At 47.2% G+C, this 71,939-nt stretch overlaps 2 protein-coding genes and 1 pseudogene across 2 annotated transcripts; all 3 read right to left on the bottom strand.

Moving 5' to 3' along the window:
• Window positions 1-7,170: 7,170 nt before the first annotated feature.
• On the bottom strand, window positions 7,171-8,149 carry LOC149365370 (uncharacterized; annotated as a pseudogene).
• A 35,305-nt stretch (window positions 8,150-43,454) lies between these two features.
• On the bottom strand, window positions 43,455-50,853 carry LOC149365369 (prolyl 3-hydroxylase 2-like). Its single transcript, XM_089582569.1, has 5 exons — window positions 50,785-50,853; window positions 49,759-49,909; window positions 48,153-48,273; window positions 45,902-45,977; window positions 43,455-43,661 (listed from the first exon to the last, which is right to left on the bottom strand). Exons 1-5 carry the CDS (start codon window positions 50,851-50,853, stop codon window positions 43,455-43,457), a joined length of 624 nt encoding a protein of 207 aa, XP_089438695.1.
• Window positions 50,854-53,607: 2,754 nt separating this feature from the next.
• LOC149365368 (uncharacterized) lies at window positions 53,608-56,959 on the bottom strand. The gene is made up of 4 exons (XM_089568497.1): window positions 56,955-56,959; window positions 56,552-56,852; window positions 55,005-55,148; window positions 53,608-53,679 (listed from the first exon to the last, which is right to left on the bottom strand). Exons 1-4 carry the CDS (start codon window positions 56,957-56,959, stop codon window positions 53,608-53,610), a joined length of 522 nt encoding a protein of 173 aa, XP_089424623.1.
• Window positions 56,960-71,939: the final 14,980 nt, after the last annotated feature.

The raw sequence follows: 71,939 nt of genomic DNA, 5'->3' as shown, positions 1-71,939 counted from the left end.
TTGCCAATTTGTTGCTTGATGTACCAGCATACCTATCCCTCCACCCTTCTCCGTTGTTGTTCTGTTGCTCCCATCCCAGATATAGCCATCGATTAACGGTGGATCTTCAAGATTCCCGAGATGTGCCTCGCATAGCGCATACACACCTACTTCTTCGTCGTTCAACTGCTGTTCTATTTCTAACCATTTCGCTCTCTTTCTACCCCCTTGCATGTTTATGTGACTGTTCCTGGTGTTAAATTTTTTTTAGTAGTTTTCTTCCTGGCCATTTTGTTGGGCTCAGCCGCCATTGTTACACTATCTGCTTCGCTTCTACCTACCCGTACGCCCTGAGCCGCTGTGGACCCTCTAAAAAGCTACTGCACGGCCTGCCAGGTGCCAGCTGATCTCTGCTCTACACTCTTCCTTTAAAATAGATGCCATTTCGTGTAAAGCTTCTGCCCAAGCCTTCTCTATGCACTGCCCTGTTTATGTCTGCCACTTCAAAGACTTTCTCCAGGCTTAACTTCCTTACATCTCTCGATTAAGAGTCACCACGTCCTTGGCAGTCTATCCGTTCCGTCCTTGAACCCCCGGCACAGTGCATATTGCAGCGTCACCATTCAGGACATCATTTAGTGCCGCCGCTACCACTACCAAATTACGCCCTGCGACATTATCAGAATGTTCTTTTTGTCTCGTTCAGTACCACGTCCATTGTCCTGCCTGAGAATATCCCGACTGCTACCCGCCTATCACCCCTTAACACGCCCCATTATAGCTATTTTGCACCTCCTCATGTTTGAGTCACCAGCGATAAGCACTAGGGTACCCTCTCCCTCCCTCCTAACTTCCCTTCTGGATTCTGCTGTCTCTTATCAGTGACTGCGACCTCATTTTTTGGGTTTAGCTTGTACCCCTTCTCTCCATCGCCTCCGCACTTCCCAGCTGCCACATGTGCGTAGCTGTTTGTCTTAACCTGCCTGACTTACTTTCCTAGCGCTCTCCATGCCAGTGCCGGCCCGATCTACATGGCTGGCGCTGGAATGTCAGCCAGTGTGGCTTCTAATGGCAGTGTCAGCCATTTTTGCTTGCAATTAACCAAGCTGTTCTCGAAGTTTACGTTTCTCTGCCCTCTCAACATGTAGCTCTCTTTCCAGAGCATTCATACGTAACGCTAGTTTGGTGTTCGCTTGGTAAGCCGTGTCCAGGCGAGCACTTCATGCAAAGCGGAAAGTTGGGCAAGTTGGATAACGTTCATGATGTAAAAGATAGCACACAGGGAACACAAGGGACGGAAAGTAAACGACGCAGACAAGCGCTACTTTTATGTTTTTATGCCCAACATTTGTACACAAAATCCGTGCCTTCGGGCTCCTCTACCGATTCGAACCGTTTTCTTCAAATTCACCGACGCCTCACACTCCTTGCATTTAACCTTGAGTTGCTTGACCATCACAGCAGCACTCGATTATTGCTACCACAAAGTGCTAGAATATCTACAGGCTAAAAAAAACCACTCGCAAACACGCGCTCAAATAAAATTCTGCCTACCGCAAACGCCGATCACCTGGAACAGAAATAACTACCTTTGTAAAATAGTTAACTGAAAAATGAGCGATGAGAACCCATAGCTGCCGGCCAGAATTGACCCGGCCGTTAGGTCACGTACCTAAATTCTGCTCTTTAGCCTGCACTTCACCTAACTAGCCTAAATCTAAACACACTTCCCTTTCAAAATATTAAAGGAAAGAACTCATCTACCTGACGCACTCACCTCGCTCTCGCATTCGTCAGTCCATACAGTCAGCACGCGTAATCCGAAAGTTAACGGCCGCAAGCTAAAGGAAACAGATTTTAGCATTGCACGTAATTAATCGCATGCTGTCCGTAACAAACGCCGCCAGCTGCTTCAGTTCTCCAAAACGATCAAAAAAGATAGTGGCCGCGTGCGCTTGTCTTTCGACAAATTTCACATCAATAAGAATATTTATCTGTGGGAGGTCCCCAGTGGCCGAGCGGTGCCAGTTAGTCTTTCCACGACCGACTGACCGATTCCAACAGCCACCTCATTCTTTCCAGAATCTTCATCATGCTCGTTGAACACTCGTCTTAGTTCAGAGAACAGTAATAATTTCCTTTTCACAAATATCCGAAGCGTACATTCAAAATCTGTTGCTCTTTCCTCCCTCGTCGATTCAACGTGCGCTTCACTTCTGGTATTAACTGAAACTTGGTTGGATGATTCTATTCCGGATGTGAACATTCTTCTCAGTGAATCAGAATTTTGCTTTTTTCGATGTGATAGGAAAAATAGAAAAGGGGGCGGCGTCCTTACTGCTACAAAGAAACAAATATCTGCTGTCCCCATCGCTGTGACTACTTTTCCTGAATGTGTTTGGATTCGGTGCAAAATCGGTGTTGCTGATGTTATTGCTGCCTTCTACCGACCGCCAGATATGACTGCCACATTTTCAGGCGAATTTCATAGATTATTGAGTGGCTTATATGTGCGTTTTCCTCACTCCATTTTCCTTTTATGTGGTGATTGTAACTTCCCAAACATTGATTGGTCTAACCTTACGGTTAATCCCAGTGACCAGGAAGCCCACATGTTCCTTCATACCTGCTTAGATATTTCGCTTGTTCAACTTGTCACTGATCCTACCCGGCGCTCCGCCACAACGGCAAATATTCTGTCGAATGTTTTCTTTTGATTCTTGATCTCGTCCTAACAAATAACCCTGAGGTTTGTTCCGACATCTTGCATTTAAAAGGCCTATCTGATCACGACATCATCACCGGGTACATCACTCGTCCATTTGATAGAAAGAAAACATCCACTAAGCGAATTTGTTGCTACAACCTCGCTAATTTCGATGGGATTAACTGTGCACTGCAATCATTTTCGGAGGACTTCCTAGCTCACTATCCATCTCGCTCAGTCAAAACAAACTGGCAATCGCTTAAAGACACATTCACTAATCTTGTTAACAAGTTTGTGCCAGTCATCACCATCAGATATTATAAAAATGCACCGTGGTTCACAAATCGCCTTCGTCGTCTTAATAATAAGAAAAAACGCTTGTACCGCCAAGCAGTCAGAACAGGTCTTCTATCGTCATGGACAAAGTACAGACATTGCGATCATGACTATCAGTCACTGCTTAAAACAACTCATCATTTCTTCAGTCACGACCTGTCCACCATGTTAACCGATAACTCTTATAGATTCTGGCGCGTCAACAATCCGAGTTCCCACCCCGAAATAGTACTAATTAATCCTGACGGTGAACCAGTCACTGAAACTGAGTGTGCACAGCTTCTTAACGACGCATTCGTTTCTGTGTTCACCCATGAAGACACCACTACCTCACCCATGTTACAGCCATCTTCCGTCACTTCCATGCCAGAAATTATCATTAGTGAATCAGGCATTCTTGCCCTTTTTGAATAACCTCAAAGTTACTACTAGCTCTGATCACCTTGGATTTAACAACAAAATACTAAAAATGCCTCTCTAAACCTCTAACAAGTATTGACATCACTTTTTTCACAATCATTATCATCTGGTACAATTCCTGATGACTGGCGTACAGCGAAAGTAATACCGATTTTCAAATCCGGAGACCGCACTATTCCACTTAACTATCACCCTATCTCATTAACCAGGAACATCTGTAAACTCCTAGAGCACATAATTCATACTCAAGTCATTAAGTATCTAGAGGAGCACGATATCATTTTCAAATATCAGCACAGTTTTCGGAGGGGTTATTCATGCGACACCCAACTCGCTTGATTTACTAACGACATATTTTCCGCAGTAGACGCCGCCTTACAGGTTGACTCCGTATTTTTAGACTTTTCTAAAGCTTTTGATCGCGTTCCCCATCACAGGCTCCTAACCAAATTGTCAAGCCTAAATCTCCATGCAAATGTTATTGCATAGATAAAACAATTCATCTACAATAGAAAACAATTCACTTCTGTCAACGGCTTCAACTCGTCTTCTGTCCCCGTAACATCTGGAGTCCCCCAGGGAAGTGTACTTGGCCCTCTGCTTTTTTCAATTTTTATTAACGATCTACCCAAGGGTGTATCGTCTCAGATTAGGTTATTCGCGGATGATTGTGTTCTATATCGTAATATTACTAATGAAACCGACCGCCATTCCCTTAAAACTGATATTGACGCTGTAACGGCTTGGTGTTCCTCCTGGCTAATGTCTCTAATTGCATCTAAAACAAAGTTAATTTCGTTTACTACCCGTTACACTTGCATTCCTACAGCCTACTTACTCAATAATGGTAGAGTAGAACTTACAATTTACAAGTACCTAGGAGTTCACTTTCAGTCTGGCTTAACTTGCCATTACCATATTAACACAATCTTAGCATCAGCAAACCGCGTAATTCGCCTTCTTAGGCGTAATCTCAAACACGCGCCTCCACACTTAAAAAATGGCTGAGGCTTAGCTAAGGTTAAGCCTAGTCAGATGCGAAGCATATTGATGGCTAGGCTTGGTAATACATGGTTTTCCTTGGTTGACGTTCATCCCGCTCTTCATCGGTCTCTGTGGCACGCTGAAGCTTTCGCTTCTCGTTCAAATCAGCCCTGCTTCTAGGCGGCATCCCAAAACCTGGCCGCCTCGTAAGTGCCCGGAGAGCGAGGCAAGCTCAGCTTTATACCGCTGCTGTAGCGTCACGTGGTCAGCTGCAGCGCCTCTGATGTGGAGCCTCCACCGCAGCGGCCGACCGCGCGAGCCGGCAGCCCATCTCTCCTCTGCTGTAACGTCATGTTGTCACGTGGTCAGCCGCCGCGCCTCTGATGTGGAGCCTCCACCGCCGCGGCCGACCGCGCGAGCCGGCAGCCCATCTCTCCTCTGCTGTGACGTCATGTTGTCACGTGGTGTCACGTGGTCACGCTAAAGGTCAATGGTAGCTCCACCGCTGCGCTCGACGGGCTGTAGTGTAGCTCTAGTAATATGCTTCGCATAAAAAACTTGCTTACACCATGCTAATCCGCCCTAAAGTTGAGTACGCTTCTGCCATATGGGACCCTCAACAAGCATACATCATAAACAACATTGAATCCCTGCAAAACCGTGCTGTTCGCGTCATCTTTTCAGGTTATTCACGCTTCACCAGTGTCACAGTATTAAAACAACGGGCCGAGTTGGAACCGCTATCATGTCGACGCCAATTCGCTCGCCTAACATTACTACACAAACTTTATCACCATCCCACCCTCCATGACGACTTCTTTTTGCCACACCCTGCAGTCTTTCCTCGCCGTGACCACGATAACAAAATAAAACGCATAACATGCCGTTCATCGCTTTACGCGAAATCATTAATTGCTCGCTCCTTAATAGACCGGAATAACTTGCCATCACACATAGGTACTGAGGTTAACTTACAATCGTTTCAGCATTTGTTAAAGCAAAGCATGGACTAACATACGAGGTCTGTCAGAAAAGTATCCGACTTTATTTATTTTTTTGCGAACACCTGATGTATATGAGACAAGCGCGCTTGCATCAGGCGACCTTGAACCTTCATGCGCATGCATGAATTTTTTCCCGCCTGCCGATAGCGTCAGTCGCTGGGAAGCAGCGTTTGAGTGAGTCAGTGTGCAGTGCTCTCGTCGGTTTTTTATTGCAAGTAAAATGGCGGAGTGAAAGGAGCAGCGCTACTGCAACAAATTTTGCCATAAACTTGGCGACAGCCGAGTGGAAACCATTCGAAATATTCAGACGGCTTTCGGTGAAGATGCTATGAGCAGCACACAGTTTAAGCAGTGTTACAATTGTTTTAAAGATGGCCGCACATCGGTGGAGAACGAGCCACGCTCCAATCGGCCATCAACATGCCAAAATGACCAGGTCATTGCCGAACTGAACGCTATGGTGATGCGGGACTGTCGCGTGACTATCCGAGAAATTGAGGAAGAGGTGGACATGAGTAATTTCTCCGCACATTCCATTATCACCGAAGATTTGGCCATGGAGAGAGTTGCGGCGAAATTCGTGCCGAAGCTGCTCACGGTGGAGCAAAAGCAGCTTCGTGTTGAAGTCTCACAGGACATGCTGGATTCCGCAAACAGTGACCCCGACTTCATCAACATCATAATCACTAGTGACGAGTCTTGGGTGTACAGGTACGACCCGGAAACCAGATCCCAGTCGCCAGAGTGGAAACATTCCACGTCACCAAGACTTAAGAAGGCCCGCCAATTGCGCAGCAATGTGAAAGTGATGCTGACTGCTTTCTTTGAAACCCTCTGTGTGGCAGACCACGAGTACGCACTCTACAGGGTCAAACAATGACCAAAGTGTACTACAGGGATGTCCTCCGTTGCCTACGTGATGCTGTGCGGCGCAAGAACCCGGAGCTGAGGTCAACAGGAAATTAGCGCACCCATCGCGCCAATGCTCCTGCACATTCCTCGCACTCGAATCAGATTTTTTGGTGAAAAACCAGACTCCTGTAGTTCAACAGACTCCTTACTGTCCTGATATGGCCCCTGCGATTTCTGGCTGGTTCCCAAAATCAAAAGGCCATTGAAAGGAGCGCGATTTCAGACAAGGAAGAACATTATGGCTGCAACGACAGCTGAGCTAAACTCCATTCCGAAAAGGGCCTTTTCGGAATACTTCCCACAATGGCAGCACCGCTGGGAGAAGTGTGTGGAGTCCCAAGTAGACTACTTTAAAGATGACTAGGTTTCCAACGCTCCAGTTATGCAAGTTTTTTTTCAACGGCAAAAGGTCGGATACTTTTCTAACAGACCTCGTATTTTGTATTTTTGTTGCATTATGTGCATTTACTGAGTATTTTATTCTGCGTTGTTTGTTTTGTTATTTGTGTACATTACTAGCTGTATTTCATACTTCATTATTACGTGTATTTTGTTTCAAGTGCCTGTGCCGTATTTTCATGCTTGCATCCCCCCCCCCCCCCCCTATGTAATACCCTCGCACGAGGGCCCTTAGGGGTATTGTAAATAAATAAAGAAATAAAAGTTCCGATACATGCATCCGCACCGCACGGCTGTCAGCTAGCAACTGAAGTCAACTCTAGCCGATGAATGGATGGATGATTAAGACTGAATGAACCATTTAAATCGGGCGGTGGCTAAAGCCACCTACCCATGACTCGTGAAATTTCACTCCTGTCTTGATTTTACTCACCAATCAGATAACATTCGCTTGGTTACTTCTATATGCTTAAAATAGATCTTTCCTGTGCTGCCCTTAAACCCTAATGTTTACATTAAATCAGCCCGCTACTTTCAACTGTAGAGTAAAGCCTTTTCCAGAAAAGAATCAGCAGTTTCAGCAAAGTGTTCTGCAGTTTCCTCCTCTCCACATGTGCCGCATAACGTGTCTGTCTCGTGGTACCTGACTCGATACGCCTTAGTCCGCAAAACTCCCGTCCTGGCCTCGAACAACAAAGAGCTTCCCCTACAATTACCGCAGATAATTTCTTTGGTAATTTCCTGCTGAAACATTTTGTATGTTCCCAGTGCCGATTTCGTCAGCATCCCTTTCTTCCACACATCCCCTGTTTCTTTATCCTTTTTCTTAACCGATAATTTCTGATTTTCCCCCAGCTGCTTTACAGATATTTGCCTGTCAGTTTTCTAGTTAACTTTCGCTATTTTTTATCCACATTCCTCATGTACAAGTAACGGAAAACTTTCCTAAAGCCCTGCTTTTCCGCCGTTTCTCTCAATCGCTCCTCCAATTCTAACTTACTTCTAGCTTCTCTGCTCTCGAGCGACGCCCATCCCATATCACCCTGTACCCCCTGATTTGGTGTATTGCTATGTGCTCCCAGAGCAAGCCTACCTACACCGCGTTGATTGATTTCTAACCTTGCTTGAACATCTGGTTTCATATACAGGACCACATGGCCGAAATTCAAACTAGGAACCATCACCCTTTTCGGCATCCCTCTTACGACTTCGTACCTATCGTAATTCCTAATGCCCTATTTTTCACGACAGCCGCATTCCTACTAGCCTTATTCATTACATTCTTTTCATGCTCTGTCAGATACTCAGCACCGTTATTTATTTACACCCCAAGATACTTGTACTTATTCACTGCCTCTAACGTGATCTCCTGTATTCCATGCTCGCCGCCCTCATCATTAAATGTCATGACTGCAGATCTTTTCTTACTGAACTTGCAACCCAATCTATCTCCCTCTGTTTCGCAGATGTCTATCAACTTCTGCAAATCTTCCTTGTTATCAGCCATTAGCACTATATCATTCGCCTACATTAGTCCAGGTAATGACTGTTTAATCTATTCGTCTTGCTTGAAAAAGAAAGTTTGAAGCATACTCCGCTTTCTCTAGTTTCATCTCTAACCCTTGTAGCTACAACAAGTTACTTATTGAATAATACTTCAGTGCCCGACGCGAGTTCATACAAATACCACTGCATACATTTTTCGAGTAACCTCTTTTGTTCCATTCACGTACAGAAAGTAACAGCTAAAGCATCACGCACATTAGGATATCAGAAAAATATTGAAACTTCTGCCACTACCCATAAGCTCGCCTATCAAACATTTGTTCGTCCACAACTCGAATACACATCTCCCATCTGGTCGCCTCATCAGGCTTATTGAATTAATTCTCGTGACTCGGTTCAGAATCGAGCTGCACGTTTCATTTCCAGAAATGACAACCTTCACTTGAGCATAGCAAGCATCAAATCATCGATCTCTCTCTCTCTTCATTGCAATCACGGAGATTAATCGCCTTAATGTGCCTATTTCACAGAAAAGTTTACAGTGCCTACTCTTCAACGCTGCCTCTTGTACAACCAAACCGCACGTCACGTTGTTTAAACAACCCTCTAAGCTTCCAACGCATTTCTGGTAGAACCGTTAGATTTAATTAATCTGCCCTGCCGCAGGCTATCATTTACTCACTGGAACTCACGTAACATTCATTAACATAACAATCGCGAAATCACTCAATTGTTCGTTAACCGCCGCAAGCTGCCACCGATCAAATCTTTCTTTTTCAGTGATCTATACTAACACACGTAGCTTTCTTCCGAAACATGTCTCCTTGTCAAGTCTTACGTGGCCTACGGATGACGTCACCGACAGTGAAGTTTTCCTGGACCTACCAAATTTTAATGCATTTCGCAATGACAGTACAAGTACACGAGGCGGAGGCGTCCTTATTGCGGTCATTCAACAGTTATCATGCTCCCGTATTAATATCAATTCAGGACTGGAAATACTATCGCTTATGTGTCGCGCCGTACCGAAAACCGTCTTACTAGGCGTATGTTACACACCTTCAAAACGTAATCCACAGCTTCCTCGCGAGCTTCATAGCATATTGATCCATCTCAAGTCCAAATACGTCAATGCCGAAATTCTTCTTTTCGAAAACTTCAATTACCCCGACATCTGCTGGGAGAACGAAACATCCTTGACGAAGGCTTCCGAATCTAGAGAATGTTTGGACGTTTTCTCATATTTTAACCAACATCAATTAGTGTCCCAGCCAACACATGTAGCCCATGGTGCCTCAAACATTTTAGATCTGGTAGTAACTTCTAATCCCGGAAGTTAATCATTTGTAACCAACATATGCGAAATTAGTGACCACGAAGATATTCATTCCGTCTTTCAGTTTGTTCCTGAGCTGCGCCAGATGCATAACAAAATTGTCAGACTGTACGATCGAGGCAATTATGATGCAATCAACAATGAGTTGGAATATTTTCTGCCGGAGTTTCGGTCTGGACTACACAGTCGTCCTATTAATGATAACTGGTTTACATTTACCAACAGGTTCACCGAGCTAACAAATATATACTTGAGATGACCATCCGTGCCAGTCACCAGAAGCCGTGATTCACAAACAGATTAACGCGGTCAGAAAGAAAGAAAAAGCGCCTTTTTTGAGCAGCAAAATAAGCCAAAGCACCTGCGCTTAGAACAAACGTTACGCACCCGAGGACGCCTACTATACTGTTATTCGAGACGCTAAACAATCATTCTTTAATCTTGAATTGCCCCAAATCCTTTAGAATGACCCCAAAAAATTCTAGAAAATAATAAACCCGTCACACACCAATGCTATTACCCTTACCGACACAGTGGGAGAGGAGGTCAGTGGCGCTCAATGTGCAGAAATTTTTAACGTTTCGTTTTCCCCTGTTTCTACTGACGAAGCTGGCGCCTTACCACCATCACCGCCTACTACTGTACTTCCACCTTTACACTGTCTGTCCTTCTCTTCCCTGTCCTTCTAAATACCCCCGAAAGCAGAAGAATTGACAGCCGTCGCCGTAGCTCAGAGGTAGAGCACCGGACGCGTAATTCGGAGGTCGTGGGTTCGGATCCCACCGGCGGCAGGTGGCTATTTTTTCTTCTGCTTTTCTAATCAGTTATCTTTAAAACGATAACATATTCAGTAATATTCTAAATTGATCAACACCACAAATAACTTTAAAAAAAATCCCCTGTTCCCCTTGGTTTCTGTGGCTGTTAGCTTCTGTCTTCTCTTATGATGCTATTTTGTCTACAATAGCAAATATGAAGCTCTCGTCATCGGCTGGCATTGATGAAATCAATTCTAAACTGTTAAAAAACACTAAGTGCATCACTGTTGAATACCTGTCATTGTTGTTCACACAATTGCTTGCTACAGGAAGCCTACCGGATGACTGGAAAGTGCGGGAGGTCGTCATAGTGCACAAATCAGGTGACAAGCAATCTCCCCTTAATTATCGCCCCATTTCTCTAAACAGTGTCCTCTGTAAAATCATGGAACATGTCATTTACTCCCAAATTAAGAACCATCTTGATAGTAACAAGCTTATCCTTCACAGCATGGCTTCCGCACGGGCTTTTCTTGCGAAACCCAGCTCGCACTTTTCGTTAATGATCTGCATACTAATAGTGATCGTAATATCCAAACTGATGCCATTTTCTTAGATTCTGCAAAAGACTGACACCGTACCTCACGCACGTTTGCTACTAAAGCTATAACAGCTAAATTTGCATTCTAATATTCTTGCTTGGATCAAGGAGTTTCTAACAAACCGTTCTCAGTTTGCTTCTGTTAACAGCCAAAAACCCTACCTCTCTCGCAGTAACATAAGATATCCCACAAGGCTCTGTCTTTGATCCACTGCTGTTTCTAATCTATATTAACGATTCACCAACGCATCTAACGCATGTAACGCATGCAACGTGCGCATCTAACGCATGTAACGTGCGCATGTTTGCTGACGACTGCGTCATCTATCGCACGATAACCAACATATTCCATCAAGCAGCTCTTCAAAAATGATCTTAATCACGTTCATCGCTGGTGCTACAATGGCTCATGAAGCTAAATGCTAACAAATACAAACTTGGCTCCTTCCATCGCCGCCAACAGCCCCTCGTTTTTAACAGTACTCTCCTCAATTCTGCTATCGAACTTGTACAATTCCATAAATACTTTGGCCTAACCTTAAGTAGTGACCTTTCCTGGCGCACTCATATAGCTATAGTTTGATGCGGATGCCAGATAGGAGATGCATATTCCAGCCTAGACTGAATGGGCGACTTATAGGCGAGTAGTTTTACGTGCGGTGGAGCATGACGTAGGTGACGTTTCAGAAATATAACGTTATAACGTCTTATCATCAGCAAACCGATCTCTTGGATTTCTGAAACGTCACCTACGTCATGCTCCACCGCACGTAAAACTACTCGCCTATAAGTCGCCCATCCAGTCTAGGCTGGAATATGCATCTCCTATCTGGCATCCGCGTCAAACTTATCTTGCTAACGCCCTTCAGGCTTTGCAAAATCACGCTGTAAAATTCATTCACTCCGATTACTCTTTAAGTACCAGTGTAACAGCATTAAAACTTCAGTCCGAACTCCTGAACCTAAGCACTCGTCATATAGCTAGCCTTTGCCTTCTCCATAAGATATTTCACAGTTCGCTTAATCATCCCCTGCACTTAGCTCCACCTTCACGCATATCCCACCGCACTATGCATCCATTTTATGTTGCTCGTCCGCTCACTAGAACCGCTACTTTTGCTGGCTCATTTTTTCCCCCAACAGCTATCATCTGGAACGGCCTTCCCCAAGTCATTGCTGCCATCACCTGCACATCGACGTTTGCGACGAGTGTTCCTATGATATGTAACCCTCCCCTTATGTAATACCCCGAAAGGGGTGTTTAAGGTAATAAAACGAAACGAAATGGCCTTCCGGAACACATCATGAATATTCATGATCCAGCTCATTTTAGGGCCGAAATAATGGTAATTTTTTCAAGGTACTAACGTGTCATTAAACACTGTCTAATGGAGTTCCTACTTTTCAGTGACCGGTACTAAGAGTGAATAAGTTTTGCATAAACGTGTTACTCATGCTGCTGTCATTACCCCTATCAAATTAATCCCCCCGTCACACAATACTCCGTTCTTTGAGCCTGTGGAGCGCTATGAATAAATGAATAAATAAAAATGTTTACTCTTTATGCAAACGCGTGAAAGCAAACTTATCACGCAAAGGCCTTCACTGTCCACGCTGATATATGCGTCACCAATAAAATTCAGTTAACATGCAGTTGCATAATCGGTTCCCAAGATGTGCCGACTATTGCGGACCAAATTCGATTAATGATTCATCAGCAGAAATGACTAAATCATTGTTCATGATCCACGGCGCCGAAATGATCAGTGGCTCCCGAGAAAGCGAGTGCAGGTAGCGGTTCCCGTCGTATCCGTGCATGCAGATCTGGCTACACTCTTCGCTAGAAGGTCACGAGCACGAAACCAAACAGCACCGTAGTTGTCGCAGCACCGACATCACTAACCCATGAAGGAATACGACGCCAAAGTATATGTGACCAGCGCCGCAAGGCAGGCAACAGCGCACGAGATAAGCACGACTGTCGGAGTTCGCGAAGCGCGCTAAAGATGCGTGCCGGTTCAAAATGGCCGGGTGGCTGCGCGGGTAAGAAATTCAGAAGGGATAGAGAGAGAGACACTGTTCCTCCTTTCAGAACCTTCTTGTGGTTAGATCTTGTTCTTCACTACAGACGTCAGCATCAATTCCTGCTTCATACGTTCCCAACGCATGGTGTACGGAGTAAAGGCTTCAGCGGAGATTTCTCTAATCAGCCGGGACGGAAGTGGCTTACGCTTTCCTCCCCCTGTTATAATCCCACTTCTCCTAGGGCGTTTCTCTATTGTTTCCTCAACGCCTGCTGCTATTAGCACATTTGTTCGTTTAATATTGCGCTCCTTTTTTTTAATATGCTCTTAAGGGTCACGTCCGCTTCGTTAAGTTTGTATAGGGGGTTGAGAAAGAACTGGTCCCGTTTTTCGTTGCAACGTACTTCCCACAAGGTCCTTTTTCGCGGCGCTTAAAGAAATCGCGCAAAATATGGAAAAAACCACGTGACTTCCCGCGTACTCTACTACGTTTCAGAGCACCCAGCCGTGTCTCGAATGAACGAAACGTGGGCGCTGACCGTGCCCCAAGAAAGCCGCCACCACTCGTTCGACGGACTGTACAATGAAAAACATATATAAAAAAAAGGAGGCTGCACTGAAATACATGGCGGCGGTCGACGGCCTGCCTATCACTTATCGCAGATCACGGCGCGCGCTTTCCATCTTCAGGAAGAATGTGCTGACGACGCACATTAAGATGCTGAGAGCGGCGTCGGCCGCTCACTTCGAGGCGGTGAGCGCCCATGCCGGCCATCTTTAAATGCTGGAAAAGGAATATTAAAAATTTTCATAATTCATCGAATTAAATGGAATTTGAAAATACTCTGAGGATCACCACACGACGGGAAGCAATATGACATCGGTTTCGGCCAGCTCCGGTGCACCACTTGTTTTTAACCCTTAGTTCAAACGGCCTGCAGATTCCCTACGACATTACGAAATAGTCAAGGGTCGCCCGCCTGTTCCGCAATTCCCACCTGATTTGTCTCTCGCATTTATTTAAGCTATTAACAATAACTAAGTTGCTCTAATCACAGAAGTCTAGCATTACCTTCTCTTTGCAATCTGTGCATCATCCAGATCCTCGATGTGACCACCCATACCCATTGAATAATATCGGCCCCGTCTCCAAACTATTTTATATTGTAATTGAGAGACTTCAGTTCCTTGTCATGCCTGCATTTGCCCCATAAATAAACTACCCCGAGCCGTGTCCTTTTACAGGAATTGCTCCAGATACTCAGACGTGTTCTTAGCAAGTTGATTTTAATGCGACAGCAGAACTAGTCCCATGACCAGAAAAGCCAGCGGCTTATGTGCGTTAGTGTGAGCGCTCATAGATGGAGCAGAAAATAATAGCGACGGTAATAAAAACACGGTCGCGTCATTAAGCGCCCGTATGACGCACACAGCAAGCCGAGCACTGCCACTTCAGACAATCCTGTACTACATGTCTGTCTTCTATATATTCTTGCCACTGGCCTACCTCCATGCAGAGCCAGTTTTCCCAAAACTCGTGTCAAAATTGTGACGCAGCTGTCTGTCGTACAGCGTTCCGGGTACTGTCATACGTGTGTGCCAATGCACCCGGCACAACGAGCTTCCACGTTGCCACACGTAAGCACTTTTAAGTGTCTCTGCCGAATTTTTTATTCCTTGCCAATTTGTACTAATTTTATTCCTCGCCAATACAGCTACTGCGCGCAATGTAAGACAGGTTGAGCTCCAGGCCAGGGGAAAGCTTGCGCCCATTAGAAAACAGTCGAGCACACGGCGGCTCTGGGGATCGAACCCTCCACCTCCCGCATGCGAGGCAGTTGCTCAAATCAGAGGGGGTTACGGAACGTCCGGTGGCACCTGTTTGGGGGATATCTTTTTCTAACTTCAGAAATGGGGACTTTTTTTTACGAAACCCATCTGCACATCAAATCAGCGTCATCCGCCTCCTCTGCCGACCCAAGCCGCCTTTCCTCTAGGTTCACAAAGGCCTCCCAGTCCCTATATCTAACCTTCTTTTGCTCGGCCGTATTATCACCACTTCGTTATTCCTACCACAAAAATAGAATGTGCACAGATTCATTCCGCGTGCGAACAAGCGTTCAGATAAGCTCAGTTTACTGCAAAGACCGACCACCTGTAAAGGGAATAACTAACTTTGGTTCTCAAAATTCTTGTTTTGTTGTTCAAGCTCGAACGACACATGCCACACGAATAAGCGCTGGAAACCTAGCTGTCGGTTCGAATAACCTGTCCGCTAGAAAAACTAAATTCTACTCCCTACTGTGTGCCTAACCTAACTATATATCCTGCACCTATTAAAATATTAAAGGGAAAAACTCATCTATTTGACGCTGCCACGCCGTTCTCGCTGTCAGTCCGCCTGGTCCCGGTCGCCACGTGCAATCCCAAGAGCGCTGAACCTGGCATCCGCACCGCACGCCTGCCGACTGTCAACTGCGCACAGCGCCCTCCCTCGGCGTGGCAGCGCCCCGAAGGCGTGAAATCACACGCCACACATATCATCATCATCATCCAAGAAAGGATAGCGTCAGCCAGTTTACGCTCGCAGCTGGGGAGGGAAGGGGGGGGGGGGACAACGCCGGTGAGCGAAACGCTATTCTCGGCTGCTTGATTACTCTTGGCAAAGACGTTAAACCAATACTTCCAACGCAGATTTGTCGCATCACCTAGTGCGACCGCCTGTATGTTTTTCTTTTTCATTTGTGGAACGCGGGCACTGGACCAGGTGCACAATGACGGACCCGGGCGGCGACGAGGGCGCGGCACGAGCCAACGTTAGAGTGCACACATGAGAAAACGCCAGGCCAGAGTTACTGCCTTGCCTTCATGGTGCCAGTTCTTAATCGTGCAACAGGTACAAATAACGCGTCTAAAGGAAATAGGCGATCAGCTGCTAAAGGTGCGGGTTAGTTTCCCCGCCTACATACCTCGCACTGAGGTGGAGAGTTACTTATGACAGGCTACAGTAAGTGCAGTGGCACTCCGACGTTCGCGAAGCTGCGCGCTTAAAAAAAAAAAAAAAAAAAAAGTAGCTTCCTACCGATCTCTCCTTGCTTCAAACGTTGGCACAACCTGGCACTGTCCAAGTCAGCGTGTTCGCGGACCGCAGCGCTGCGCGGTACGATTCCGCCCTTGCAGTCGTCTGCCCATAGAGAAAGATATTGGTAAAGAGCGGACACTCCCATAGGGCCCAGCGGCCCATTTGACTGCAGCGCACCAAGCGGGCGGAGTCTCATAACATCCGGTTTCGGTTTCAACGCGCGCAGTTTGAATGGCTGCATGCGCTGCGCCTCGCTGCCTGGGTCGACTTCCGGTTCCGGTTTCAGGGGCGCGCGGTTTGAATGTTAGCATACGCCGCGCCCCGCTGCGCCGTTGGCAGCGTATAATTAAATAGATTTCGAGTGCTTTTGACCAGCCATGAACGCAGCTGCATCACAGCCTTTGCCAAATATTAGCACTCCACAAAAGACACCAGGTTTTGAGTGAAATGAGAACATTTATTTTGTGCAACATAAACAAAGCCGTGGGATGCGGAAGATGGTTCCTGGCCTCCTGCTCAAGGTGATCCTGTTGCGGCACCACGGAACACAGCAGGTGTTGCCGACGGGTGGCATCACCTGAAAAATTCGCAAGTATGGTCATTCTCAGTCACCTTATATTGTAACTCTGTAAACAGTGAAAAGGTGCGAAAGCGGCGAGGGAACGAAATTACGAGCGGAGTAAACATGTTTTTGCGAAACTCGCGTGCTGAACGTCGTTGCGCAAAGTACAATACACATACCGTACTACACGGCAGATACCAATCAGCTTTTTGCAAGCATTTCTACATTCTCCGACGTTATTGTCTACCTTCTAAAACCTAGGTGGACAGCAGAGAACGCGGTTTGTTCGAGAATATTTCGTACAAAGACGGCCACAACACGGACTACGAACCAGAAGTACACAATGTGTTAGGGGCACTGAGAAATACACGGGTGCAACGTATGTGTTAAGAAGCATAGAAAATTAAACTATCGACGCAACTGTTCTTGGTTTTCAAGCTCTTTAGAGTTTAGCAAGCCCGACGCGTTGCCTTTTTTTGCCGTTTTTGAAAAGCGCATCCCTGTGTTGTCAATGCACGGGCGAAATGTGCGTTTCCACGAGCGTAGATAACGGACTCTTTCACACGTACTACATACATACATACGTACTACAAGAGTAAGGTTGTTGAGCTTTTCGTGCGTCATCTTTTTTTTCCACCAGTCTTGAAAACTACGGTCCCGTACTTGCTGCGCGGGAACGGTCGTCTTCGCCGTTCGCCCACTTTCAAAAAAGTACATTTTAACCTTACACCGACAAATGTCACCCATAAGAAGTTACATATTGTCGGGGGCCATACAAAAACGTGACGTCCCGAGAAAGCGCGAAACCAAGCAAAACTAACCGCTAGGCACAGCGCGTCGGGCCACAGGCCGTGGGCAGGTTTTTTTTTTTTGTTTCTACGCACCGACCGGCGAGGCTGCATCATGCAGCATCATTCCTCCCGCCGCTCCCGCCACGGCGTAGCATGACACAGCGTGCGCGCGCCCTTCACAACTGCGCCGGCGTACTAAGCTAGAGTGCTCGAAATGCAGCGTAATTTTGCATAAAGTGCTTGAAATGTAGCGTACTTTTGCAAAAACAAAACATTCCTTCCTTGACGTTGTCACAAACTGCAAGAATGCCGTGAACAACAGCCGGCTGGCCACAGAGCGAGCGCGCCGCTTCACGAACTGCAGACAGGCAACGGCGGCCGGCGCGGCCGCCTAAATTGCATGCAATACAGCGTACTTCCACAAATAAACATTTCTCACCTTGCCGCCGTCATAAACAGGAGGAGTTCTGCGTCGAAGGGCAAGAGAGACGAAAAAAATTGCGGTCTGCCCGCACGAACAAATACGCCGCACGCTTTCACGCGCACAAAACAGCCCCCACGATGCTCCGTTGTCTGCCACTCGGATGGGTCTGAGCCGCCGCGCCGGCTACCCGCCCGCGCGCGCGCGCGCGTTTAGAGACTGGTGGCGCCATCCTGGAGTTGGAAGATTATCTAGTGGAGGAGGAGGATTGCGCGTCATTTCCTGGGGCCAGATTTCGCCGAGTGTCCGCTCTTTACCAATATCTTTCTCTATGGTCTGCCACTTGCGCTAATCATTTTTTTTTTCGCTCGCCATTTACACGATACTTCACAAAAAAAAAAAGCAGTTTAGCGACAAAGGGTGGAAGAAGAGAGGTCGAGCACTGGCTATTAGCTTGTTTCATTTGGAAAAAAAAATTCCCCGCCCTTTTTTTTCCCATAGTCAGGCATCCATGAGCTGAAGCGTTTGTACCAAACACTTCGATCATGTGCGCCAATATACGTTCAAAGTTGCGCGACTACAGAAGGATTTCGCACACACGTTTCTGAGTTATCAATGTGACAGGCTTCAGTACGGCAAAGCAGGCCGCCACATTCCGCCGCGAATCGAAATTTCCGGAGCCCTCCACTACGGCGTCTCTCATAGCCTTAGTCGCTTTGGGACGTTAAACCCCATTAACCAAACCAAACCAAACCAGCGAATCGCAATGCACGGTGATCTGGCGGAGATAATAACGGCAATGTTTGGTCCAGTTTCGCCAAACACCATGCTGTGTTTTCTGTTAGACTTTTTTGTACAGGCGCCTTCGCAACCACCATCATTTATCTTACGATTAATGAAGGAGAAAGGCCAAAGCTACAGACGTTTAATGAAAAATGGCCTTCTTCAGGAGCGACCGTCCTATCTATACGCGGTTGCAAATTGCGGTGACATGCGGTGACACAGCTGGGTCACCGCATTATAGATACAAAAAAAAGAAGAAAGTTGGATGCGGTAAGCGACACGCCAGGACATTTGCGAAGTATGCCAGTGGTTACCTCTCTGATGTGGCAAGGTCTATATCGGACAAACTCGTAGATGTGTTAATGATAGGGCACGCGAACATGAACTGTCAGTAGAGAATGGTGCCAACTTGTATCTGCCGAAGCACTGCGAATTGTCAACCAAAGTTAACAGATACAAATATTGTATGCTGAAGTCGTGATACGCTGGCATATAAAATGCTCGAAGAAAAAAAGGGGTGATCAATGGATTAGCGACACGTCAGAGTGTTTGAAAGGCGAAGAAATGCTTCTGGCTCAACGTGCGTGATGATTTGATTGCATGATAACATGTTTTTCAGAGTATATACGTATATGTAGCGCGTTCCTTTCGAATAAGCGGTTTCAAGTTAGCGCCTGTCCTGTCTCCTTTTGTGTTCGTGTGTTGAAGTGTACCGCTAATAAATTCCGTTTTTAAATCATGAGCCAACTAGGCCCCAACACTGCTAAGGTGTTTGAGAAGCTGCCTTTTGTTACCCCCCCCCCCCCCCCTTCCAAAAAAAAAAGAAATAGAACACCTTTCATGATTATCAACTTGGCTTTCCAGCAGGTAGTACCACTGAATATATCATGGTCAGTTTCCTGAGTTGTGTTGCTTTACTGGTCACAGCGATGGTAGCGCATTGAGCGTGGGCACGTCGTTTAAAGCATAATAAGTGAATGGATGTTTGTTAGCCAGGCAGAGTCCTGTCGGGAATAAGAATTTTTTTTTTGTGAGGAAATGAAAGGCGCAGAAATTGTCTCAGTTCTCGATAGACACTTCAACTGGCCCTTGAGGAAAGGAAACGATGAAGATGGCAGTGAAAGAAACAAAGAAAGAAAAAAAGAAAGCAAGAAAGAAAGAAGGAAAGAAGGAAAGAAAGAAAGAAAGAAAGAAAGAAAGAAAGAAAGAAAGAAAGAAAGAAAGAAAGAAAGAAAGAAAGAAAGAAAGAAAAGAAAGAAAGAAAGAAAGAAAGAAAGAAAGAAAGAAAGACGGGGCGTAATAGAGGGCTCTGTAATTTCGACCCTCTTTTGGGTTTTTTCTCGTTCACTGACACCCCACAGCAGACAGGCGTCTCTAGCGTTGTGCCTCCATGGAAACAGGGCGCTGAGGATGGGATTGGCACCGAGTTCGTGAGCTCAGCAGTTGGGCGCCACTACGCAGTCGCCGTTTTACGGCATAGGACAGGTAATTTATTGCATTTAGACTTGTTCGCGTCTGTGCTACAGCGCCTTGGTTTGAGCAAATCGAAGTACCCGCAGTCATCGCAGAACCAGCATGTGACCAGTGGCATCTTTATTCATTGACACTTATTGTAACTAGGCTCTTTCTATCAGGGTGCGTTTGATGGCCCTAATATCACGATGCGGGAGCTCCTAGTCACTTGGCAGCTTTTAAATCTAAAGGGCTTTATGCAAAGCTAAAAAAAAAAGACAGCGCACGAAAGTTACTTTGAAACTTTCGTGCGTAGTGTATAAAAAAGGAAACAAAAATGAAATGGCAAACTATCGCCCGATATCAATCTTACCTGTATTTTCTAAAGGCCTCGAAAAAGTTATTCTTAAACGACTATCCTGCTTCACTGAAAGATATAACATTATCACTAACGCTCAATATGGCTTTCGTAAAAACAGATCGACTGAGTTAGCTCTCCTTGCTCAGAAAGAATTCATACTAAAACATTTTGAGTCAAAAAACATGGTACTTGGATTATTTTTAGATTTTTCAAAGGCGTTTGACCTTGTTAATCACTCTGTGCTGCTTAAAAAATTAGATCACTACGGTATTAGAGGCATAGCCCATATGCTGATTTCCTCATACTTGCGACATAGGTCTCAGTTTGTCAGTATTGCCGGTGAATGCTCCCATTTGAAAGCGGTAGCTTCTGGCGTTCCGCAAGGGAGCATTTTGGGTCCGTTTCTTTTTGTTCTTCATGTCAATGATATTGTCCGCATTGATAGCACTGCTGAGTATATAATTTACGCAGATGACACTAGTCTGTTTTTTTCGGGTACTTCAACTGCTGATCTTGCAAATCGAGCTAATAAAACCTTAAAAGCAATAAATACTTGGACGGTTGATAATCACTTAAGAATTAACGTTAGTAAAACGGCAGCAGTCATGTTTCACCCACGTCACAAACACATTGAACTACCTCTAATTGAATTAAACAGTACCAGAATAGAGTTTGTGCAGTCTGTGAAAACTCTGGGCGTTTACTTTGCAGCAGATATGTCATGGAATTACCATATTAATTACGTAGTTCAGAAACTTTCCAGAACAGTTGGTATCATGCGCCGCAATTGCTTTAATTTTCCTATGTCAGTCAACATGTTACTTTACCACTCTTTGTTCTCTTCTATAGCCAACTACGGATGTATGGTGTGGGCAACAACAACAGCTGAAAATATTAGCAAACTCACAGTGTTACAAAAACGAATTATACGCATTGCATGTAAAGTGCCATATTTCTTCCACACGGCGAGCCTTTTCCATCGACACAACGTCATACCAATGAAGTCCATCTATAACTATAGGCTGTGCTATAAATATAAACTCGCCATAATGAAAAATGATGACTCCTTACTTACACTGGCTGGGCTAGAGCAAAGCAGAACTGTGTATGATACCCGAGCAGCAGAACCTTGGAATGTTAAGAAATGCCGCACAAACTATGGCAAGCAAATGTTGCAGCATACCTTACCGACACTTCTGAACCAGTTGTACTGCCACAAGAATCTTGACCTATCCAATATTTCTCTGAAAGAATTTCCCCAAATGTTCATGTAGTTTTTTTTTTCTTCCTATTACCACTTTGAGTGCACCTGTCAATTTTACTGTCATTTATTTTCTCCTCCCTGTGTTTGCCTTTATAGGCTATTTGATCTAATGTAGTTTTTCTTCCTTTTATAAGCACAATGTACTACGTATTGAACGTACATGTCTCATTCTCTGTACCGAACATACTTTACTTACATTTTGTTTGATGTCGTACTCCGCCACCGTCAATGCTGCACTGTAAGAGGAAGCCAGGACCTCTCAAGCTGTCTATACAGCTTTTTCCCTGGCTGTCCTCGCAACACCCAGTTGCGGAAATAAACCTTCAACCAACCTTCAAAAAAGTAAGTGAAATGGGCATTCCTCAACAGTAGATGCCAACTTGTCAAGATGCTCGTAACCCAACTTTTTCCTTACGCCTCTTTATGTCCTTTAGTAGAGTAAATGAAATGAAATGCTGTGTAACTTAAACATTCAGAATATCGCTCTCAGACTGACTACAAAAAGTCAGTAGGGAGACCTTGTTTGAAGTTACGATGCATGAAGACGAAGACAGCGTTTTTATCCCGGAGAAATTTTCCTAATGGCTATTTCTAAAAAAACAAAAGCATCTTACTCGGCGTCATGAACACAACGACGTCGTAGGTTGAAGCTTATCCTGGTTTATGGTTTATGGCTAATGGGGGTTTACGTCCCAAAGCAACTCAGGCTATGAGGGACGCCGAAGTGGAGGGCTCCGGAAATATCGACCACCTAGGGTTGTTTAACGTGCACTGACATCGCACACTGAGCCACCGCTGGAATACGTGAGCACGCTAGGAACAGATTGGAATGGGTATGAAATCTATGCGCAAAAGAAGATAAGCCGGTTATTTTCACATCGACAACTTCGAGCATAAGATGTCCTGTCTCCGTCACATCTGCCTTCAGCCTACTGACCTCCACGGCACAATAATTTTTGAACAGTTTGAATTTGGGATCATGGATACTGCCGATGTTGTGAGCTGGCTTCTCTTGCAATGCGGACGAAAAGCATCTTGCGTTTGCTCAAACGAAAAAAAAAAGATGGAGATGTTAAGCAAGAAAAATCTGCGGAACAGGAAAACAAAATAAGCAGGAGAGTATTCATACTAGCTCTTATCTCAGCCCAGGTTCGTTTCTGCAGCCAGTCTGAGCTTGCACATCTCTCTATTATTGTTATTGCCCAAGAGAAGTCAGCTTCTCTGAAACTTCGATGGAGCACCGAACAAGAGAATTTTTACACACTGCCCATTGTTCGCAATAGCAGCCGCAGGTGTAGGAGCTCTTTGCCCCGTCTTCGGTGTGTAGAAACAATGTACAAAGGCTCTTCCAAAGCACTGGAACACTGCAACGTCTAGAGTATTGAACGGCACTGGCCTGCGGTTCCCGATGACGGTCGCAGTCACGTAGACTACTGACATTGGCAAGGAGTTACAAAGCTGGCTCAGCGTACCAACAACACTAGAAGAAAAATAGTGCATTTGGATCTTCCATTCTCTCAGGTGAGATATGTTACTTCTTTCGTAAAGAAACTTAGTTCACTTTTACGCCCCCCTTCTCTGAGAAATAACTTTTTCTAACTGCATATGTACTTCTGTAAATGAACAGGATCAATCATAAGGTTGTGAAAAAAAAATAAAAGGGATACGGAAGACCGACTATTTAGTCACGTGGGCCACAAAACTAAGTCCGGGTACATAAACAATCGAACGTTAAAAGCATGCTGAAGTATCCCGTGTAAAAGTGCTCATTTGGCACTTCTAACAGTGCAAAATATGGATGGAAGAAAGCCCGGGGGGTCTGCAGATTTTAGTCGCGAACTGCAGCGAACTTTGAATGCTACTTATTAGTCTATACCATTTCGAGACGAAGTAAGCCAACAAAACCACCAAAGAGGGCGCAGCGAGTGGACACGCGAAGAATAGTCATTGACGAAATGTCGTATATCGCCTTACCGAGGCCAGCTTGAGCATACCTAAAAATAGCTCTAGAAGCCGACATAAAGAAAGGGGACGAGCTAGAATTTTGTACGGGTACGTAGTGCCGACTTGCCCTCTTCATCGCTGGAGCGTATGTTCTAGTGAATTCCAGAGCTTAATGAGCAGCAAATCTGGGCAAGTAATCAACTTTATATGTTGCCACAAGCAAATAGAGACTTTAGTCATTCCACAAAAATTGTAATTTGAAAGATATTTTGTTTTGCTTGTTGTGCAAGCAGCTAAAATTGGGATTTAGGAAGGTATCAAACACTCTCTTCAGAAAAGTGTTGGCTTTCATTAAGTTATGCTCCTCTGGCTGTGTCTTTTTATTAACAGAAAAAAATTTAAAGATGCCAGAAATTTTTACCAGAAGGGTGTCACTTTTTGATAATTACTGCAGGCGGTCAATGCTCTCCGCCACAATGCTGTAGTCTGTGTACGCCGTCGTGAAAGACTGATGGCGCCAGTTGAGGGCGATACCTATGCGCTGCTAAGCTCTTCGGAAGCGACGTGCGTATTCTTGACATGTTGCTTAATATTGTAACGTAACGTTACAAAGAAGTCTCCTGCGCCGAGGAACACCGGCAGCCAGTCAGGTCAGCACGAGACGGAGCAGAGTCACTTCGTCTTTCTCCAATGGCCCGTTGCATTCTTCCTCATCTTCTAAGGAAGGCATGTGTCATTGCCCCCCTCGTTTGCAGCATCGCCTCGATGCGGCCGACTAGGAGCATACTGGTGAGCTACGGGCTGACAGATAGTGGGCTTGGTTGGTACAGGAGGAGCACAACACAAAACGGGGTACTATCCGTCTCCAGATCGGTCAGCAGGGCGGCCGTGGTAGGGTTTCATTCGGACGACGTGTACAACGTCAGTGAGCTTGCGTCGTCTGCGGCTTGAGGGGTCTCGGGTGGCAGATTCTACTTCGTAAGTAACGTCACTGATGCGGCGGAGGACACGGTATGGTCCGAAGTACCGGCGCAGTAATTTTTCAGACAGTCCGCGATGGCGAACGGGTGTCCAAATCCATACATAGTCTCCAGGCTCGTAGGAAACGAAGCGCCGTCCCTGGTTGTAGCGATCAGCGTCTAGTTGCTGTTGTAGGTATATGCGCTGCCGTGCCAGCTGCCGCGCTTCTTCTGCACGCTGAGCAAAACTAGCGACGTCCATATCAAGTTCACTTTCGCAGTCGGGGTATACGGGCAACATCGTATCCAGGGGAGTGGTCACTCGGCGGCCGAAGACAAGCTCGAAGGGAGTAACCCGCGTCGTCTCTTGAAGTGCCGTATTGTATGCGAACGTGGCGTATGGGAGAATTTGATCCCAGGTCTTATGCTCTATATCCACGTACATGGACAGCATGTCGGCCAGAGTTCTGTTTAGCCGTTCCACCAGGCCGTTAGTCTGCGGGTGGTACGCCGTGGCCTGTCTATGGCTAGTGTGTGTAAGATTCAGCACTGCCTTAGTCAGGCGGGCCGTAAAAGCTGCCCCACGGTCGGTAATAATAATAGCCGGGGCGCCATGGCGCAATACGACGTCGTGAACAAAGAATGCGGCGACTTCGGTGGCAGTTCCATTTGTGAGCGACGCGGTCTCAGAATACCGGGTCAGGTAATCCGTCGCGACAACAATCCAACGCTTTCCATTAGTTGACTTTGGAAAAGGGCCAAGAAGATCCATTCCCACTTGTTGGAAAGGAGTTTTCGGTGGAGCAATAGGTTGAAGAAATCCGGCTGGTTTCATGGGGGGAGATTTTCGACGTTGACAGTCACGGCAAGTTTTAACATAGGATCGTACTGAAGGTAATAATTTCGGCCAATAATACTTCGCCCGAATTCTGGCAAACGTGCGACTAACTCCCAAGTGGCCGGCGGATGGTTCGTCGTGACAAGCGCTCAAGATGTCAGGCCGTAGGTCCATAGGTACTACGAGCAGGAATGTCTCTTGTGATCTTTCAAAATTGCGCTTGTAGAGAACCCCACTTCGTAAAGTGTATGACTGCAAGCCACGACGAAAAACAGGTGGTACCCGACCACCGCGGCCTTCTAGATACTCGATGAGCGGCGCCAGCTCCTGGTCCTTGCGTTGAAGGTCAGCCATATGAGATTGAGTAATGGCCCCAATGAAGGGAAAATCGTCGGCGTTTTCCACTGCAGCGGAGTCTAAGGGCGCGCGTGATAAGCAATCTGCGTCTTGGTGTTTAAGTCCCGACTTATAAACAACGGTAACATCATACTCTTGAAGACGAAGGCTCCATCGAGCCAAGCGTCCAGACGGGTCTTTGAGGCTGGCCAGCCAGCACAGCGAATGATGGTCGCTGACAATACGGAAGGGTCGTCCATACAGGTATGGTCGAAACTTGCTTATGGCCCAGATTACCGCAAGACACTCCTTCTCGGTCGTTGAATAGTTCGCCTCCGATCGGGATAGTGTTCGACTCGCGTAAGCTATAACTCGTTCTACGCCATCTTGCCACTGGATAAGTACAGCCCCAAGGCCAACGTTGCTGGCATCAGTGTGGACGTCAGTTGCTGCGTTTTCATCGAAATGGGCGAGTATGGGGGGCCTGTGGAGGCGGCTTCGGAGCTCCTGGAAAGCTTGTTCTTGATCACCTCCCCACAGGAAGGGTATGTCTTCTCTGGTTAGTGCTGTCAATGGTTCAGCTATCTTGGAGAAATCTTGGACGAAGCGTCGGTAGTAAGAGCAAAGGCCCAGAAATCGCCGAAGTGCCTTTTTATCGCTGGGACGTGGAAAACTTGACACTGCGGTAGTCTTGTCCGGATCAGGGAGAACGCCCTGTGCACTGACAACATGGCCGAGAAAGCGAAGTTCTTTGAAAGCGAAATGGCATTTCTCCGGCTTGATCGTTAATTGTGCGCCTTTGAGTGCTTGAAGCACAATGCGCAACCGGTCCAGGTGTTGCTCGAAAGTAGGCGAGAAAACGACGACATCATCTAAGTACACTAAGCACGACTGCCACTTCAGACCTGATAAAACCGTGTCCATCATACGTTGGAACGTGGCCGGCGCAGAGCAAAGACCAAACGGAAGCACCTTAAACTCGTATAGGCCGTCGGGCGTCACAAATGCAGTCTTCTCTCGGTCTCTCTGATCCACCTCGATTTGCCAGTATCCGCTTTTGAGGTCTAATGAGGAGAAGTACCTGGCATCGCGTAGACGGTCGAGGGCATCATCAATCCTGGGGAGCGGATAGACGTCCTTTTTGGTCACGTTGTTTAGTTTCCGGTAATCGACACAGAATCTCAGGGTGCCATCTTTCTTCTTGACGAGGACTACTGGCGACGCCCATGGGCTCGTCGAAGGCTGGATTACGTCGTCCGCAAGCATTTCATTCACTTGCGTTTGAATGGCTTCACGTTCCTTAGGAGAAACCCGGTACGGGCGTTGGCATACCGGTAACGTGGCCTGATCGGTTATGATGCGGTGCTTGGCGACAGGAGTACGACCGACCTTGGAGCCAGTGGCGAAGCAGTCTGCGAAATCAGTCAGAAGAGCCGAAAGAAGATTCCTTTGATCGGGCGTCAAGTCCGGGCTAATTTTAACGGTTTGAAGGAGACGGCAAGATGTAGCCTCCTCTTGAGGGTTGGCCCCGGCGGTGCATAAACGAGGCGAGGCAGTAACGTCGTGAAGCAAGGCAACAGCCGTTTCCTTGGCGAGGTGCCGCATCTCCTTAGCAAAATTCGTCAGGAGGACAGTAGCACAACCGTTATGGAGTTGAACGAGTCCTCGAGCAACGGCTATCTCCTTCTCGAGAAGTAGCGGGAGGTGCCCATCCGCGATGCCCTCGTAGTCGTGGAACAAGTCATGACGCACAAGAACAAGCACACTAGACCGTGCTGGCACCCTCACATCATCGTCGACAATACGCAGAACGTTGAGTTCCGGATCCTCGATTTCAATGCGCTCCACGGCCCGTTTCGTCGAGAACGTCACACGCGCTTCTTTCAGGTCAATGACAGCGCCGTTAGTCTGCAGGAAGTCTAGGCCAAGGATCAAGTCTTTGGAACACTCACGAAGTACGACGAATTCTCCGACATACACAAAACCCCGGATGCCGACACGCGCTGTGCACTTGCCTACAGGGGTAATCAAGTGACTTCCCGCCGTGCGAATTTTCGGGCCGGACCAGTGCGTCAAAACTTTCTTCAATTCGCGGGCGAGACCGTGGCTCATTACCGAGTAATCTGCACCGGTGTCTAGTAACGCCGTTACATCGGCTCCATCAATCTTTACGCGCAAATCGGAGGTAGTGTGTCGGATGCTGTCGCCACCTGTCCCAAGCGGAATGTCGTCGTATCGGTCGAAGGTAGCCCGTCGAATGCTGTTGCTACCTGACCCCAGCGAAATCTCGTCGAGTCGGCGTGACGAGAACGGAGGATCTTCACATTTCGCGACATCAGCGACCCTGCCTCCGAAGGCCGCTGACATTAGTTTTCCCGGCGAGGGCTGGGAGAGCGTCGGCGTCGGGGATAGCTCGGACTTGAGGGACGGTAACTTGTTGGGGACGTAGACCGACGTTCTTGGTAGCCGGACGTAACAGGATGCTGTTGCGCAGCAAGGTGGCTTTCGATTTCAGTAGGCCGCTCGCCATTTTGAGGGCAGGGGTCGTCCGGTGCGAAACCGCGCAGGCCGACGCGGCGGTACGGGCACGCCCGGTAGAGGTGACCTGCTTCACCGCAATGGAAGCAGAGGGGCCGACGGTCGCGGGCCCGCCATACTTGACTCTTACGGGGTCGCTGATAGGTTGGCGCAGGGGTGTAGCGAGGAGGACCCTGCGGCTCCATTGCTGGAGCTGCGGTATTGATACTGTGGTCTTGCGTGGGAGCCCTACGTAGGACGGACGCGTAGGTGGGTCTCGCGTCGAGCTGGTAGGAAACGTCAGGAACTCGCTCAGCTGCCATACGCACCTCGTCCCGGACGACTTCAGCTAGTGATGGAAAGGACGGCGTGTTGCAAGGCATCCGGAGTGCTTGCAGTTCTTCTCGCACGACAGCACGGACGAGGTTGCGTAGTGCATCCATATCGCTTCCGCCCTGCATAGGTAGTGCGTCGGACCCAATGATGTTCACGTCGCGATTGTATTGACGAGCCCGGTGTTGCAGCGTCGTCTCCATGGTGGTAGCCTCACTGAGGAACTCCGCAACAGTGCGCGGTGGGCTGCGCACTAGTCCTGCGAAAAGTTCTTGCTTCACGCCTCGCATCAGGTGGCGCAGCTTCTTGTCTTCTGGCATCTGTGGGTCTGCGCGCTTGAAAAGACGCGTCATGTCTTCATAAAACATGCGCACGCTCTCGTTTTGGCGCTGGTTCCGCGAGTGCAGCGCAGCTTCTGCTCGCTCCCGGCGGTCGGCGCTTGGAAAAGTGGTCTTCAAGTCACGACAGAAGGCTTCCCAGGATGGAAAGGAAGCCTCATGGTTTTCAAACCATGTCCGCGCCGACTCTTCAAGAGCAAAGTAGACGTTGTGGAGCTTACGCTCATCGGTCCACCCGTTATAACGTGCCACACGCTCGAAGGCCTCAAGCCAGTCCTCGGCGTCCTCGAACACGTCTCCATGAAAAGACGGTGGTGTTCGCGGCTGATGGCAGAGGATGTTTGCGGGAAGCCTACTCTCAGATGTCATTGCCGCAGGTGTTACAGGGGCCCGAGGCTGCGTCGACCTGGTAGCGGCCGGAAGTGGTCCAAATTCCGGGGGCTCTCCACGTAGGCGGCGGCCGAGGCGCTGATGTACCGGAGTAAGCTCCGTAGTGAGAGGTAGATTATGCGCTGGAAGCGTACCCGGCACTGCCTCCACCAGATTTGTAACGTAACGTTACAAAGAAGTCTCCTGCGCCGAGGAACACCGGCAGCCAGTCAGGTCAGCACGAGACGGAGCAGAGTCACTTCGTCTTTCTCCAATGGCCCGTTGCATTCTTCCTCATCTTCTAAGGAAGGCATGTGTCAATATCATGAAACAGCCTAAGTCAGAACGCGTAAGTTTCGCTCTAAAACGAAGGTAAGGTAAAACACGCGACCCCATTCTTCTACTACAATATGAAAAGCATAGTGTATCTGTTGCTGAAATGAGTCGCCATGGACGACCACTGCGCCCTCTGATTAGAAACGACAACCTAAATTTCAATTGAAATGCAGTATCTTTCAATAGCGTGCATTGAAAAGAGTGTAAGGAAAAAGCTTATGCGGCTCCAATCTTACAGTAAGCTTTCCCGAAAGACAGCTCTGAAAAAAAAAAAAAAACACTTCTCAAAGCTGTGTGGACACATTCATGGATAAAACACCCTTCCTCTACGCCAATATGTCGCACAACCAAGCAAAGATGACAGCGCTGTACTGTGAACTTTTTGTGAGAATTAATCCAGTACCTTATCTCTCATCTAAAATGCACTGCTGGTAGAAATGAATGTGTTCCTTAAATTGGGGAACTCTCGCCCACTCTTTTTATGGGTGCCCTCCGGCTATTGGCGGCAAAAAAAAAAACGGAGCCCAAACAATACCAGGAGCCTCAATTGCTGCTTGCAAAATTCTGATGAGTAAAACCCATAGTGTCTGCCTATTTTTTTCAATGCCTACCATTAATCTGTAAAAATTGTGTAGTGCATTTAATCTACAGTCAGAGCTCAAGAACAAAGTGAAAAATGCCTCTCAAAGGCAGCCGTCCAGCCAATGATGTCAAGCGATTGTTATAATATCGTGGTCAATCCGGTTAAGCCATGGTTAATCCCCTTGCACCTTCCAAGCCCCTGCATTGTCACATCACCGGCTGCAAGGGGATTCACCACAAAAATCCGTCAACCTCGGTGCCTGGAGGGCCTCCTTTGAGGGGCAACTGCAGCTACATTCTTGAGTTGTATCTTATCATGGTTGTTCATTCTGATCTCCATGGCGCACAGTGACATCAACTGTGGATGTACGGCACCAGCTTAGAGGGTAATTGCATTATCTAGCCTAATGCCTTCCACTGAATGCCATTTACTGCACACCTATGCTCCAAAGGCATCACCGCGATAAATCTCGGCTTAATTCTAGCAACCCGAAAATTTCAAAAGTCCATGGATTCAACAACCACTGCAAATATGCAGCTGGCGTTGGTATTAAATTGCCAGAGATTACGCTTCTTGTAAAGTTACTGCTGAGCGCAGCTGCTGCTGTATTTGAACCAAGAACACGCAGTGCCGAATGGAGGCCGTGTTAGCTTGGGCAGCACGCACAGCGAGCAGGAAATTTATGGATGCGGGCGGCTGCGCTGAGAAAGGGAGTAGGTGCCACAGCTCGCGTCATGCTGCGTCTCCCTCCCCGTGAGTTCTTGAGAGGACTCTAGCCATCTCGAACTGTCTGTCCTCACACCCGGCTTCGCCAAGGTCGAGTGGAGAGCAGGACCAGGGCCGTGAGCTGGGACGCGCTTGCTGGAGAGCGCGCCTTCGAGGGCGTTGTAGACAAGTGTTTTCCTTCTTTTTCTTCGGCGCGCGCGCCGAAAACGGCCCAGCGTTCTCAGGCGAACGTACAGCAGCGCACGCTACTCTAGCGTCATCTCTAAACCGGTCGCCACCGCGGGCTGTCTAACGGGGGTGTCTTAACGCTATCCCCATCTTTCATCTTTCGCTGCGCTCCTCGTTCGTTCGGCTATGCCTAGGGATGACGGCGACGCCGCTCAAATCAGGAGCAGGTGTTTTACAGCTGCACCCTAAGAGCGGCATGCGTATCCATTAAAGATGAAAGAGTGACAAGGTAAGAGCGACACAGTAAGCGATCATAAAATTCTGGCCATGGAGCAGCAGGACTCGTTGGTTATCAAGATGACCTGAAGTTGTATAATTCAGTGAAATAATGTTGTTGCGTGTGGTCAAGGGTTCATATATTGACTGATTATTGTTATTTTTCCTTGGTTCACGTGGCAGTGGGGCCATACACTAGCTGGCAACGACCACCGGGATAATTAACTTTGATAGTTTCGTAGTGCACCATTTTCTCTGACTCTTCTGAGTTCGAAGCGCTGTGCAGACAACGCTGTGCTGAAAACTGCAGAACCTTTTTTCTTTGCTTATTTTAGAAATCACCGTGTTTCGTTTGCACATTCAGAAATTCGACATTTCAGATAAACTATAAAAAGCATTGTTCAAGAAGCGGCATCATGATCTGCAAATACCTCTTCCTTGGCCTGCTTTGGAAATACCTTTGCACAAGTAAGGACCGAATGAAATACGCTGCCTATTTGGTACCGTCGATCCTATATACAACAGCATCTTTCCCTCTGGTACGAAAAGTTTGATGAACAAGCAACTCAGTTGAAGTCCGAATATTAATATATGAAAAAGGTACAAGGCTTTGATGAAGCTAACACTGGAAGACACCCTGAAGTGACAAACCGCAGTCGGTCCTCTTATGAGTTGTTATCTGTAATAAAAAACTAAAGCAATTCAAAAGAAAACACAGAAAATAAAGTACACTCCAGTGGAAAACATAATAGAAAAACAATGATGTTTAACATAAGTCGTCCTGTTTTGATGGCATTGACAACATAAAAAGGCTACAACATAACAATTGTAATACCAAGAAAAGATTATGAAAATTATACAATAGTGGGAACAAAGTAAACAAATAATTCATGCGGTGAAATGCTCACAAAATGAAATCACATAACGACTGTTTAAATGATGAAAGGGTAGGACAGACTCAACACTATAAATTACGTTCTTCTAGGCGCCAATTGCACAGGGTCTAACCATTTGCTGACCATATTTAGTGTTACTTCAGGTAGTAGCAAGTTGCTTCGATAATAAACGCACATTGTTGAAAGCTAGTTTCCCCAATTATACAGAGAAAGTTAGTAGTAAAGACCACCTGGAATGAAATGATTACTGGGGTAAATTTACATTAGTTTACTAAATGGAAGAATATGAGGCATTTAAAAAGGAACATGAGTATTATACGGGCTACATGCATCGCACAGCTTAATTTTGTATGCTGATAATTTGAGGTAAATGAGTTGGGTAAGCGAATCCCCAGGAAACAATGCAATCATTTAGATTACTGTGAATAAAGGCATAGTGAAGTGTGATTAGCGTGCGTGTGGTAAAGTAGTTTGAAACTTCAAGGGAAATATTCTCAAGAAATATTTTGATTAACTAGATTGATAGAGATATCAGTACTTTACTTCCTGTTAATGAATGCCTGCAATGAGCAATAGACAAAATACAATGCCAATCTGTGCAGTGAGTGTTCCACAAAATGTTGAAATGAGTAGGAAAGTTTCGGGGTTTGTCACCTGGCGTATATTGTTAAAACTCAGTTATCTTGTGACGTTGTGAACAGTTTTGCAACACTTGGTATATAGCGTTTTTCAGGTGAGCAACAAGCCTGCTACATCTCCTCCGAATCTCGTTTGACCTGACACCATTCGAGTTACCTAAACTGAAATCTGAGCCCTCAGTTTTGATTTAATTTAGATACGCAGGTAAGAAATTCATGAAGGCCGTGTTTTATTTCGTTCTATATATTTATATATTTGCATCCTTTAAACAGGAATACCCAAAGAACATGCTCTTAAAAATTTTTAGTGTGCAGAGCCTTCTCGGCGGCATTTGCCATGTAAGCCCAACAGGCCAACGAGCAAGGTGGCAGTGCAGTGGAAAGAACTGTTCCAACAAGGGGAGGGGGGGGGGGGGGTGCACTGAAGTCAGAGACACCAGTGTACACATCAGAGGGAAGGCTCTTCCTGACTCTGCGACATGTGCGTTCGTCTCTCTCGCTAGCTCTTCCCTTCTCAAACAAGGTGGCGGCAATCTGAATAAAATTCAGAGGAAGTTTCTTAATCTCCTGATAAAGAAAAACAGTTTTTTCTTGTCATGCAAAGTATTCCTCATGTGCCCTCGAGCGGCATGGCGGCTGGAAACACCTTATAAATGGGATTTTGTGCCATATTAATCCATATGTAATTATTCTATGTCTCGAGCCAATCCAAGCAGACTTCAGCAATGGGCAGGAAAGTCATGCTTAAGTTACTGTATGGTATCTGCACAGCAGGCGGTATCTAGTAGTGTACGAAGCAACGGTGACTCGCTTTCCAATTCCGGTCCTCAACGGAACTCATGTGCAGAGGGCACCGACTTTAATTTGGTCAATTCGTTCCAGTTAAAGTGCTTCTTAGAACGGGAGAAACTGTAGCTGCGGCTGCTCAGCTGCCATGGGAACATTGAGAAGCTCAAACTCCTGTTAGGCTGACGTCTTGCTAAGAATGTGGACTCGGCGAAATGAATGCAAATATTGTTTTAGGGAAACTTGCAGAGAATGCGTTGGATATTTTTAAATTGCACTTTACACCAATAATTAGCCAGTTGGAAAAATATTTACAAGCCGGGAAATAAAACAAAATGAATTAATTATCAGAAGTGCGTGGTCATATAGGTCTCTCTCCTTTTGTAGAAATCAGTGACCTCCAATGAATATTCTGTACATCGCATGGAGGCAAAAGGGTGTAGCATTCATTGTTTTGTAATTTAATTACATATAATAAATGATACAACCTAATTTCGCAGAAGAATCTTCCCATTTGCACTGAAAAAACAGCATCTGCATCGTCTAGTTGTGCAGTTTTTTCTGAGTTAAGTGCTGATATGCTGTTGGTGCCACATCTCATTGCGGCAGTTATAACTATGCGGGGAAGCAATACTCCCGGCGAGGTAGTAGCTGAGGCAAATACAAACTTGCGCCGTGCCCTAAATGTTAGTTCACATCTCAAGAGATTGTAATGGAGGTAAAATTACCCTCGTATACTTTCAATGACGCTACTTAGGTAACTCAGGTTTGGCATGCTCCTGAAATTCTCAGTATCATCACGCTACATCTGCCACCCGACACCTAAAACGGAGTGCAAGAGTTCAAATAATCTTTGCGAAATTACTTTTCCTCAACATTTTTGTGCTTATGCCGTGCAATTTTTTTCAACAATAAATTTACAATAACATAGCCTTCCCGCTTAAACAAGCTTACTCTCCGCTAACACTAGCAACACAAATCAATCTGCGCAATACCGTTCATGAGAGTGAACAAATAGAGATCGATTCCTTAGCGCAAAAAAAATGCAGTGCAGTATTCCGTCTATTGTAATACATGTCAATATTATGCTGCGCAGCGTTTCCTGTCGAAGCTTACTGATTCATTTCCGTAAGCGAAATAGTTTATGTCGAAAATACTGGCATTCTGTAGAGTGAGACCGGATACACGCATCATACAGAATAGTAATCGAGGTAATAGTGGCTTTCTGACGAGTTCATTGAGAAAATAACAAGATAATGTTCAGGTTGAGGTTTACGTTTAGGTATATGGGGTTTAGCGTCCCAAAGCGGCTCGTGCTATGAGGGACACCGTAGTGAAGGGCTCCGGAAATTTCAACCACCTTGGGTTCTATAACATGCACTGACGTAGCAAAGTGCGAGAGCCTCTAGAATTTCGCCGCCATCGAAATTCGGCCACCGCAGCCAGGATCAAGATAAGGAAAAGGAAAACCAAGGGTTATATCATAGGGTACGGAGCATGAGAAACTTATTAAACACTTTTTTCAAATTGGAACCATTAGCAACAGACAGGTGGAAATGTTACGAAAAACCGCCTTTCTCGTCTCTGACAGGGTAAGACAAGTTCGTGAATGCCTATCATTCAGAACTCAGGGTTATTTTTGGCACACAGCGCGCGCGTTAGGAGCGGTCATGCTAAACTCCTGTTAATTTTTTTTTGCGCTCTACAGATTACTGCAGGCTGCCAGACGGACAAGTCGTCAGTAACGGAACGGTGGTGAACTCAAGTGACCCGTGTGTCCAGTACATTTGTGTTAATCAAACAGTCGTTACGAACAGGTGAGCCAAATGTGTAGAAATGACACTGTGTGGCACTGGTCGCACGCTCTATGATTTTCGTCTTTTAATGACTTAGGACCCAAAAGCGGCTAATCATGGGCCGAACGTACCGAAAGGCACCGCATGCAACAAAACAATGAGCACCAGAGGAGAAGAGGGCTCCAAACACAAAACGTACAAAACTGATCTTACCTGCCGCGGTGGCTCAGTGGTTAAGGCGCTCATCAACCGAGCAGGAGTAGCCGGGTTCGAACCCGACCGCGGCGGCCGCATTTCGATGAAGGCGGAACGCAAAAGGGGCCCGTGTGCTGTGCGATGTCAGCGCACGTTAAAGATCTTCAGGTTGTCAAAATTATTCTGGACCCCTCGTCTACGGCGTCACAACCACTTGACCTCGCGCGCGTAATTTAAACACTCCACTACGATCGCACACTATAACATGATGACGTCACTACACAACTCCTCATTGATGTACAAAGTCGTGACATCATTTCATCACAATTACGTAGTGCCCTCGATCAGTAATTTTTTCCAGTTCAAAAGTAATTCAATCCCTTTCATGTTCCAGTGGACTGAGCGATCACTCTCTTGCTCACTCGGTCTCTTCTCCAGTGTAGCCACTAAACTCTCCAACCACTCGCTAAATGCATGCGCGATTACCGTGCGTATGATTTTGCGAACAATAACTCCGACCTCGAACAATTTTTCAATACCTTTAAGCTGCCTATGCCGATGAGACCTGTGAATGACAACTGGTCTCTCCAACACAAAATCCTACCGTTCATACCGTTGGGGAGACAAGACTACACATACGTTCCGCTTTCCGAGCATTGCCACACAAGGAATTCCTTCTATACCACCATTTTTACCCACGATGCAGAGGTAAACAGCACTACTTTACCCAACCTTAATTTTTCATCACTGCCGCCTGTTACCATTAAATCGGAGGAAATTTCAAAGGTCATTGATAATCTCAACCCGTCTACTTCACCTGTACCTGATAACATCCCTGCTAAGATTCTCACAGTAAGGAAGCATTCACGAGCCTGCAAATCCTGCAATGTATTCTCGTTCAGTTTCTCAACACCGATAAAATCCTGGATGCCTAGAAATCAAGCAAATCTGGACCACTTTGAAGACCAGACACCGTACTGACCGTTCGAATTATCGTCCCATTTCACTAACATGCATCTCATGTAAATGTCTTGGAATATGTACTGAACTTCAATATTGCAACTCACCGCGATAATGACTATTTCTTCTTTACCACAAGCATGATTTCAAGGCAAAGTTCGCTTTTGAAACACAACTTTTTGAATTTAAAACTGATCTTCACTTAATTCATAACTTGTTATTTCAGACAGGCGTCACTTACTAAGATTTTTTCGAAATCATTAGATCACATCCATAATCAACGATTCATGTCTAAACGTGCATGTCTGTTCTTTTAATATCCATCCCTATCCTGGATGTTCTCTTTGTGAACTACCTGTTCACAGTTCACCATCACCGCTGGTCCTGCTTCTGAAACAACTGCAGTAATCTCTTAAGTACGACAGGTATCAGTTCTTGCTACTCTTCTATTCATAATTTTCATTTACAACCTGTCGTCTGGGATTTCGTCATCCGTCCCCTTTTATCAATCTTTTTCGGCCTTCAATTATTGCTATTTTGTATGGATGACCACATGAAAATCATGTCTCCGTTACTTTTTTTATCCAATGACTCTAAAGGGACATTTAAGGGACCTATCTATTATTAACATGATGATGACGGGTGGCGTCAATTCAGTTTTAAGATAAAAAAGCAGCTCCTAAAACCAATGTCTGAAGAGTCTATACTGCTACGGAGAAAATCACAAAACACGGGAAAATTCTCAGCCGGCGGCCACTTTCATCTAAATTCTGAGGTACGCTCCCTTCTTCTCTCGTCGAGCAGGAGGAGGAGAAAGGGACCGAGAGTGCCCACAGGTCTGAGACGTAAGTCATTTCCCGGGAGACCATCGCATACTCCCTTTCCGCTCACGTGATGGCGTCCCAAGAACAACGTGACCGACTCCAATGCAGCTGGTGAGACAACTCTTTCGGCGGAGAAGCTTGTGGGCGCGCCAACTTCGCGCCGGACTGTGACGCACAGCTAGGAGGGGCTCCATGCGGTTCTTGCATAGGGTGCCTCGATGCCAGCGCCGCCGTTCTTGCACATCTTGAGGCGCCCTCCGTTGATGGGGCTACATTTTTTGAGAAAGGCATGGAGCTCTCTCAGATGAAGCAATGGGCCTTCTGGATTCAGGGTCTTCTGAGGCGCGTACCTTGCTTTTGAGTAGAGGTCATCCCGTGGTGACCATGTTGAAGTGCCGTTCGATACCAAACTGTCAAGGTATATCTCGGAACTTATTATATCTTGAGGTCGATAGAAGAAGATCTCACTCGCACCACTAATTGTTTTTAGTTGGTTCTTCTGCGTACTGCAGCGGCGAGGGTTACTGCTCTCCTTCAGATGACGGTTCCTGTTAATGGAAGCGGTGCTAATAAGCGGAGAGGGGGTTATTTTTGGTGGCAGCGGTGGGATAGCTCCGGAATAGCCCCATACAGGGAGCGCCTCGAACCGCATGGAGCTGCTACTAGCTGTGGATCGCCATCGACTACTCCACCGGACGCAGTCACGCGGGGCACCGGGGCAGAGTCAGCACGCCTACACGTTTCTCCGCCGCAAGAGTCCTCGTCTCACCCACTGCATTGGAGTCGGGTGCGTTGGGCTTGGAATGCGATCACGTGACCGAAGAAGGGAGCGTGCCTCAGAAAAGGCGAAGAAGCGAGAGTAGATAATACTGAAGGAAATGGCCGCTCACCGCGGGTTTCCCGCCTCTGGTGACTTTCATCGTAGCAATATAGTGTACGTGGATTGACCAAGGCAATGAAATATCATAACTGGTACTGAGAACTCTGGTTTCAGAAGACCTAGGAATAAACTAGCGGCATAAATACGGTATAACTTTGCTTTCTTTTGTATTTCCGAGCAGCATGGCGTGCAACCCTTTTTTTTATGCAGTATGAGAAGCCGGAATTTTGTACGCTGGCACCGATAGGAAGTTCTTGCGTGGTAAAATATTATTTAATATTCTGCTTTGAGCAGATTTAGGTTTACCTTAGGGAGGATTATTAGACCATATGCAAGATAGAGGATGTCAAGGATGTAAAGTATAGGATGCGAAGCGTTTATTCTGGCATACACTAATGTAGCAATAATATCTAAACTGAAAAGCTTAATTTGTGCAGTCGTCTTCACCGGCATGGTTATTTTAAAAAGTCTGCCAAGTATTTAATTCACGTTAAAAAGGCTAAATTCAAGCTGGTCTGATTGATTGATTAATTACTTGCCCCGAAGACGAACCTTTTATAATATAGAAAAGACGGTCATGTTTAAAATTGAGGTGTCGTTAATACTACCGATCGTTTGCACTGGAAAAATTGCGATGACGGCAAGAGAGTTCTTTTGTTCGCAGGTCTCTGGAGCTAGGCTGCACGGAGACTTTCACTTAAACTGTGTTCACGGAGTCAAATTTAGTTACGACGTCAGGAATCTGAATCGAGTCACAGGAAAAGATATGCTGACTTCTGAATTCAATTTAATGAGCATTAATTGCGTATTTTATTGCAGAACAAGCATCATCAAAGCCGTAAAAGGCCACACAACCAATTTTTACAGCGAACAAAAATTGGATAAATAGTCCTCAGTGTCCATTTCATGAATTGTCGTGTGGAATTTCTTATTATAGAGAAGAAAATCCAAATTCACGCCTTTTTTTTTAACTATAGCGGCCACCACTGTTTCTTTTGGCTGTGGCTTTGCACTAATAATGTTGCTCTCTTTTCTTCAACAGGTGTCCGCTAGATAATGACATACACTGCTCAATGCAACGCAATGGCACCGGTCCTTACCCTTCCTGCTGTGGGCCAGTGAAGTGCTCTTAACGCTCCTGAAGGCTCTAAATAAAAGAATTTCACTTCGTTGCACACATTTAAACAAAAGTGTTACTACCTCACTGTGACGCAGTCGTTTCAGTCAAAAAGAGCAAATAGTGAGAAACTTTTCGCCGACCCTAATAAAAAACAAAGCAGCAAAAATCTGTCTATTTGTCTAAAAGTAAGGAATACGAAGTTCGCCGCAGATTAAGCGTGTTGCTTGCAGCTAATGCAGGACATAGTTGGGGTGAGGTGCAGTTAAGTACTCATCATCATCATCAGCCTGACTACGCCCACTGCAGGTCAAAGGTCTCTCCCATGTCTTCCGATTAACCCTGTCCTTCGCCAGTTGCGGCCAGCGTATCCCCGCAAACTTCTTAATCTCATCCGCCCACCTAACTTTCTACCGCCCCCTGCTACGCTTGCCTTTAATTGGAATCCACTCCGTTACCCTTAAGGACCAGCGGTCATCTTCCCTTCGCATTACGTGCCCTGTCTAAGCCCACTTCTTCCTCTTGATTTCGACTAGGACGTCATTAACCCGCGTTTGTTCCCTCACCCACTCTGCCCACTTCTCTCTCTAATTATCACAAAAACCGCGACGATCATACTCTTGGGATAAATCTTCGGAAGCATGCAAAAGCTTCAAGACTCTTGAGCACGGCAGCACAAGCAAAGTGCTCAGGGCCGAGGGACCAAACTGGCCTGGCAGCTTGCCGTGTTAAGCGTTTGGAACGGTATGGAAAGGGACATTTTGCCAGCGTCCAATCAGCGACATGTCTCGTACATGTTCATACGTGAAGTCATTCTGTACACGGCCGAACATGGTTTGCGCCGTTCGCGATAGCTTGGAGTTAATGTGCTGCACTTAAAATGAGAAACTTCTATTCGCAAAAAAAAGGGGAGGGGTGGAGCGCGGGGCTCAAAACTAAGGGCCGAATAAGCAAGATAACGTATGTGGAGCTCATTCGCAGACAAATGGAAGCAAGAAGCACTCAAATGTAAACGCGCCTATAACTCCGCGGGCCGAACTCCAGCTGCGTGCTGTATGTGCTGTAAACATAGGATTATTAAGGCGGAGAACTGCTCCGTCGGGCCACATATTTTCTTTACGGAATGCCGTTCTGCCTCTGCAAAAGGAGCGCACCGGGGCCGACGTTGCACGCGTCGGTGTGCAGTTCTATGTCGGCCGATTCGTCGCAGTGTCAAAGCATATGAGTACTTTGGAGAAAATTTCGGAGGTCTTCGGAGGCCTATCATTGCTCACGGCACAAAAAGAACGGTTCTGCATCTTTCGTCAGGCGGGTTAGGGAGTAGCTGTCTGGGAGAAGACCTGAACAAAATGCCGATTATAGGCGCAGAGACGCACACTTCGCTTTTCGTTTGGGACGGGCTGTTGAGAACAGGGTCAGCAAGTCTCGTCTAGAAGGAGCCAGCACACCTTTTTCTCCTGGGTGGCTCCGAGCACCCCCTGTCTACTCGACGACGGCTGCTCCAAGAGTTACAGCTCACCATGCTTTGCCGCTTCGGAGTGCGGCCGACTTCGACCCAAAGGGCCCAGTTTATTGTGTCTCCTAACGTGCCGAGCGCCGCCGAGGCGGGCAGTCGTGCGGTATTATTCACAATTGCCGCAACCATGCCTGGAGACAAAGGTCTCATTTCCGGGGCTTTTGTGTTTGTGTGACTGCCCGAAGCGTCGAGGTTTATGAGGCACAGGCGTCGGAACAAGTGTCGACCACCAGATGGCCATGGAACAACACGTGCAGACTTACCGCAGCCTACGCTACCCCGTCGGCATCCTCCTCACCCTGAAGCTCAGACACGTGACGGGGGCGTCTCCGGAAGTGTGCGAGGGAGTGAGATTTTGCGCGGAAGTGAACGTGACAGGCAACTCCCTCCTCGGCGAGGCCGTCCTCTACCTGGGTACATTAGGGAAAGAGAGCCCTATGAACTCGGCAGGGAGTGTGGGCGAGAGACTCGCTTGTTTGCCTGTACGCCTGCGCAAAATGTAAATACATCAAAGCGGAATATTTAACCCCTCACCCAACTCCTTCTCTCGACGGCACTCCTGTTCTGGTGTTAACGGGTGCCGACTTGACCACGGTTCCGTCAAACAGCCGCTACCTTGAACCCACCCAATACAGGGCTAAGCAGCGATGGCGGCTATGTTGTCGAGGTCTGAGCTAACCCCCTAAGCGCATATGATATCGCCCAGAAACTTCAGCTTTTGGAAAGTAGTATGTGGTGAAGTGGCACTCTTTTCGGGCCTGAGAGAGTGACCGGCCGAACGAATCGCTTAGAATACAGCGCGCAGGTACCTGGCGTGTTCTTCGAACGTGTCAGAGAAAAACTGCAGTGGACACTTGAGCTCCGCCTCAAGGGTATGACGCGATAGGGTTCGTGTGTTCATAAATATATGAGCAGGATTGGTCATCCTCTTTATGATATTCATAGATTCCTGGGAGTCCTCATACCGCTACTTGTGCAGTGGTGCAGCGGTTGAGCGATGCGCCATTGCACTGCGATGACAGGTGCTCCCAGCGGTGGGCCTTGTGCGATCCAGGCTGCTCTTTTCGAGCGTTAATTCATTAATTTAACGGTCACCTACAACGGTTGGCAGTTTGCTCAAAGTTCAGTGGGCAGGCTGCGAGGTGCTGCCACCGGTGGGGCTACTGCGACTCGGGTAGCTCTTCTGGAGGAACCACTCGCGACTAATCAATATTTGAGAGACAGACAAAGACGGACGGACAATTTTTTTTTTTTTTTCAATATGCTATGCTAGGCATACTGACGCACTCAGACCACGTTTGGGCAATCTCAGCCGCTTCCACGGTTTCTCCGAGTTAACTAGCCGTTATGATTATACAGAACGACTGTCCTCTGAACGTGTATGTCAAGGTTGGTCCCTGTCGCACGCGTTGCAGTATGGCGGCACTTTTAGGCGCACATTTATACATCTGCCAGTTTTACCAATGCAGAACTTTCCATAGAATTGTTGGCTTCTGTAGAAGACACACTGCTCACAGGGGACGTTGACGATATATGGTACAGCTAGCCTTTCGCTTTCTTGCTGGACAGCTCACTCTGCACAAATTGAAAAGCCGTTTAGGTGCCGTAAACATAAAGTTGACTTGCGAACGTTGCCTTACATTGTTAAGATTATGAGAAACATAATTCAAGCAGGGAATAACAGCTAAATTTTTCTCTTTTTTTACGTCCTCCTTTCTCTTACCTTCTGGTGTCTGCTCGTCACTCAATCATGACACCGGCTTCTTTCTGCGATGCATGCTTACAGTAACAAAAACTAAACCTTTGATTGATTGCAAAACATTTTATTCGCCGGAAAGAGCTAAACCTTATTCGAAGATCCCCTCTGCCTCCAAACGTGCCGCCCCCATTGTTGCGCTTTTTCTAATTCATTGCTTCCATGACTTGCAGACAGCGTAAGACGAGGTGGAAAGCACAATATACTTCTCTTAACAAGCTTTCAGTGCATGGAAAAAAAATTTAAAATTGGTTTTGAGGAAAGGAAATGACGTAGTAACTGTCTCGCATATCATTGTGGACACCCGAACAGCGCGGTAAGGGAAGGGATAAAGGAGGGAGTGATAAAGAGAAAGGAAGAAAGAAGTGTGCGAAAAATCAGGCTTGTTGGCTCTACGCTCATACACACAACACATGTGATTAATTTTAACGCTATAGCGTCAAGCAGTTCATGTCTCAGAAAATCCGACGTCGTCGACCGAGAGCTAAAAATAAAAACAGAGAAGAAACCTAGGAGGTATATTTTTCTTTTCATTTATTAGATTCATTAAATCCATACAGGAGGATAGCCTAGCTAAAACCAATACTACCACACTGGATACATTCGATTCGACACTGCTCTAGCGCTGGTCGGAAGATTCGTCTTTTGCCAACCTCCTTAGGACGGGAAAAAATGCTCGCAGTTTTCACCCAAACAATGTGGCGTTTTGCGAGCGATTTTCAATGTCCAGCAGCATTCTCTTCAGGTCTAGTCTGGTGGCTTCTCGTTGCCCCTCCGTGTGCGTCATCCAGACGAGCAGGGCGCAGCGCCGACCGGAGAAGACAGGAAGCACTCCGTGCGCGGTTTCGCTCGCGAATGTCAGCATTCGACCGCACTTGGGTCTCAGAATGGCCTGCACAGCGTGGGGGCATGGACGCACATTGAGTCCACGCAGATCTAGACGCTTGAAGATCTCGCTTAGCCTTCAATGCACAAGAACCGCACCGAAGAGGACCATCAGTCGTAACTTTTACACCAAGTAGACAGTATCCAACTAGGGTTATTCTACAAACCAACATTGCTTGCTCTTGTTCCTCTACCCTCTCCCTCCTTTCTTCCTGGAATAGCTGTCTCCACTCTAAAGTGAAACTCAGACTCGCCGTGGATGACCAGTAGGTAATAGGAAAGGAAACTCATTTTATGCTATGGCATAGGAAGCTCGTCAGACGATTTCGCGTTGACGCCGTAATGTCACGGTCGAGATTAGGCAACGCAGTGGTGTATTGGTATATGGGTGCCTTGGGTGCCTTGACGGCTTGGAGTGCCTTGATGTTGTGTGTAGCAACTGTGTATGGGAGTGCGAGTCATATGACCAGTCAGACTGATGACATAAACCGGAAGTGTCGCCATCAGATCGAAAGTGACATGCGGAGAGTGGCAACTATGCGTTTCTGTATGAGTCATATGACCAGACGTGACAAATGGCATAGACCGGAAGTGACGTCAGCTAAACAGGAAGTGGCATCATCAGACCGGAAAGGATGTAAAATAAACCAGAAGTAAATTCATCACACCGGAATGTGACCGGAAGTTCATCGCGCTCAAGGGCCAAGTGCCGCTATGCAACCGCATCACACACATAATGCAATTAGTGCCCCCCAAATTTTTCCTGAGTTATAGTGCGTCCCTCGAATGAAGGTTCTACATGACCCTCCTTTGCTCAACAACGTCGCAAATCAATGGCAACGCTGACTCTGGCAGATTAACTGCGGGATGTCAGAGCATTCAGCCAACCCAGTGATGCGACTTGAACACAAGTTCTGGCTAGTGTGTGCCATAAAACGCATTGCAAAAAACGATAACAGCGCATCTCATGCCTCCTTCTCTCTCTTCCTCCGCCGAACAAATAGATTTCTTTATGAGTTATTTTTTGATCACAAATGCCGAAGCTGCAGCTCGCTATGCTTGCCATAATCAGAAGAGGTGGCCGGGAAAGAAAAGGCCTGAGGAGAGAATCAAGTGTGGTTTTTGTTTTAGTATGTTTGTGTTTGTGCGTGCAAGTTTGCGTTTGTGCGTGCATGCTTCTGTGTGTGCGTGCATGCTTGTGTGTGTGTGCGTGCTTGTGTGTGTGCGTGCTTGTGTGTGTGCGTGCGTGCGTGTGTGTGTGTGTGTGCACGTGCGCCCGTATTTGCGATTGTGTGTGTGCATTTTTGTGTGTTGGTGTGTCTAAGTGCCCATGTGCGTGCTTGTGTGTGCGCGTATTTGTATGTGTTTTTGTGTTTGCTTGCTTGCTTGTTTGACAGTGCGGCAGCCAAACTCCGCTCCATTTTCACCAATGGGAGGCGTAGCGGTGGAGAGTATTGGAAGATCGGGCCGAGGAGCGACAGAAATCAAATGCGCCATTCTTTGAAGGTAGCTGCTACTTAAGCTTTTTTCATCGCTTTCAGACGTGATCATAAGAGACGTCGCCTATAAGCATGCCGGTCAGCTGCTGGCGGCTTCCTATAACGTTTAACGCGAAAGCATTACTAGGCTATGTCGACAAGGTCGTACCCGCGAAACGTGCCCCCAGCAGTTTTGAGGAACTTAGAAGAGGTAGCGCCAAAGGAATGGCTGTAATATGAAAAGGATGGTGTGAGGTAGATGTCGAAAAAAAATTATGTCGATAATTTCATTAGTTAATTAATTAGAGCCAAAAATGTCCCAAAAGTGGGCAGAGACAGGGCAACGTGTGGCACCAAATTTGAAAACCGGAAATCGGTACTGAAGTGAAATGAGAGAGTAATCGGAGTTAACCGAAATCCAAATAATCAATTATTAATAAAAGTCGTGAACACATTTAACACCTAATTAGTGATCAACGATTAATCGGGTTAATTGACTGATAACTACCGGAAGGTCATGGTGAAGGGACTAAGCTGAGGCTCCAAAGTTTGAGACGCCGACACAAAAGAGTTGAAAGAAGCTTTTATATCTGAGCTCTAAATGCACCACATTTTCACGAAACTACATTTTACAAGTCCAATATATGCGAGCTCACTGTGGTACGTCCTCTGCTTTTATGGAATAAAAAATGTACAGTGTTTGGACGAACCGCAGAAAAACATATCCCTTCAGTTGCTGTGCGCGAGTGAAGACGAAGCCTTGACTCACCCGAATGCTTGTACGGGGCGTCTTGGTGAACACGGTTTGGCCGCCATGGAAGTCGCTGTTCAAGTATATAGAGGCACTGCAAGTTTGGAGAGAAGAAGGGAAGCAGTAGCCCACTGTTGTCAGGATGACATACCTCAATGGTCAGCAAAAAATTGACACCGAGTGATTAATTAAAAAGAAATGAAGAATGATTAAATGCGAACTAGGTAGAGCTAGAACTTCGGTTCGCACTTGCGTTTCGGTTCAAGGGTCGGTTTTCAAGAACAAGCAGGCAACAGAGAAAGGTCGGCGAAATCGGTGAGTGGGGCCCTATTGCTACGACCTAAAACTGGAGGGTACTCCAAAGTGCATGCGGAAACAGGACCCGGAGCAGTCGTGTGCTGAACTCCACAGCGAGTTATTTTACTTCTCGAGACGACCCGGAGCCTGGGCCTCACTGCCGCCCGGATCTTGTAAGCAATGCAGAAAGCTGGGCGAGTTGGTAATACATGTTGAACTTCGCAAAGCGCAATTTCATTCTAGAAAGCGCAATATATTTCATTCTAGAACTGGGATAGACAGAACCAAATATATAGCCAACCCTGATTACGTGTCTTTATGTAGAGATCATTCACTTAAAGTTAAAGAATACAGGTGCCGGACTGACCTTTTTAAAATGTCTTTTTTCCCCAAAACGGTTTCGGAATGGAACAAGCTGCCTGAGGAAGTAGTGTCCATATTATCAAATGATTCATTTTCTTCCATGCTGTGACATTTTTTGTGTATAATAATTCCGTGTTCTTTCTATCTCATTGTTATCTTTTTTTTTTGTAACCACCTGCACGCGGTGGCATTTGTGTACTTTTTCTTCAACCCCCCCACTGTAATGCCAGACAATGGCGCTGTGGGTATGATGATAAATAAGTAAATAAATAAATAAATAAAAGACAGGGACAAGAAGAAGAAGAAGCACGCAGGACAAACACTTGCCATCAACTCGTTCTTTACTCGGGAAAAAACACATATATACAGATACATAGAGGGTGGAAAGAAATCATAGTTTGGTTAATAATTTGTTTCCGCCCTCTATGTATCTGTATATATGTGTTTTTTCCCGAGTAAAGAACTAGTTGATGTCAAGCGTTTGTCCTGCGTGCTTCTTCTTCTTCTTGTCCCTGTCTTTTTATTGCGCTTTGCGAAGTTCAACATGGATCGTGTAACTTCATCTTCCTCGCGCACTCCGCCCTGAAGAAGTGGCGTTGCTACAGGAGCCTTTAGCTCCGCCTCATAGCTATGACGCGATATCCTAATGGGTTAATGCCCATATATATGCAGAAATAGTCATTATCTGCTTTACATGCAGAGATCGCCCGGAGCCCTCATACCACTCTTAGCGCAGTGGTGGAGGGGTTAAACGATGCGCCACTGCCCGGTGATGGAAGGTGCTGCAATCGGTGGGGCTTGTGCGGCCCAGGTTGCTTTTCCCGAGCAACCAGCTTCTCCAGACAGACAGTGGCGAAATAGGTGAGCGGTGATCTCTGTGCTAGAGCACTAAAAGATGAAAACACAAGAGGTTAGGCTTAGAGGCTTAGAGCATGAACCAGCCAAAGCTGTTATAGATTCGTTTTAGCCATACTACTCTGTATTCTGCTGTGGAGCCCCCCTGAGAGAGCGCATTCCTCCACCCTCTTCATAACCACCTTTTTCCAAGGTAATCACAAAGTGAGCAAGGCAGGGAAAACCTCAGGGTGTTTGCCAATGTTTCGACAGAAGGACTTGTCTTCGCCTGGGCAAAGCGTTCATTATTGTCGGGGTTTAAATAAGGTCATTAATCCGAGGTGTAAGGTCTGGTGGCGGGGAGGAGGGTGGGAAGCGAGAATGGTGTTAGGATGGGGAGGGTGCATTTTGTCCCGACATGATGGCTGCTAATGATGATTAACCGGTTGACCTGCAAAACTGTGAAAAGAAAAAGGCCAACTCAGCAGAAAGGAATCCGGGGGCTGCAGAGCTTGGAGAGAGAGCGAGCGTAGGCTGCTTAAAAGACTCTGTCCAGCTGCGACAGGTGGCTTAATATGACTGGCTGCGTTGCCTAGAAAAACACAGATGAGGAATTTCCTCATCTGGTATGCCACGTGATGTTATGGCATGTCACGTATGTTGCACACGCTTGATGACGTCAGTTCAAGAGGAGCAAACATTCATATAACGCTTGACGCTTCAATAATAAATGCGAGCTGAGGGCTCGTTTTACATTGCGTACAACACGTAGTACCTGTAGTCACGAAATGACAGGGATCGCTTATAGTCCGGACACTTGCAGGTGGCATTGTCCTCGAAGTCGCAGTTGTCCGAGTGGATCGTGTGGCTCAGGTCGGTCCGGTTTGTCGTCGAATCTGCAGATTTGAATCACATTTTGAGCTAAAAATACCGACTACGGCAGCATTTTAGGTAAACTGAAGGCGCATATCTTGACATGGACTGCTCGAAACGGACTGCAAACTTATGACCTGTGTTTCACGTGCTCGTCAGCCTTCGCTTGCGCTCGGCTTGCATAGAAATATGAAGTCCTCCGACGATGTGTTTTGAGTTTGAAAATGACAAAACAAAAGCAAAATCCTAGCTTCACTAAAGATGGTTATTACCGCTAGTTTTACAAAAATGATGCAGTTCAGTTCCTAAAATGCGAAGTTGGTCAACTGCGGAACGGGCGAAGGGAACACCGGTATTAGCAAATGTCAATTCCACTTTCAGCGTATTATAGCTCGAAGATTTTTGAGGTGCCTGCCTTGGTGCAGAACTCACACTGCGAAAAAATTGAGAATGTTTACAACATTCGTGCGAAAGTACGGCCTATTCAAGTATGAAAACATGATCTTACTCTTCTTAACATTCACAGATCCCTGGGAGTCCTCATACCACTTTTGGCGTAGTGGTGCACCGTGTAGTGCGCTCCTGTTTCGAGATGGCAGTTGCTGCCATCGGTGGAATTTGTGCGATTCAGGTTGCTTTCAGAGAGACAAAGGCTAGACGATTTTGCTAAGTTCTGAACCTCCTGATTAGTGCATTCGCAATAAAATATCTGAGCACCAAGACGTCATGGTGCAGTTGCAGGTGCTCCTGCGGGGGTAGATGGCTACCGCAAGCCATTTCAGTCATTTAAATTTTGACCTGAAGTAGACTTACGAGGTAGCAAAACGGTCGCGTAAAATACCCAATTTGGTTGCAAAGGACGTTGATTCGGTAATTATTAGACTCAATGCTTTCATTTCTCTTAGAACATGCGTTGGATTACGTGCTGACTTCGCAAATAGCTGAAACGGAGAAGAGCGCTGGTGGATGACTCGTATAAGCTACGTTTTTGTGTTCGTAGAAAGTAGCAATTTGCCATTGCATTGCAAAGATTGCAAGAGCTGTGCACCAAAGCTGCACGAAACGCGCGTATTACGAAGATATAAAGCGAAAACAGCGAGAGAAATCTTCGAGGCATTCATCATCGACAAAAGGGGAGAGACGTGAGTCAGCACACAATCAGTCACTTTCAAGAAAGGACCGTCACATCTAAAATCTTGAGTTTATGCTTCCAGATTTGCCTCCGGCCTTTTTTGGTTTTCCTTTTCTTTTACTTCATGCTGGATCACGTGGTGTTTTATCATCCCTTCCATCAACGGTATTTATTGCACGTGCAAAAAAAAACCTTTTTCAATTGGTACTGTCAGCGCTTGTGTCTTTCTTCTGTCGTCCGTGCTTCTTTTTTTCGCGCTGCATATTTTCCTCTTATAAGAAAACATTAACGCTACTGAAGGTAGCTGCATGGCTATCATTTAGTATGTGGGTGCAATGATCGTAGCACAGGTGCATGTGGCAAGCGTGCAGCTCACTCGGCAGAGAGATCCTGCACTGCAGGTGGACGAAGTTCGTGTAGAGCCTCTTGTCGAGCCTGAAGTAGGCTTGCGTGAGGAGCCTCGCTTTGCGGGATGCCCGCAACATGAGCCTCGCTGCTGTCGCGTTGTCCGTGGACTTCTGCAGGCGCTAAAGAGATAACAACCAAGGAAGAAAATTGAGGGACGAGCGTACTTACTGTAGCCCAATTTACCGCATACCACCTTCCCTGTACCTAGCCCAAGACCAGCTGGTGCCCGCTACAAAGACTACATAGGCAATGCTTAGGTGAAGACTTGAAAACAGATGGCACATACAAGAGAGGCCACTTCACAGCCACACAAGGATAACTGTAAAAAATAAAACGCAACCTTGAAAGTTTTAACGTCGCAGCTTTAAGGCTCCTGCTGTTCAGAAAATCCGGTGTCGTCGTCGGTGTTATGAACAAAAAATCCCCGGCGAAGCAACCTAGGAGGGCCATCTGGGTCACGTGACCTTGTGACGTCATCACAATCTGACCACCGGATTGCGAGCAAGCTGACCACACCAATCATTAATGCAGCCAATCATTGCAAGCTGACCACCGTGGCAGCTTGCAATGATTGGCTGCGTTAATGATTGGTTGCAAGAGGTTGTTCCGGAAGAGCAATCTGGGTCTCACAAGCGCCAACGGGGGCAGCACTTGACATCGCAGGGCAGTGGTGCGCCATTTAACGGCTGCGGCACTACTGCGCCGGAAGTGGTATCAGGACTCCCAGTGATCTATGAATGCAAAGTCGAGAGTGACTAATTCCGCTTATATGAGAATTAACACACTAACTTTTTCGCGCCATTCCTTTACCGCAGAGCTTAAGTATTACCTCCAGTTTTTTTTTTTTTTCATTCCAATATGGCACGCCCACGCCGACGACCATGATGCGTATCGCGCCAAAATTACCATGGATCAATAATGAACTAACCTAAATTAAACAAATAGGCAAAACAATAAAGCTCCTCGCGCTACCGTGGTGAACTGCAGTTCTCACCTCGCTTAGTTCTTCCGCGTCGACCCCGATGAAAAGCTCGTTACTCGAGAGAGGGTGCGCTCCTCTCATCGAGTAGCCATGGCCGGGGATTCCCGATTCCTGTGGAGATGGAGCCAGAGAAAGGTTATAAGTGGCCGATAAAGAAAAGTTGGTGTGTTTTAGCGCCGGTTAAACCTGGTTGGTTGCTAAATCAATACAATGTTATGCTTGGTCCCAGCCGCTTGGCTTCATTCCGTTTCGCTTGCCTAATCCCAGCTTCTCAACTCGATACAGCTCATTTAGCTGCTTTGGTGTCTCGTCGTTTCCACAGTCGCTCTTCTCGTTGTTTTTCCGTTTCTTGGGCACGTTGTAACCTCTTTCTTGCATTTTTCCTAGCATTCTTGGCTGTCGACTTACAGTTATAATGTTCAGAGGCAGCAGAGCAACTAGATTCAGATATAGACTCTTCGTCGGTGACTTCCATGGCGAGACTACTCGAGGAGCGCGGCACGACCGGCTGCTCCTGGCTGCGGTGGAGAGAGCAAGTTAAGTCACGCGTCGCCATAGTAACGGAGAGGCTGACGTCCCACCATCTGTTAGGCGCGGCGGCGGCTCCTCGAGGAGCAGGGGGGTCCAAGGACCACGCGACGAGCGGTTAGACCTGGCGTATTATTGCTTTCGCAATAAAAGTTATCTAACGACTATCAAACAGACGACAAGTTTAATCGCTAGATTGGGGTCACCCATCTTTCCTCGCCCAGTCGTGAGCGACTGCGTGACGACACCCTCAGAGGCTGCCGTGAGGTCGACTAAGGAACAACGGCACACTGCGCCATACTATTCACAACTTTATTTAGGGGTATGTGCACTCTGCATTGCCCTGCGCATGCCTTTTAGGCTGCCCATATTGAAATCCGCCAATCGGAATGATGCAGCCACAGAGCAGTAACAATATGGCTGCGCTCAGAAAGCAAGATTTGAAAAGGCGCATAGAAATTCTCCAAAATGATTGTTGGATTTTTTCCCCTCAGCTACAACAGAGCTGAGAGCTTCTTGGTCTGCCACCACTCGCAACTTGTCATAGTTTACATCATTTGCCTTTGTTATATTATTTTCACCACACTTACTTAACGGAACATTTATGAATCACACTCGCAAGGCTCGGGTGCAAATTTTGCAGAACCAAAATTTACTTTATTCTCTTTTACCCCGAGCATTCGAAGTTTCGAAGTCACCTTCCAGCAATGGCACTGACGATCAACGTCATACAACAAAGCATTAGCTGATATTGCATGACTAGCAACTTTTTTGTACAGTTATGCTCATACTGCAATGCTTCTTTGCATTATTTTGTATAACTACTCCCCCCTTTAATGTCTTTATGACCCTGAAGGTATTGTAAAACAAAATTTGGCAGAGACATAAGACTGCTTACCTGTGAGAAGGCGTAAGCCCGCCCGCGAGCGGGGGCCGGGTTACGGGGGTGGGCCCCGCTCCGCCTTAAAAGGATATGACGCGATAGCTAATGGGTTAATGCCCACATTTGCAGAATTGGCCTTTCTCTTTTTAGCATTCACAGATACCTGGGAGTCCTCATACAACTACTAGCACAGTTATGCAGCGGTTAAGCGAAGCGCCAGTGCGCTGGCATGGCAGCTGCTGCCACCGGTGGGACTTGTGCGACAAAGGTTATCCCGAGCAACCTCGCGACACCAATGATTAATTTAAGCGCCACCTGCCAGGTCCCTGTGATGGCGGGTGCTGCCACAGGTGGGACTTGTGCGATCCAGGTTATCCCCAGCAACCTCGTGAGACCAATGGTTAGTTTAAACGCCACCTGCCATGTCCCTTGGATGGCGGGTGCTGCCACAAGCGGGACTTGTGCGACCCAGGTTATCTCAAGCAGCCTCGCGAGACCAATGATTAATTTAAACGCCACCTGCCAGTTCCCTGAGATGGCGGGTGCCGTCAAAGATGGGACTTGCGCGATCCATATTGCTCTTCCCGAGCAACCCCACGAGAGCTAGGCATGGACATTGCTGGCCCATTTGAGAGAGCGCCACACTATTGCCGATATGCGATCACGCTGGTCGACTACTTTTCTAAGTGGCCTGAAGTGCACTTTTGCAACGAAGTCACAACAGGCGCAGTCACAAGCTTCTTGGTATCAGTACTCGCGGGCGAAGGCTACCCAGAAGAAATTGTTTTGCCATAACGGGCGACAGTTTTCATCCCGAGAGTTCGAAGCTTTCCCTGCAGGACCGTGGCATCCGCTTGCGGCATTCGTCCGTCGACTATCCGCCAGCGAACGGTCAAGTAAAGCGGTTTAATAGAGTTTTTAAGAGCTTCGTTCCAGTAGCTACACTCGAGCAGCGTCCCTTGCGCTAGACGGTAACAGAATACTTGGGCGCTTACAGTTGCACGCCGCATGCCACAACTGCAGCTGCCCCAGCACTTCTGCATGCACGCCTGCCAAGAACTCGACTTGATGTTGTCGGGCACCCGTCAGCCATTATTTCGACTCATCCTTGTTCAGAGCTCCACCGCCTACGCGAGCGGGTGAAGCAAAAACAACAATCCAGTAAACGCTACCCAGATGTCCGCAGTGCCGCAAGGGAAACCAGAGCGGATGTTGGCCTAAGAAAACCTAAAACTTCTTTTAAAGGTGACCAGGCGTTTATTTCCGTAAGGAAAGTGATCAACAAGAAGGGGCCATCTTCCGTCTTGCTGACGGCGAAACATGAAAAGCTTCGAAGTTGTCGAGGATGCCACGAGCCTCTGCTGCCCTTTGTGGGTAGGGAGAAAATGGCAGGAATGGTACCGCAAGTGAAAGAACCTCACCGCCTACTGCGGAGGGCCCCGTTCTGGAAGCGGCACCTGGGGGCACTTCAGCTGAGGCTGCTGCGAAGCAGCTGCCTATGCCATCAGTAACCTGTGGTGAGCCGGATAAGACTTCACATGTAGCCAGTGGTTCTTCTGAAGCATCGACACCGCAGTGTAGGGTACAGCCAGCAAGGAACACACGACCCCCAGACCGCTATATATACCAAGTGTAGGAGCAGACCTTGTGTTGCTGTGAAAATTTGGACATTATTTGATGTTTATTTGGTTGCTTGTATTTCTGTGTAGTTAAGTGGTGTATGGGACTAGCAAGTTGTCGTTACTGTAAATAGAATTGGATGTGCGAGCACTAACATACTACATTACTAACCCATACATAGCTGTTTTTTGCAAGGAATGGAATATGTTGTATTCTTGGCTTCGGTTCTAGTTTGTGATTAATAGCCGCCAGAGGCACCACAGTCGCTCAGTGTATATAAGTAACTGCATGTTGAAATAAAAGGGGATTTTGCTGGTCGCTTCTCAGTCCGTGTTCATCTGCGGCGCACGCCGCTACAACAATCTTGTTGGCTGTTTGTAGCTAAGGGTGCGGTAAAGAAGTCTTGATATTCGACAGATGGAGCTTAAGTTAATGCATAGTTGCTTCGGCGTTCAAAAATGGGTGCCTGCAAGCACTTATATGTTTATCGGCTGACTGCGCACCAAAACAAAATGGTGCGTTTATTAAACAGAGGGGTAAAATGGCAAATTTTCACAGCCAAAGTAGGAACTGCAATCACTTTGCGAGTAAAGCCATTATGCGAGTAAATGCGGTATTCACACATATTTTAGGTCCCACTGCAGGAACAAGTGGCACTGGTAGGCGACAGCGACAGAAGTCGCAGTCACTTTGGTGCTATGTATGTGTATTTAGATTTCACGTTCGTGCAGTTTATCCAGTGTTAGCAAGGGACTGCCACTAAAGCTCCATAAAGTTTTTGTAGCCCTGGCTATTGTTGTACCATATTTTTGTTCAGACGAATCAAGCAGTTAATATTACTATATAAATATCCATACCAGTAATAATAGAGTAAAAATGTTCTCTATTCAAGCGTTTAGTGGTGCTTCATAACTCCAAAACTGCAATAAATGTGTGCTGTTTGTATCGCTAGAGGACAGTTAACAGTGCGCCATGCTCTTGCCAACTCCACCAGCCACTTCTCTCTGTCCAAAAGTATGATGTGCTCCTTGCGTTGCTTGGGAAAACGTTGTCATTCTAATATTTAGTAGCTACCAAGGCTCATGTATAAAATGTCGAGAGGCTTTGGTGCCGGTCGATTTCTTCTTGTAACATGGGAGTTCGGCGGTTTTTGTGCAGATCACGTTGAGAATAAAATAAGCTTGCGCCACGGAGGACTCACGCTCAGCTTCAGCAGGGTATCGCACTCCTCCTGGGTGAGCAGTCCGTCGGCGATCATCCTACCGCGCCCGTTGAGGCACACTTCATCGCGGACAACTCTCACTCCAGCGCCCACGAAATCCGCGCCGCAGTGGGGCAGTTGGTCCTGCAGTAAAGTGGAAGCGAAGCCATTTAATACTGTGGTGCGTATTGGCTTGAAGATTTGGAGGAAGAAGTGTTGCAAACAACAACTTTTTTTCGCAGCTGTCACTTTAGACCTCGTCTAACGGGTTCAACAAGTGCCTCTATAGTGTTTAACAGTAGCAACTCTTTCTGCACTTACCTGCAATTTATGTACTGATCTCAGATCAGGAATAAACTTTAGCATGAAAAATTAACTCAAGGAAAAGTTATGACCTTAAAAAAAACATAGACGCAACATTGAAATTCATTTTTTGTGAATTTACTACTGCGTCGTAATAAAAAAAAGACACTGCATTCGCTCAAAGCGTGTCTTTTATATATTTAAAAGAAAAAGAAAATGAAAAAGATATTGTTGTATATGTGGCTTTGGATGTTCATGTTTAGTGGATTGTCTAGTCTTTGTAGGTATGTGCTTTGTAACTGGCTTATATAGGTGCCATGTGCTAAAGCGTATAAATATCTTCGTTTAATAAAGGGTCTTTCTCCTACCACTGAGCCAGCGAGCCTCGTCTCCGTCACTTCGGGGGCTCCACCCCCACCAGATACCACCGCTGTGACAGGTTCTTACAAATTAACCGCGTTTACACGGAGTGCATCTTAATTTCCGGATCTCTCAGGCCAAAACACACGGCTACCAAATTTCCGCCGGTCACCGCGGGGTTCTCGATACACTGCAAGTCCTCATCAACGTCATGAGTTTGAACCGAGTTGCGAGAGAAAATATCTAGCTTTATTTAAAAATGACAAAAAGCGAAGCAGTGAATCTGGCCAGAAAAAATATTCGATGGACTTGTCTTCAGTGTTCCGAAACACGAGAAATGCTTTGAAGGATATCTGGTAATTTGTTGGCAGTGTTACCGTGAAAGCATTTACTCCGAAAGCTTAATAGGAAGGGGTGAATTAAGCGAGCAGTGTTATCGTCTGCTGTTTCCCTTTATTCGATTTGTCCTTTCTTTCCCTGACCTGACATCAAAGGTAATAAGCCCTATTCGCCAAAACCAGAAGCGCTCGTCGTTGCCCCCAAGAGCATAGCGAAAACTTAGGCATGTCGGTGTCGGCTCAGTTTAATGGAAGGACAGCGCAAAAAAAAAATGACAGCGCTGTCCTTCCGTCAAAATGGCCTACAAAAGCCCGGCTCCAGCCCATCTCTTCAGTGATTATCCGGGATCATAAGTGTGCTAAGCTCTAATATATTTTTAACATCTTTCTCGTTTTTGAAAGAAATAGCTGGCACATCTCATAAAAACATTAATGCAGTGCACATGGCATGTTCGAAAACTGTCTCAAAACTTCTTACGACTGTGCTCGTCTTCTGCGGCGCAAATGAAAGAGTTGATGATGGGATCACCCTGAGGACTAACTCACTTTGGGACAGGTCAGCAGAGGACTGCGAGCTTCGAGTACGTCCGCATGGCCCGAATGAATGGCAGCGCCGGAGGTGTTTCCCTGGCCCGCTTGAATGTCAGAGGCGGCACATCTCTCCGCCTGGCCTGCCCACATACCACGGCCGTCGTTCTGTGCCTGCGAGAGTGCCCGCCACTCCCGCAAGCAGAACTTGCCCTCACGGCCCCGCGTGTCGCACAGGGGGTCTTCCGAGCCCAGGTGGCCTCGGGCCGACAGCTGCACGACCTCGCGAGTACGGAACAGCGGCTGTGGTCGTTCGCCCCTAGAAGTGAGCCAGTATAAGAAGAGCTGAGCGACGGACTGCCACATTGGTATCACCAACATCTTCTTCTTCCTCTTAAAACATGGCACATACCCCACTTACACCATGTTCCTTTCTTCTTCTTTTGCCTTCCCTCCTTTGGAGCGTTTTCCACCGAGCCCAGCTGCGGCCGGGTCCTGACCCCTTGTGCAAGTCGGGGTGCGACCCTATATTATGGGAATGCGCTAACAAACCCCCTCCAACGAGGCTCTCGCCAGCTCCCTTGGCGGAGCAATGGGACAAGCTATTAAGCTATTGGCCAGCAGCTGGACCTCACCCCGTGAGCTCAAGAGGTCGCCCCCGACTGGAGGCCACCCTGGACTCGCCCAGCCCCAGGTGACCTCTTCCTTTTTGCGGCAATAAAGTTATAATCACAACCCTACCTTGCGCACAGGGAATAGCAAGAACACCAACGTCATGGTCCATTATTCATTAAAGCCTCTCTCCTCCTCTCCTCCAACGTCCTGGTCAACATAATTTTGAGATGTACATCGCCATGAATACTCTCAAGCGCGTTTAGGAATAAAAAAATTGGCAGAGGCTTAGCTTGGTTAAGCCCGGTAGGTTGCGAAAGCTCGTTGTTTCTTCCTGGTTTCACACTGGCAATCTGTCTTTTCGTTCTGTTTGGCAGTAGACGGCATGGCAAACTATCTTTGTACACAGTGAGAAAGATCCGCCGTGACTACCCGCCGCGCTCCGACGACGGATGTTGTTGTTGTTGTTGTGACTGAGAGGAGAATGAAAAGGAAATTGCACGGGCCTGCCTACTGGCTCGAGCCAAGCCACCACCGCTGCCACGTGCAGATAGAGGAGAGTTAAGAAATCAGAGAAAAGAGCAAAGAGAAAAAGGAAAGAAAAGACGTGCGTCGCAGCAACAACTGCGTCCGCCGGGGCGGACGCTGCTAAAAAAAAAACAGATCTGGGGGCCCTTTTTTTATGCAGCTGGTATGACGTCACCTCGACTGTAGCGCTAGTAGTGAGAGGAGCGCGAGGCTCACAGCCGTGACTACCGCCGCCCTCCGCCGGCGGATCGAGCTGGGGGCCCTTTTCGCTCCGCGAAAGGTTAACCGTAACTACCGCCGCGCCACGCTGAAGGCTGAAAACCTAGCGTAGTATTGCTGTCGCAATAAAACAACGTGGAAAGATTTCTAACACTTCTCGACTAACCATAACAGGTTGTTAGCAGCCTGATGTTGAATAACATATCGCGGGCTAGTTGGTTCATCACAAGGCAGAACCGCGCAAGCTACACACGGACAAGAAAGTAGACGAGACACACACAGCGCTGACTTACAACTGAAGGTTTATTTTTCCAGACACTTCGGTGAATATACAGCAGCATCAAGAAAATAAAAGCCACCGACTCTGATAAACAGCCATCGCCACCAGAAATCACACAGGAGAACTTCGATCATCCAGCTACCGATAAGAACTGCAATTCTTTATCTATAAGGGCTATGGAGTGGTGCTGACGCAACTCTCTTTAAGATGCGCAATTTTTACGGATTCAATTATTTCTCTCGTGGCTTTGTCATCGCACCTGCGCAGCACGCTTGTGTTACCTAGCTCAGGGGCACATTTACAATCTCGGCAGTGAATGCCCAGATGGCCTGAGATTCATTGCGTCACATTGTATTTGTGCTCGTACAATCTCTTATTAAGGCATCTGCCGGTTTGACCTACGTATGCATGGCCGCAAGACAAGGGAATAGAATACACGACGCCCTGAGCACAGGAAACGAACCGGTCGCGATGATTTATGGTGCATCCTGTGTGCTTTACGACCCATTTGATTAACGCGCTTGCAGAGGCTTGACAAGCGATCCGGAGCTGAAAATAAAACATCTACTCCTACTCTTTTTCCTATCTTTCTTAAGTTGTGTGAGATCCCGTGTGCGTAGACCGTAAAAATTGAAGCCGTAAAAATCGCGCATCTTAAAGAGAGTTGTGTCAGCACTCCCTCCATAGCCCTTATCGGTAGCTGGATGGTCGAAGTTCTCCTGCGTGATTTCTGGTGGCGATGACTGTTCATCAGACTCGGTTACTTTTATTTTCTTGGTGCTGCTGTATATTTTTACCGAAGTGCCTGGAAAAATAAACCTTCAGTTGTGTTGTTTGGTTTGGTTTATTGGGGTTTAACGCCCCAAAGCGACTGAGGCTATGAGAGACGCCGTAGTGAAGGGCTCTGGAAATTTCGACCACCTGGGGTTCTTTAACGTGCACTGACATCGCACAGCACACGGGCCTCTAGAATTTCGCCTTCAAGAAATTCAGCCGCCGCAGCCGGGATTGAACCCGCGTCTTTCGGGTCAGCAGCCGAGCGCCGTAACCACTGAGCCACCGCGGCGGGGCCCTTCAGTTGTGTGTCAGCGCTCTGTGTGTCTCGTCTACTTTCTTGTCCGACTGTAGCTTGCGCTGTTCTGCCTTCTGATGTTGAGAATTAGGCTCAACAAAAGAAACATCAGCGCTCTCTCTCTCTCTCTTTCCCACATATATAGTGAAAGGGAAGTATTCAAGGATCTTTTGTTTTTCACGCCAGTACAGTCGGCTATTGCGTCAGCAGTGTAAATACTTCGCATGAGTATGTAATTAGGGAATTACTTAGCTGGGGAGGTAAATGATTATGGGGCAATTCGCTGGAGTATCGTGGCCTTCGGTTATGCTGAGAAGTAGTAAACAGAATCACTGGAGCAGATGTATGCTGTTGCAGTCCAAACAGGGCCGATGATCATATAATGATGATGGAGCTGGTGGTCTTATGTTTGGCGTTAATCTGTTTTGTTTCAATGACCGATGCACACTCTGCGTAGATTCTTATATGCTCATATTCGCGTTCTGCATTTTACTGTGTTTGCCTTTATTGTTATGCGCACGGACGCCTAAAGACGTCAAGTCGCTAATGCAACATGCTTTCCTCTCCAGTACCACATGTCGTTGCGTACATGATCGAAGAGCAACAAAATCAACGACGCACAGCTCATACATTTCATCCCTGTTGACTATTTTTCGAGCTCTTAACTGCAACTTTTGCAGAAATTGATATTATGCCTGCCAGCTTCTGAAGCGAAATTTCAATAACCTGGACCTTTTGGAGCCGCATGCAGAAAAGTTTAGCACATTACACTGGCTGCTTATACACAGGTTTCTTGTTAGATTACGTTTCATCGCTATCGCTGCCGCTCCCAGCGGTGTCTACCAGCCTGCATGTGTCCAAATTATGAGCAGAAACTTCATAGCAGGCGCAATAATAGCAGTTAACGCATTGCACTGCGACGTTAAAGGAAATGTCCTATCGACGAATTCCTTGGCTATCATATCGAATGTTTCAACTGTTCTGATTCATGTGGCTTGCACGCACTAAGACCTTTTATAAGCTAAATTCGGCATCTTCCATGAGCTGGAATTCCTCGTACGTATAATTCGCAACGCGGCTTTTTCATGGTGCCATACACTACAGCCGCACTCAGTATCTTTAACGCAGCGGTAATCGACCGCCTATGCATTTCGATTGCAATTCACCTGTGCATTTTAATGCAACATGGTGTACTGTTGCAAAATTCCCACCTTTCGAATGCCGTTTTGTCACAGCTCGTCGCCAGCATCGACTTCTTCCACCTTTGTGAAGGAAGCTCCTCTGGCTTGTTTAGAAATATTAGAAATATACCTGAGTCGTATACTGCCCCTGGATACAGTGCCAGTAAATAAGACGACGAAAACAACGAGGACGTAGGCATGCGAGATAAAAAAGGAAGGCTTCGTTACATCTAGAGGTATTACAGAATCAATGAGGCACGAAGCAAGATAGCTGCTTCGATCTTTATGACACTGACGTGCGTACTCTCTCCTTCAGCGCAGATTGTATACCTCACCGCCCCTGTCGCGTACGTCATTCTAAGCGTGCTCCTCATCTGGGGCCTCACTATGCCGGGTGCGGGCAAGCGTATTGCCCACCTGTTCACACCGCATACGGAGAAGCTCTTGGCCGGCTTCATAAGTAATTGCGGAATTTAACTAATACCCAGCCTCCGCCTGCAATACGTCGTGACAGATAGCCAAGACTCGTAAAAGCCAGTTATCCATTCCCCATTAATCTATTAAGAATACTAAGGCACCACTCTAGGTCGTTCCGCAGCTACCCAATCGGTCCCTTTTCCAGGTGTAGCAGCTGGTGTGTCCCAGCAGATATTCTACTCTCTCGGTGCCTCTATGGGCTCCATCATATGCCTGGGAAGCGTCCACGATTTTCGCAAAGACCTCCGCCGGTGAGCAGAGCGCAGAACGCCTATCGCAAAAACTACTGACATAGCAATGCCTGAAGTCTGTTTTCTCGCAGTCAACTCTACCACGGCATAGTTAGCACAGCTTCCACGTCCACTAAAAAGGCAATTTCTTATTTTGATTCGCACAGCTACATTATTTGCACGCGGAATCAGAGAAGCCAATGGATTCGACAACATCGCGGTAGACCTCTGGGAGTGAATATAAAACCGGTACTCGCTTTGGTCGAGGGGAAACTGCAGCACTAACAGCGAGTTACACAGCGTTGGTATAGGGTATGCTATAAAGAAAGCTTTCACTGTCACGCTCTAGTAGACACCTAGCTGCACTTCGTCTTAAGGAAAGGAGAAAGATAGGTTCGTTCCAAACCCCACATTCAGCAAATGGGTTGAACGTATGTCCGCGGTTTCCCTGGGACAGCTAATTAGGAAGGTTTATATTTTATCATGTCGCGTTCCGCTTTTTCAGTTCTAGGTTTCAAAGGGCGTGTCTTTTCAGCACCATGCGGTGAAGCAGACCTATCTGTCAAATATGTATTTATTTATTTATTGGTACATACTGTCCATCCCATATGGGATTATAACAGTAAGTGCACAAGTTCTACAACCTTAATAAAATAAGCACAATAAGGCAAGCTAGCATAATACAAAGGTAAACACACAACGTTGTGAAAGATGCTTAACAAAGACCTTCAAATAAAGACCTTCAAATACTCGGAGCAGTACTTCCACAAGGAGCCATGTAAAAAAAGATAGGCCTTCATAGTAGAATTTTTTTTCAGGTAGCTTGAATTCCTCAAGCCTCCCCAGCAACCCTTTCGATTCAAATAATGAACTGATGGCACGTCGCTGCACACGCAGCTAAACCAAGATCTTAAGTCAGGCGATAAACTATAATTATGCAAGTAGTGTCATGAGTAAAAAGGAGAGACCCCCCTCCTCGTGTTACAAACCCAGCCGCTCTGTACGGGGGCACCACAACTCAATTCACCTGACCACCTTACGAAGCACCCCTGGTGGCGACACTCGCCCCGTCTCGACACCAAAAGTGCGTAGCTTATCATAGGTATTCGCACCGACGACCTTTGGTTCCCCAAACCATGACTTTTTGAAACTTCAAACGTCACCCAAGCAGCACAGGTAATAGGCCCAATATTGGTAACGTAATGACAAAACTGCTCCTGAGGTTAAAGAACCCCAGGTGGTCGAAATTTCCGGAGCCCTTCACTACGGCGTCCCTCACAGCCTGAGTCGCTTCGGGACGTTAAACCCCAATAAACCACTAAACTAAAACAGCTCCTACAAAGGACCACAGTGAAGCCATCCATTTTCAAGATTGGGCCGATTATCTGTGCTGCTTGGACAGTTACTCGTTTGGTTTATGGGGGTTTAATGTCCCACAGGGACTCAGGCTATGGGGACGCCGTAGTGAAGGGCTCCGGAAATTTCGATCATCTGAGGTTGTTTTTTTTTTTTTTTTGAGGTGCACTGACATCGCACAGCACACGGGCGAATTTCACCTCCATCGGAATTCGACCGCCGTGACCGGAATCGAACCCGTGTCTTTCGGGTCAGCAGCCGAGCACCATAACCACTGAGCCACCGCAGCGGCTTTTCTGTGAAAAGTATTGCATTTTAAATTGAATGTAATGCATGAAGTCAAAGCTAAATAATTGTGCTTTATAAGTATATCAGATTCAAAAACGCAGTTCATGTTGCAGCAGAAAATTGTTGCAGAGGCATTTTTTTCTTCCGTTTCTGCTATTTTTTTTGGAGTGCTCAACGACTACACTGGAGTCTGTCATATTTTATTCCACATGTTTATAGCAAGAAAGAAAAATGATAACGAATCATGAGTTGCTGAAATGGGCGACGCGCCTAAAGGGGTGGATGAAACTGATCGATAGGCATGTGTTCCTGGATGATTCGTCCGCGTTATAAAGGGACAGCTAACAAAGCTCTCTGAGATCGCCAGCCAGCAACTGGTAGCAACCTGCAATATTTGTTTCTCCACTATATTCATCTCTTCAGCAGCACCGGACAATATTTGTGAAGGCCGCTGGTGGCGTAAGGGTCTCACTGACCCTAAAATTAAAATCGGACCAGAGCGCGATATTGCCACGTATCATTGTAGTGTTTGTTCGTTCACGCTCAAGGCTGCAGGAAAGGGTTGTTATCACTTTTGTTCGTGGCGCGAGAAGCGACCAGACTAATCTCGATTGATCGCAGCCATGAAGGGCTGCATCTAGGTTTTTCTAGATTACTGTAGATGATCTTGTCCTGTTATCTGGAAGTTTCCTTGCCGCCTTTAAATTGAGCGATGCCGCGAGCGGCGGACATTCGTAGTTCGACGACCGCCGAGCACGCCTGTTGCTTACGCCGCCGCCGAGTGATTCAGTTCTTTTGAGGGCGCAAGTCAGCCCAAATAAAGAGCTTCGTTTGCAAGTCTTTCTGGTGTCTTCCTGACCGCTGGACTGCCGTCACTACAACGTGACAATATACTGTTTTGTTGTTTGTTAAATAATACACTGCATTTTTGTTCAGTACCCGATTGCTTTTCCTTTTTATGTGTGAATATACTGTTTTGTTGTTTGTTAAAAGTATGCGGACCATAACTGCCTGTGTAATTTTCGTCCGTTTGTTTTCCATATATTTCAAAATGCACGGATCATAGAAATGCACGTACATCACGCACGAACGCTGAGAAACGCCTCTCGGTGGCGTCAACTTTCCGCCTTTCAATGGCAGAGCGCTGCTATATAGTTAAGTCCACAATCCTAGCCGCATGTTTTTTTGTCGCCCGCGTCGCAAACCCACCGCGCACGTTTGCGCGCAGGCTAACCTCGGCCTGTGGCTCTTTCGTTTGGGCGGGCAAAACCGAACTTGTGTCACGAATGTTCATGCGCCTTCCATCGTACATGGGTGGGTTTGGTATACCTTGTATCCGCACCATGTGCAATGTGCTCGCCTTGCGAGGAGTACGAGATCTTGTACGCAACCCAGACTATCCCGGGAGAACACTCCTCACATATTTTCTGGGTACAGCGCGTAACGTGTTTTTTTCACAACACGTGGTTGGCCCTACAGCCGAGCAGCCGCCGGCATTTTTCGTTAATGTGCGTCGCACACTGACGTCGTTGACTGCCAGCGTGCCCGATCTGGATGTTGATGAAACCCCACCCTCCAGAATGTGTGAAGCACTAACGGTCGCTGCGCTGACCCGCGAACAACTCCAGAAAACGAGACGGGCACGCTGGCGCCAACTGACCTCAGCTACGCTTCCTGCAGATGTCAGGGACTTCGGCTGGCTGCGAGGCTGGCGGGTCCTGCCCACAAGAGACCGCCTTGCGGCGTGGGGCGTGGCGCCCTCCGCCCGATGCCCGCAGTGCGGTCTGCTTGAAACTTTGCAGCACGCAATGTTTGAGTGTGTAGTTGCGCGCACTTTTTGGACATTAGTGTCACGCATGTTTTTAACCCGCCTGGAAGCGCGCACTAGTTCTCCCGAAGTGTTTCAAAATATGCTCTTGTGTGTCGGCATGTTCGTTTTGTGGCGGCAGCGTGGAGTGGCATCCTTAAATGGGCGTCCGCAAAGAACAATGTTCCCAATGTTGCAGCGCCTGCGCACGCGCCTCTTTGAACAAGCATGCATGGACGCTCTGTCAATGAGCGAGGCTGAGTTCTTGCGCAAATGGTCGACATACTTTATCGTCCTGCGCGGCGGTCGAGTATCGGCATTTTTACTGCATTACTGACATGCTCAGTGCTGCGTCACTGCGCATGTGCTTGAATGATCAGATAATTAAGTTCATCTGTTTTGTTGTATTTTCTATGCTATGACAGATAAAATAAACTTCTCTTTCTACGCCGCCGCCGAGTGATTCAGTTCTTTTGAGGGCGCAAGTCAGCCCAAATAAAGAGCTTCGTTTGCAAGTATTTCTGGTGTCTTCCTGACCGCTGGACTGCCGTCACTATAACGTGACATCTGGCGGAGGTGCGGGGTAGCCTTTCATGTTCCGGACACCCCCAACAAGTCGTGACGCCAGCCCTCTGAGTCATCTACCGCAGGACCTGAGTCCAGTCCACCGCGCAAGCCGACGCCTGCAAGGGGACGCACCTGAGTTCGGGACCCTGCCGGACCCTACCCGGAAGCGAAAGCAAGTACCAACGTCCATTATGACCTTGCCCCAGACGACCACTCCAATCATTCTGCAGCAGCCCCGGGTGCCACCAACCTTCGACGCTTCGCCTGGCGCCGACCCCGAGGAATGGCTGGAGCAGTTCGACCGTGTGGCTGTCTTCAACAACTGGGACGACGCCATGAAATTTAGGTACGTCTTCTTCGCCCTGGAGGGACCAGCAAGAGTCTGGTTCGAGAATGAGGAAGCCAGCCTTGCCAACTGGGAAACCTTCAAGGAACAGCTTCTGAAGACCTTCACAAACGTCGTGCGAAAGGAGAGAGCCCAGCAGCTGCTACAGTCTCGCATACAACACCCAAACGAGACCGTTGCAGTGTATACTGAGGAGATGAAGCGTCTCTTCCGGCGTGCCGACATGAACATGAAGGAAGAAGAGAAGGTGAAGTTGCTTATGCGAGGAGTTAAAGAGCAGCTCTTTGCCGGCCTCGTTCGCAACCCACCGAAAACCGTCGCTGAATTCGTAGAAGAGGCATCCACAATGGAGAAAACTCTCGACGCCCGAGCCCGCCAGTATGACCGCCAGCAGCGCTTTTTGTCAGCAAGCTGCATGGGCACCGCTAACAATGATAACCTGCGGGAGGTTATACGTGAAGTTGTGCGAGAGGAGCTCCGACGGTTGCTGCCAACGGGAACGCAGCCTCAACTTTCATCACTCACTGACGTCATCCGGGACGAGGTTCAACAGGCCTTGGGTGTGACGCCGACAGCCACGCAGCCTCTGCAGCCCCCAGTCTGCATCGGAATGTTTGCGGCCAGATTTATAGACTACAGTTATGTCGAATTCTTGAAGACGCAGGCTCCACCGAGCAAGGCGGCCGGAGGGATATTTCAAATTGGCCAGCCAGCAGAGAGCATGGTGATCGCTCACAACCTTGAATGGTCGTCCGTATAGGTAGGGGCGAAATTTCGACGTGGCCCAAATAATGGCGAGACATTCTTTCTCTGTCGTCGAATAGTTGGCTTCGGCTCTCGACAGTGAACGGCTAGCGTACGCGATAACTTTCTCCTCTCTGCCATTTTTCTGAACGAGGACCGCTCCTAAGCCCACACTGCTTGCATCGGTAAGAACTTCGGTTTCGGCGTTTTCATCAAAGTGCCCGAGCACAGGAGGGGACTGTAAGCGGCGCTTCAGCTCGTTGAAAGCTTCCTCTTGTGGCCTTTCCCATTTAAAAGGCACGTCAGCCTTGGTAAGTTGAGTCAAAGGTTCAGCGATGCGCGAAAAGTTCTTGACGAATCGTCGGTAATAAGCGCACAATCCAAGGAATCTGCGTATAGCCTTCTTGTCATTAGGCTGTGGGAACTCTGCGATCGCAGCCGTCTTCTGGGGGTCTGGGCGAACTCCATCCTTGCTTACGACGTGACCAAGGAACAGCAGCTCCTCGTAGGCGAAGTGACACTTCTCTGGTTTCAGTGTCAGGCCTGAAGACTTGATCGTTTCCAGCACTATCCGAAGCCTTCTGAGGTGGTCTTCAAAGCTTGAGGAGAAGACAACAACGTCATCTAAGTAGACTAGGCAAATCTGCCACTTCAAGCCTGCGAGCACCGTATCCATTACTCGCTGGAACGTCGCTGGGGCAGAGCAGAGGCCGAATGGCATCACCTTGAACTCGAAGAGTCCGTCTGGCGTGATGAACGCAGTCTTCTCGCGATCTCTTTCGTCGACTTCAATTTGCCAGTAGCCGCTCTTCAGGTCCATCGATGAGAAGTACTATTGGCCGCGGCTAGCTACCGACCGAAGAATACCGGCATCTAAACAAAGGTACGACGATAGCTTTCCTCGACGAGCTGGCAGACATCAGAGACGTATTTGCCCTACCCGACCAACCCGCAGAACTATCTGACCAAGGCCATCAACCCACGTTCGACATCAACCCGACATTACCCCGGAGCAGACAAGACCAAATACGCAGTCTTCTTCAGAGGTACACCGATTGCTTCTCATCAGCATCGAATGTGCGACGAACCCGCCTTACCCAGCACCTCCACCAGATGTCACGTTGTAGTGACGGCAGTCCAGCGGTCAGGAAGACACCAGAAAGACTTGTAAACGAAGCTCTTTATTTGGGCTGACTTGCGCCCTCAAAAGAACTGAATCACTCGGCGGCGGCGTAAGCAACAGGCGTGCTCGGCGGTCGTCGAACTACGAATGTCCGCCGCTCGCGGCATCGCTCAATTTAAAGCCGGCAAGGAAACTTCCAGATAACAGGACAAGATCATCTACGGTAATCTGGAAAAACCTAGATGCAGCCTTTCATGGCTGCGAACAATCGAGATTAGTCTGGTCGCTTCTCGCGCCACGAACAAAAGTGATAACGAAAGTGATGCCGCGAGCGGCGGACATTCGTAGTTCGACGACCGCCGATCACGCCTGTTGCTTACGTCGCCGCCGAGTGATTCAGTTCTTTCGAGGGCGCAAGTCAGCCCAAATAAAGAGCTTCGTTTGCAAGTATTTCTGGTGTCTTCCTGACCGCTGGACTGCCGTCACTATAACGTGACATCTGCACGAACAAAAGTGATAACAACCCTTTCCTGCAGCCTTGAGCGTGAACGAACAAACACTACAATGATACGTGGCAATATTTTACACCCAGATACTATACGAAGTTTCGCGACCGGTAAAATCAACGGGTTGTGGCTTATACTTGGACCCACTCCTGGCGATTCACAGTATCTACTTTATTGACAGCCTTGACTTTATTGACTTTATTGACACAGTATTGACAGCTGCCTTCCCCAGGGCGCCTGGCGTTCGTTTCGTTCCCGGAGGCAGCCAGCCTGATCCCCGGTTTCAATGTGTCGACAATCTCCTCCTTCCTCGTGCTTCTTCTCACCTTGGGCAGCTAAGTACAATTAGAATTCCCACGAGTTTGTCTCACAAGTGCAAAAATTAAATCTTAGACATTTAGGTAAACTAATAACTAATCTCAATGCCTGTGTTTTGCAAGTCTTCATCTCAAATTGCGTGTCAGTCTCACAAAGTTGCTAGAAAATGTAAAATGTCCCAACGGTGCGAATGCGGAATAGTCCGCATATAAATGTCGCAAAGTAAACGTGATTACCAGACGACCATCACAGCTGCTACGGATTTCAGCGCTACCAGAACTCGCTTATGGCACGGCATGACCGGAGGTATTATAGAAGCTGCTGTAGTGGCCCTAGATCAGGAAATCTCGTGAATGGTTGGAGAGGTTCGTACGTGAGTCTACCCGTGCCCTACAGCTGCACGGACGCCGAACGTCATCACACCGCCCAACGTCTTTTATTAACTAGTGCCATAAAAAAAATGTTGCCATCGTATAATGCCAGTATATATCATTAAGTTAATTGGGAATAACTGTTACCTCTTTTTTAATCATTTGTGCGCGTACCTATTCACAGTTCGCCATGTCCAAGCCTTTCCTGGTACCCCTGAAGGACGAGTTTCCCGTGCTGAGGAAGTACCCGTCCACGCTGTCCATCGTGACCTCCACCATCAGCTTCCTGGTGGGATTGTCCATGACGACAGAGGCGGGAAAAGTTTGCATTCTCTTCCTTCAAAACCTTCGCACAGTTTTACCACTCTTCCCACCCCTAAACTCAATCTCACGACAGACCGGAATTATCCTTACATATTTCCAGTAAGCAGTTTTATTCGACCCCACTGCTTTCTGTATATGCGTCGCAAGACTTGAGCACTCCTCCTGGAAACAAGTAAATGCAGCCGTTGGGCTTCTCATGGATGATGAAATCTAAATGTAAATGAGGCTCCAAAACATTCCTTCCATCCTCTTTGATTTGGTTAGTGACTTCGTTTATTCGTTTCCGTTGATACCTGACCAGAGAAAATTTCGTCGAACCCTTGGCTATATAAGCAATGCTTCTAAGCCTCTTGATCCTGCTTCGCTCCTTATTTCGTTCCACACAGGGCTCACCCAAGGACAAAAACTAAGATCCCGCGTAAGCACTCGTTCTTGTTTATTTGAGGTTTGCTTTCTGTGTGCTTTGAATTCCGTATGACAGGCATTGTACTGAATCCCTTTTGTCATGCACAGACTTCGAAGCTTTGAAAAAAAGTATGTGTTCTCATAATTATGCTGCGGTAGTTTACAGTGCGATAGTTTACGTGATAATTTACAATGAATACAGTGTTGATTTGGACATCATGTACTCAATCTTACTGATACAGACATTGGAGCAAGGATCCTGCTTATTATCGCAGTCATGGACTTGTACACGGTATGGTGGTTCTACTGTGAGTATAACGTTGCACATTACGCAATGTTAAGCAACTGTAGTGGATGCGACTTTCTGGCCATATCCACTACGTCATCAAAAGAAGCGAGCAGTGCCGGCAAAGTAACAGGTGTTCTAAAGGAGCTTTGTCCCATCTCGATGATGAGGAGCAGCTAATGGAGAAGGAAGGGCGCAAAAACTGTCTCGCTCTAAGTGAACACCTGAACCAAGCACTACTGTTTATCATGTTTAACAGTTACACTGTACTGCCGCTACCATCACCGGCAACTTATATGGTCTAGGCGGTACGTATCGCTCACAGACGAGGTGCTGAGGTAATCTCCTCCTTTGCCACTACCTTCAACCCGTCACCATGACGTAACGCTGCGACTAGTGTGAACTAGGCTTCTGAATTCAGCTCGGCTCTTTCGCAAGCGCTTTTCGTATCTAACCAGCAGTTACCCGAACCTGTAATTAACTATGAATTTCCAGCATGGAACGCGACAGAGAACATCACTGGTATTTATTTACCTTTGTAGAGCTTGTTGGCGTGAATCCCTTGCGAGAAACGGGCCAAATCCTCTTGTAGCGACGTTTGGCTTCTTTAGGAAACGAAAAAAACCCTGGATTTGGGATCTGCACGCCAATTCGCTCGGCAGGACGAAACACAGCAGCGCCAAGGCATCTTCGGCAGCCGCCACTCCCACGTGCCGCGAAGAAATGAACGCAGACAGATTTTGCCGGCGGCAGCTAGCTGCCGTGAATTCTCGGCGCGGATGGCATGACAAAGCGGCTGTGATATTTTTTTTATTGTGACGTTTTGAAATAATTTGCGAGAAAGAAGCTCTTCGTTTTTTTTTTTCTGCATGGCACTGCAGAACAAGCGCAGCAGACAAATCTTGATAGTGAGACATGATAACCGTCACTAGAAGCCAAGCTGGCTGGGCTCACACTTGTTCGAGCCATCGCAAGTCGCCGTTGCCGAAGCGCGGCCATTACTGCACAGCGTTGACCTGGGTCCAAATAAACTTCCCTTCATTACGTTGGCCCGCTGCCGTAGCGCCAGAGACCAGGGACTAGTATATGTGACGTCAAACCAATGAGAAGAGAAAGCGCTTATTTTTGTATCAAGAAGGGGTTTCTCGGGGCCACGCCCACATCCATGGTCGGGGCTCAAGATAGTGGCGCGAGCCGAATTGCCATGGCAACACGGCGGCCACGCGGCCTTGGCGAGCGGGCGCTGCTTCTAAAGACGCAAGCCCGGGAAATGGGACAGGAGAGCTCGAGTTGAGGGAAACGGCAAAAATATTTGCCTCTCCCGTAACCGAGAGTAGAGTAAGCATGAAATGTTTACGGGCATAACACATTGGTTGTAGTTGGTACAAAATCTTGAAATGGGTCTAGTGTTCAACGCACCACACCACACCACACTCTTCTTGTTGCGTCGAAGCGATCGCCTGCAATAGCGCGGGCTTAGGTAGGCAGACGCGAATCGTGGCTGCCTTGTCGCTTTCGGGAGCGGCCGCATAATCATGGCGTTGTCGGCAGGGGCGAGCAGTCTTCTGCTGTGGCGTATCACTCGCAAAGCGATCACTTTCCGCAAGACGCTTCCTACCTCTCCTTTCATCAGGCTCCATTGTTCGGCTTAAGCAGCTGTGACGGTGGCGGCAATGAAATGCAGGACGATGCAGAAGCGTACGCGGACCCGACTAGACGCAGGCCTGACAAGAATGCATATGCAGCGCGTTCGAATACTCCGCGAGCGTGTATACATCTTCCTGCCAACGCTTTGATGGAATGTAATTTGAACGAGCTTTCCTAAATGAAACTGATTCGCCTCGTCAGCGAGCCTTTCGTTCATAGAACTCTTTCTTGTAATCTTTTCTTACAGAAATTTCAACAGTTAGGGAGTAGAAAGCCAATTTCAACAGTTAGGGAGTAGACAGCCAGTAGACTGTCTATAACATTTCTAAACCATTTTGTAAAAACTCCGAAGCGTACAGGTTTGACACTTCAGGCCTTGAAAAAATAACCAGATAGGAAAAATAGGCGACGACCAAGCATGTGGAACAGCTGCCCCCATGTTGTCGTCTTTCAACCTGCCGTTGGTTTTCGTTCTTTGTCGCAGCCATAGCCTAATGATTGCTGAGGATTTCTCGTACCCCACATGTAAGCGCTAGGCGGTAATCCCGGCGGGGCTGAGAATTTACAGTTCTCTCTAAAATACAACGGTTCGTTGCCTCATAGTGTATTTAACTGTGTATAAGAGGTCGTTCGTTTTACTTAGCTTTTATAGCTTATAGATTTTTTTTTTCTTTTTTGCAATTTCAATGCTCACTACTGGACGTGACTACGCAGTCCAC

Source organism: Amblyomma mixtum, chromosome 1, assembly GCF_055824585.1.
Source record: "Amblyomma mixtum isolate Tamu chromosome 1, ASM5582458v1, whole genome shotgun sequence".
NCBI classification, from domain to species: Eukaryota; Metazoa; Arthropoda; class Arachnida; order Ixodida; family Ixodidae; genus Amblyomma; species Amblyomma mixtum.
The sequence above is the reverse complement of the archived record's forward strand: the minus strand, read 5'-3'. Positions and strand labels throughout refer to the sequence as shown.

Coding starts and splice junctions, on each gene's coding strand:
- LOC149365369 (XM_089582569.1), bottom strand. CDS start 50,853: ATGAGAGGAGCGCACCCTCTCTCGAGTAACGAGCTTTTCATCGGGGTC. Junction 49,910..50,784: donor ACGCGGAAGAACTAAGCGAG/GTGAGAACTGCA, acceptor TTATCTCTTTAG/CGCCTGCAGAAGTCCACGGA. Junction 43,662..45,901: donor CGCCCCGTACAAGCATTCGG/GTGAGTCAAGGC, acceptor CACGCTGTGCAG/GCCATTCTGAGACCCAAGTG.
- LOC149365368 (XM_089568497.1), bottom strand. Junction 55,149..56,551: donor CTCTGCTGACCTGTCCCAAA/GTGAGTTAGTCC, acceptor ACTTTACTGCAG/GACCAACTGCCCCACTGCGG. Junction 53,680..55,004: donor ATACCCTGCTGAAGCTGAGC/GTGAGTCCTCCG, acceptor CTGATGGCATAG/GCAGCTGCTTCGCAGCAGCC.